At 36.9% G+C, this 61,030-nt stretch overlaps 4 protein-coding genes across 8 annotated transcripts; 3 read left to right on the top strand and 1 right to left on the bottom strand.

Annotated features, from left to right (window-relative positions):
* Positions 1-16,743: 16,743 nt before the first annotated feature.
* LOC112037308 (uncharacterized) lies at positions 16,744-21,611 on the bottom strand. The gene is made up of 6 exons (XM_024070123.2): positions 21,190-21,611; positions 20,857-20,957; positions 19,498-19,595; positions 18,398-18,606; positions 17,501-17,553; positions 16,744-17,165 (listed from the first exon to the last, which is right to left on the bottom strand). Exons 1-6 carry the CDS (start codon positions 21,545-21,547, stop codon positions 17,142-17,144), a joined length of 843 nt encoding a protein of 280 aa, XP_023925891.1. The 5' UTR covers positions 21,548-21,611; the 3' UTR covers positions 16,744-17,141.
* An 11,849-nt stretch (positions 21,612-33,460) lies between these two features.
* Positions 33,461-34,612, top strand: LOC112037288 (uncharacterized). Its single transcript, XM_024070100.1, has one exon. The coding sequence runs from the start codon at positions 33,461-33,463 to the stop codon at positions 34,610-34,612; it is 1,152 nt and encodes a 383-aa protein (XP_023925868.1).
* A 462-nt stretch (positions 34,613-35,074) lies between these two features.
* LOC112037290 (uncharacterized) lies at positions 35,075-38,059 on the top strand. Its single transcript, XM_024070101.1, has 2 exons — positions 35,075-37,359; positions 37,621-38,059. Exons 1-2 carry the CDS (start codon positions 35,075-35,077, stop codon positions 38,057-38,059), a joined length of 2,724 nt encoding a protein of 907 aa, XP_023925869.1.
* Positions 38,060-43,893: 5,834 nt separating this feature from the next.
* Positions 43,894-47,623, top strand: LOC112037298 (uncharacterized). 5 transcript variants are annotated; one of them, XM_024070109.2, is made up of 3 exons: positions 43,894-45,538; positions 45,728-45,817; positions 47,288-47,623. In XM_024070109.2, exon 1 carries the CDS (start codon positions 44,517-44,519, stop codon positions 45,450-45,452), a length of 936 nt encoding a protein of 311 aa, XP_023925877.2. In that variant the 5' UTR covers positions 43,894-44,516; the 3' UTR covers positions 45,453-45,538; positions 45,728-45,817; positions 47,288-47,623. The 5 variants fall into 5 exon arrangements, with proteins under 5 accessions (XP_023925877.2, XP_065630010.1, XP_065630009.1 ...); XM_065773938.1 differs by having other exon boundaries at positions 47,056-47,623; XM_065773937.1 differs by lacking the exon at positions 47,288-47,623 and adding an exon at positions 46,519-47,029.
* The last annotated feature ends 13,407 nt before the right edge of the window (positions 47,624-61,030 follow it).

The following is a 61,030-nucleotide window of genomic DNA, read 5'->3' as shown; positions in this document are numbered from 1 at the left end:
CCTTACCTTTGCAGAGACAGGCCTTTATATAGCAGTAGAAATCAGTTACCTTTACCAATCGTTGTAGAGTTTGGAGGATTCAGTGTATAACTTCCATAACTGCCACAAGGGTTACCTCTTCAGAAACTGTGTTGAGACTTAAGCGATGCAGCTTTTGGCTGAAAGGGTGCTTAGTCCGTCTGTGAATTGACCTCGTCCGTCATTAATGATGGACGAGGTCTAGCTCTCTATTATCCATCTCGTCCGTCATTACTGAAGGACGAGATATGCAGCCCGCTCGTCCTACACTGGACGAGCTTAAACGGGCATTGGTGGTAACGGAGGGACGAGGGTATTAAGCACAGCTGAGCATTGAGGTGGACGACCATACGGACGAGTGTTTGGACTTGGATGTTTTCTGGCACCATCAGTATCAAAAGTAGCAAAAAATATTGCGTGTTGTGTGTAAAAAACATCACAAGATTACATAAATGTCTACATGTTATGATGATTTGAGATATTAGAAAATCACTTTAATTCACACACAATCATAACTATTTGATGGGGACTATCACCTTCGAGGTACATCTTATAACTCTCACATCTCGTAGAATACACGCTTGCAATCATATATAAAACATTTTGATTCTTTTTGCTTTTTATTTTTCTTTGCATATTTTTCTTTTAAGTAAATCATGTATGGGCATATAAGAGATAAAAAAAATACCAATGAAGTTAAGTATTGACATTCCACTTTTGCTATGCCGAAGCATACAAATTTCATTTCCATGATTGGCGTGTTACAGTAGTGATATGGTTATTTATACTTTTCTCTTAGGATTTTCTAGTCCTTCCTGTCAAAAAGAGTGATACGAGTGTTAAGTACAAGAAATTATTTAATCTTACTCATCACAAACACAGCCAAAAAGCTCACTTGCTTAGTTGTGCATAGAGATGCTCATCTAAGTTACAAAAGATATTAAAGTTTACTTTACTATTAATTTATATATATATATATATATATATATGTAGATTAGTGTGTAATCCTTTGTGTAGAGATATTGGGTCAGGGGCTCATCATTTATGTAGATGTTACCTGAGGGATAATCCGAGAACAGGGGGTCGTCCGAGCAGGAGTAGACATTATTAAGGGATTTCGTGTTAGTAAATGAAGGAGTTAGGTTTGGTCATAATGGCCTAGGAGGGTGGTCCGAGGCTAAATGTCTCCTCGGCTAATCAAGGCTGAGGTCAAAAGAAGTGGTCTGCAATTAAGGGGAATGTTTTAGGAAATTCTGTTGGTATGGGTGGGCATTGCAGAAACATAGGACAAGGGGAAGTTCTAAAATATCTAAGGAGAAAGCTGCTACCACCGCATTAAATGCGTTGCAGCTAACTCTCTAACCGCATTAATGTGGAAGTGATATCTGAACAATGATTTTTAGCCTTACAGCTACTACATGAAGACTTATGGGAGGTGCTGATGGAACAAGTATTAACATCAGCCATCTAGCATGCACGTGAAGGAAAAAGAAGAAAGGAAAAGAGAGTATAAAAGAAGGAGGAGGCACCAGGAGAAGAGGATCGAGAAACTAAGAGAAAAATATTGTTGTATCAAGAACTGACTTTGTAATCAAACCTGAAAGAAATATATAAGAATAGATCTCCTCGGACTTTGCCGAGAACGATTTTCTTCAGCATAAAACTATCTATTTACATTTTCTTGTCATCTAAATCTACGTTAGTGTTTGTTTGATTCATTAAAACCTAGTTTTCTAACCCATTCTCTACAAATTCATTATTTTAGACTTTTTGAGTCTAAGTCCATCCACCTTTTGGGCTAGGGATTCAAATCTAGTCTTTACACTATGCATATGCACAGGTATATTTAAAAACAATCAAAATTACATACACACGTGTGTGTGTGTGTGATTTAGAATCTAATTGGATTTAGACTCTTCGTTTTTTGCACTCAATAATTCACTTGCCACAAAAATTAGGAAATTAGATGGGACATATGGCATAAAATTGAACTCCAATTAAATTTCAATTTAGAATCTAATTGAATTTAGACTCTTTGATTTTTGCACATAATAATTCACATGACACACAAATTTAAAAATTAGATGAGACAAGTGGCGCAAAAGTAGACTTCAATTTAGAATTTAATTGAATTTTCTCTCAGTTTTGACTATTACCCGATTCCCCGATTACCCTCATGAATTCCAATTCCCCCACTAACAAACCAAACAAAAAAGGGAAAAAAAAATTATACACAACATAGCAACAACACAATAAGCAATTGTTCCATTCACACCAGCTCCATATGCCGGATTCTCCTCATGGATTCGAATCCCTCCACTAACAAACAAAAATAAAAATTTATATACGACATAGCAACAAACAAATGTTCCATTGTTTCATGCCAGCTCCATATGCCACATTGTATATTGCAAGACAATAAGCAGAACTAGTGTATCCCATTTCTTTAATAGCATAGTACAAATTATGTAGAGCACTGCCACACAGATGATGAATTTTTAGTCTAAAATGATTAAACTAAAATAATTCTTAACCATATAGTAATTGTTTGTGTGTCTAATTTTAACATGGAAAAAAAAAATACGAAACTATGGATTTCATTATATAATCATTTTCAATTTTACTGCTTATAATTTTTTTTTTAATGAAAATATAATAAGTTGCTGCACAACAACAACCAAAAAAAAAAAAAATAGAAAGAAAAGAAAAAGAAAAAACTTAAGTTAGAACACTTTTCAGAGAACAATACCAAAATGTGTTCTGTGCCTGCTGGATGATTTGGGGTAGCTTGCAATCCTTCAATGAAGTCTGCCTTGTCTTTTGGGCTAGGGTTATTGTTTGTAATTTTAAGGGAGAAATGATGACTACTTCACGAGAGAGAGAGAGAGAGATAGAACTAGCTTAGGTTCAGTGCTCCTATGCACTTAAAGACAAACCCAAAATTTCAAGCTAGGGGGCTAGAGATAAGAAAAAAATCAAAAAATTCAAATACACATCCATATAGTATTAAGAAACTTTCAACCAATACAAATACACAAAAATCATTATTTCTTAATATATTAAGATGCAATCATCTACCAACAAAAACAAAAGACACAAAGCACTATTATTTCTTAATACACAAAACACTATTTTTTCTTTTTTCCTTTTTTTCTTTTTTTAAAGATTTACATGGATTGAGTTGATGATTCATGATTTTGGAGGGAGCCTAAGCTACAAAGTAAGAGGGCCCAAGTCTAAATTTTTTATTTTTTACTAAAAATTAAACTACTAAAAAAAAGATTTGGGCCTAGGGGGGCCTGAGCCCCACGGCCCCCCACTTGGGTCCGTCCCTGTATGCACTGGATTTGTAGGAATTTAGATATGTGTTAATTACTTGTCATGTGTCTACATCTCAATAGATTCAATACACAATAATACTATACCTAAATCATACCTATGAGAGACTGTGCAAAGGCAGTGACCCAATGTGGACAACAACTCATACTATGAGAAAGCTATGGTGTTTTATTATTAGGTTAATAATTATTTTCCTATGTTATTATGGAAATTACCTTCACAACGTTGTTGAATTCGGATCAAATTTACATGTTGGCGATTGCTTAGGTTTTAGAAGATATCACTTTAATTTTTGAGTTTTAGATATATTTCTTTTGTTTGTGTTCCCTCACTTCCCTTGGAATGTAATAGAGTCGCTAATGCTAGTGTTAGAAAACAGAATGAGAATGCCATTGTTTAACTTGAAAAGTATCCCATTTCTCTTTCTCATTGTACAAGTTAAAACTAAATAGATAAAGCATGGTATCGTATTAAACTACGAAGATTGTACAATTTTTTGTTTTTTTTTTTTTTTTTTGCTTTTTAACAATTTGATAGTTACAACAATAGAAAAGAGGAGATTTAACCTTAGATACATCTTTTGAAAATACCAAAATGTAACGGTTAATCTGCAAGGCTCTTGAGTTTTTATTTTTATTTTTTAATATTAAAGTTAGTAAGGTAACATGCGCAAATCATGAGGAAGACTAATAGATAAATTTGAGGATGTGATATACGACTTAAAAATAGAAAGCACGTATATACTAAGTTATAATATATGAACAAATGCAGACATGCATGCACAATCAATTCCCACAAGGATTACGATTTACGATACGATTTCCACTAAGATGAAATAAAATTAATTAGGCCAAAAAGAATTATACACAACCTGAAGGTAGGCCAGCTCAGCTGTGAAATGAAAATTTTATAAAAAAACCCAACCATATAATATCAAATCAAACAAGTCCACAATATATAATCATTAATAATCAAAAAACACTAAGTCAATAGGAATGCGGTCCGACATGGGAGTGTTTGTCAATTGGCAACAGTGGTGGTGCAGAAAGCTCAGACTTTGCTTACTGAATTTCAGGAAGCAAATCATGTTATTGCTTCACCGAGGATGGAGATGAATGATTCGTTGAAATTACCAACGGCCCCAAATTACAAGGTAAATGTGGATGGTGCGGTTTTTAGTCATATTCGGGGGTCTAGGGTCGGGGTGGTGATCCGTGACCATGAAGGAAGGGTTGTAGTAGCAATGACCAAGAACCTTCTTCAACCTTTGGGTCCGCTTGAGATTGAGGCGAAAGTTATGAATATTGGAGTGTCATTTGCTTGGGATATCGGTATAAGGGATGTGGTAGTTGAAAGTAATTCCAAGATTGTAGCTGACACTCTGCTAGGATTATGTACTCCTCCTATGGTTGTCTTAAATGTTCAGACTGGTATTACATACAAAATTCAGGATTTTAGCTCAATTCAAGTGTCTCATGTGAAGCGTCAAGGCAATAAACCTACACATCTTCTGACAAAGTTTGCCAAAGAAATAGATAATATTGATAATTATGTAACATGGATATAAGAAAATTCATTGCTGATCGAGTCAATTATTGCTCATGATGTACTGAATTTATCTTCTTCTTAATAAAGTTACAAGTTTCTCATTAAAAAAAAACAATTATATCCAAAATGTGTTATACCTGATAATCATGCATCATACATTGCCCACTTCCTCCATCTAAATTATAATTAATAGGAAGAGCTAACCCAATGAAATCATATAATAATTCGATAATCTCTATCAAAATTTTTAATTAATTCATTCAATAATCATTCAAAATTTCTACAGATGGGAATTATAAGTAAAAGTATAAATTACACAAGTTTGAAATGTAACCAAACCAATTCATTTAGACTTAGAATATGTCATGCCTGAGACACATTTCCAAAGAACGTGCTTAGCACCAGGAAAAAGAAATTGGTATAAACTATATAAATTATTAAAGAACATTCGCATATCTCAGATTCACAATCAATCAGATTTACAAAGAAAAAAGAAAAATATTTTTTCTGATTTTCTCATTACTAATTAAGGATATAATGACCAACTCAACGATAATCACTCATTCACTTGCATTATATTTTCTTTTTATTACTCAGTCGTAATAAAAATAGACAGCAAGGTATATTAGAAGTGGTAGTAGTTTGAGATCGGCACTTGCGGATTCAGTCATAGCATTATAGCTACCAACAAAGTCAAATCTCATCAACCAAAATTTCATTCCATCAAATTAAAACACTCTTTGATCAATTACATAACACAACATTGGTCTATCACAACATAGGTCATGATGTTATTTTCTGACAATAATAAAAGTTACATCATCATGGATCTCATATTTTGGCCTAATTGATTAATTGCTTTGTGGAACGCTAAAAAAAGGTTAAATTACTGACATGATTATGACCCTCTATTTTTCAGGTGAAGTTTAATTTGCTCCTTCAAATATTAATCATGTCAACTTTGTTCATAAACTTCTAAAATTCAATCTCTCTATAAAAAGTAATTAGTAAATACACTCTGCTCTTTTGAGGTTTTGAAAAATGTCACTCTCTAATTTAAGGAATGTTGCACCATCTAATAAGTTTTTATGGGCAAAATTTAGCACAGTTCTTAGGTGTCATTCCTTAGGTTTCTTTCTTAAAGACACTCCACTCTTTTGAGGTTTTGGAAAATGTCACCCTCTAATTTAAGGAATGTTGCACCATCTAATAATTTTTTATCTGCAAAATTTAGCACAGTTTTTAGGTGCCGTTCTTTAGATTATTTTCTTAAAATTCAGTCATGTGACTTTTTTCTTATGGGATGAAAGTGTATTTTTAATTAAGTATAGTTACACAGTTGAATTTTAAGAGGGGAACTTAAAGAAACAACACATAAATATTGTACCTAAATTTTATCCATTTTTTATTGGATAAATAATTTTAAAATTCAACCATTGGATTATATATTCTCTATATTATTAACAAGCATGCTAAATTTCATGTTAATCGGACATTATATACTATTTGATCCATAAACTCATATTTCATACATAATTTTAAACTATAATAAAAAAAACAAAAACAAAAACTTGCATTTTAAATACTTGATCGATAAACTAGTTATTAATCTTTGATTATCTTGAATTTTGCAAGTAATGAGAATATACAAAAATAATATAATCTAATGGTAGATTTGTTAAAATTCACATATAATAAGTTAAAGTTATACCGATGTAACTTTATATATAAACTTTGAAAGTCCAGTCTCCTCTCCTATAAAATTCTTAACTTAATTATTTGAATTGACAAATAGAGCATACGTACTATGTAGACTTTATAGCCACTTTCAACAAAATATTTGAGAGATGAGATTGAATAAATTTTGAAAGTTAGAGGGACAAATTGAACGGTGGTTAATAGTTGAAACTTGAAAGATCAAATTTGTATTGAAATTAAAAGAAAAATACGAAGGTAAAAGCATATATTGTATGTTTTAAAGGTAATAGCTAGCTTAAACTGCAAGATATTGAAGCAGCAAGTTTGAGAGAGAATGGATCTAGTCTTCTTGTCGGAAACAAAAGAACTTGATGAACAAGCAAAATTAAAAGTCTAGCCAACCCCAATTTCCAAGAATAGTAGAAAACGTTCCTTATAATCTGTGAAGCATTGTTATTCATGACACCCCTAGTGAGTTTTTAAATGGAAGCAAAACAGTTAAATCTCATACCTGAGAGGCCAAAAATGGTGGCTGAAAAAAATTTCATGTGGGCTAATGGTCATAGGCCTTCAAAATTTTAAACTACCTGTTCTTTTTAGCTCCAAAAGTTTTAAAATCGCCCGATGCATATAGAAATTGGCACACTGCACACACACAAATCACAATACGTTTGGATTGAGATATATTGTCCCCAAAAGATACAAATCTCCAATAAAACTAAAATTACTGATTATTTTTTTAGGGTTTTGGCTCCTTTGCATTACTTAAAATAGTAAGTGTCCTAGGCTATTCTATTTATACCAATATGGTAGAGGGTGTACTCAATCCGTTAGTACCTAGTATATAACTCTCCTCGTCATGGAGTAAAGCAGCTTCATATAGCTCGCAAGGTTCATAACCTTGAGGTTACATGTTCAAATCTTGTTTCTGCAACCTTTTTTTTTTTTTTTTTTTTTTTTCAAAAGAGTTAGGTTCGATTTTGGTAACTAGCAATTAATAGCCGTCTTTTTTTCTTTGGATCGGTAGGAGGAAAAGAAGAGAATATGATAGAAGTGAAGAGGATAGAGCCACTATACTATGATACTATTGCGGTCAACCATACCTAATTCTTTATCCAATTAAAAACATTAACCCATTACCCAGGGCAGAGAGCGGGAATTGAACCTTTCTATTAAATTTTGTTGCTATCATCTCCAAGCAAAGCTGCAAAAGCAGAAACAGGACCAACCAAATTGTAGGTTGTATTTATGATAAGAGCTATACTAAGAATTGACCATTAAATTTCTACATTCATTATTTATTTATTTATTTGTTAAAAAGATTCTGAAATATGCATGTATGTAGATCAAATAGGATCAAGTGGCAAAATTAAGATGAGCTTTTGTAAATAGGATTTAAGTGGCAGAACAAGATTAGTTTTGGTCGATGTAACCATGAAACTAATCACAATCGATCTATCATATGATGAGTTTTGATTTAGTTTTAATTTTTTAATTTTCTTTTTAAAGTAAGCGTTAATCAAATATACAGTATATTTTAAAACACTAGTCAAGTTATATTAGAGTTTTTTTTGTAGTTATTTATATAGCTTAATTAGTTTGAACTAATACACTTTTGCGCAAGCCATACTCTTATCCAATCCAAGCAATTTGGAGTATCACATATAGATTTTCAAAAGTTCTTTATTTAAAAAAATAAAAAATAAAAAAACCTATTTTTCCCTTTTCCAAACAAACTCGAGAATTTCATTACATTTGGGTTGTATTTGATATTGGCTGAAAAAATTAGTTTCTTTTTATTATTTAGCTTATTTTTGCTACTATTCATAAGTTCTATTTCATTTTTTTGTACTATTTATGAGTCTCATTATACTATTTTAACTAGTTTTTAGTTTTATTTACAATACTTCTAGCAAAAACTTTTCAATTTCAACTAAATAGATTGTTCACAAATGAACACTTACAATTATTTTTTGCTCTTAGAATTGAGAAGCAATTCTCTGTATTTTTTTTTTTTTTTTTTTTTGATGGGGCAATTCTCTGTATATTGAATAAATACTATTGTATACAGAAAAAGCTTATATATAAAGAGAGGCTAAAGACACAACCATACAAGTGCAATATAGTACAACTGTAGTCGCATGGACCCAAGGATGGGCTTGGGCCTAATGTGGTAGTACTAACAAGGTTCTATTGATGTGTCACCGATGATGTAGCCTTGGGGTTGATTTAGTAGCTTCTGATTGGGACATGTGTCTGTTTGCACGTGGAAGAGATGTTTAAAGCTTATGGTGGCGCGTGAGAGATCTTATCAACTTGATTTTTTGGTTGGGAGAAGATTGATCAAAGAGCTATTCAATTGTGTGGTCAATGCATGAGTTAATCAAAGGCTCGACAAGTATCGTTCTAAGAAAGGCAATGTTCTTGTGATGATGAGAGGCTACCAATGACAGCAGGTAACGCCATAAACTTTTAACAACAGAGAATGAACCCAATGGTGTCACTAATAGAACAATATAATACAACTGTATACTATGGGCCCAAGGATGGACTTGCCTCATGTGAACTAGCAATTGCATTGATGAAGAAGCTGCAATTTTGTTTATTAATTTGAGGACGACATAGTGGTATCAAACTTGCCTATTAGAAGCAAGCCTAGTGCATAATTAATGTCATAACAATCATGATTTCCAAGTTCCAACCATCATTTCTACTAATGAATTCCTGGATATACAGATGTGAGTGGAAGTTCTAAACTTCTAATTGAAGAAAAAGTAAAAAAGTTGAAAAATTAAAATATTAAAAATTGTGCCCAAATTTATGGGCTTAACTTCTAAGGCTAAGCAGTGTCCATATTCATTATATTAACTACTCAATAAGAGTTTCCTTAAAATATTTTATCTTTTCAATAAATAGTATCAGATAATATCTGTTTCATAGTTGAAGAAAGGACTTAATCATGGCTTAGAAGTCTCAAAAGAGTAACAAATATAAATTAGATAATAGAACATACAAGGGGTAGGTTAGAGAGGGAGAGGGTCGTGGTTTTTAATTGATGGTGCAGTCAACCAGAGTGCAATTGTTATCTACCCTCTTTGGCCAAGTATGCATTGAGGTTTTACTGATGAATAGTTGAAGAGGACCACTTGTGCTAGTTGATTTCTAGAAGGTTTATCTTTTTTTCTCTCTTTGGCAATGGGACTGGATTGTGTTCATGCCTTCATCGGCTAGTTCCATTCCTGGGTAAAAATAAGAGAAGTTGGTGGTGGGTTGGTTCTGGTTATTGCTGACTGTAGAAAGCAGGCCTTTTCTTTTGTTGCTGGGTGGGTGACGTGTGGTCGATTTGGCCACTTTATCCACTCTATTGCTTTGATGACAGGGGGTGGTTGGGTTGGGTATTTCTTACTGTGATTGATTAGCTCCTTCTGAGACGAGATCAGAGCACAATTGTTGACCCAATACATGCACGCTTAATTGAGTGGTTTTTACTTTTCATCACTTAAACACGTTCCAAGCTAACATACAAGAGGACAAAGTGACACACCAACCCCAAACAAATCCCCTTTTATTTTTCCGTAATAATTTCACAACAAATCTTAGGTACTAAAATGTTATTGATAAGTAAAAAATGATGTTAATAGTGAGTTCAAATTAGAACTAATAATAATTTACTTTTTAAGTACCGAACTGTTATTAATAAGTAAAAAAATGATGTTAATAATGAGTTCAAATTAGAACCAATAATAACTTACTTCTTAGGTACCATTATTGATAAATAAATAAAAAATGATGTTAATAGTGAATTCAAATTAAAATCAATAATAACTTACTTCTTAGAATTTGTTGTGAAATTGTTGTGTACGTACCATTACTCAAATCATATAATCCTTTCATGCCTTGGTTTGAGTTTTATGGGCTTGGGCCATTTGTTTGAATTGGGCCTTTTTACAAGCTCATTAGTTTTTATTACAAATTGCCTTATAAATAAAGCCTTTTGACTTCTTTGGGTTCGATTTGGCTTTGTGGGCCTGTCACACATGCGTTTTGTGCCTAATGGCTTTGTCCCGTCCGTCACAACCCTGATGGCCGAATAAGGCAGCTACAACAACAACTAAGGAGAGATTTAGGCTGATAAGTTGGGTTTGGAGGCCCATTGTAGATTGACCAAAAAATTTTCATCAGAGCCACATTTGTAAATGTGTAGAATGTACTCACATTATCATAACTGGTCCATAGTAAATTACCAATCTAGGGACACAGAAGATAAGATCATAGATTTTTTTTTTTTTTTTTTTAATTTAATCAACGAAGATAAGATCATAGATTGCTTTGCAGTTTGGTATTTAATTTATGGAAAGACAAAGGGGCAGGACAGGGCTCAATCATGGGTGTCCTGTCCTCAACTCACAAGGACTTTCAAGACAAAGCCATGTGTAGACTGTAGACTAAGGAGTGGCCCCCACAAAATTTATTTTTAAACAAAAGTAAAAGGTTTATAACTTTATATATATATATATATATATATATAATTTTTGAGGAAAAAAAAAATTGGCCACGAATTGAATAGTCTCACAAATTCAAAAAAATTCATTTGACATTTTTAGTATTCATGTTCTGTCCCTCCAAGGCCCAAACCTCAAATCCCAATCCCGTCCTTGGGACATTACCCAACCCTAGCCCCAAACTCGAGCCCCCATGGGCCCATCCCTTCCCCACCCTATTAAAAATATAAAAAATTTTATTTTTTAAAAAACAAACAAAATCTTTACCAAGCAATAATACTAAATAATATAAAACAAATTTAAATTTCACACCAAATTATTTAACAAGACTATAGTACAAAGTCTCAATGTACCAACATAATAATAAAAACCAAACTTTTACCAAGAAATACCACTCTATAATAAAAACCAAATATTTAACACCAATTCAAACTCAAATTTCACACTAAAACTGATTTAAAAAATAATGTCCTTCATTCCATTACAATAAATTAAATATACAAAATTTCTAATGGTTATAGTAGTAATTTTGTAATTATAGAAAATATAATAAAATTTTAGTAAATATATTTAAGATAGGGTGAAGCTTTGTCCATGTAAGGTTTGGCTTAAATCCAATGTTCCAATGCGCTTAACATGATCGAATTTCCCATGCGTCCGTCTTGTTCAATACTCAAAGCATTGGATAGAAGCTTCACTAATATAAAATTTGGCTTGAGTCTAGTGCTCTAGTGCATTAAATCAGATACAGACATATATTCAAAATTAGCTTTATATCTACGTTGTGTTATGTTCAATGCACTAGAGTATTGGATGGAAGCTTTGCCATTCCAAATATTATGAGAATGATAGAACCTTCAGTTGCAAGTTAGTGGATGTGATACAAGACAAAAGAAGAAAGCTCAATGGAAGTCCTGGAAAGAAACTTGCCAAGGTAGTTACCTTCCCCACAAAGGACAATCAACATCATTATGCATTTATGCTCTAACCAACCATATGGCTTGAAAAATTGGCAGTAATGTGGTCTGCAATATCCTCCTTTTCACTAGGATTGTAATGCAATTGATGTTTCCTATACTCCAAAAGGAAAAGCCTGTAATCTTTTATAACCCATTTCAAAAGCAAAAGGCTGCTCATATAGAAGAATCATATTTCAAATTTCCCAATATTTGAATGTCAGAAAGAATGAGATGCTAATAATGATGACTTCACTAGGCATTTTGACAATCTTCATTTTCCTCTCTTCGTTCAATAAAAAAGGTATGCTTATAAATCTACATGCACCAGAAGCAAAACTGCCAAATTTTTTGCATATTGTTTGTTATGAGTTAACTTGGGCAAGCCTCAACGGCATGTAATGCGAGAGATCCATCATTCCACCTTTGAGATCTAGTGGAAACCAACCCAACATAAAAGACAATGGAGACTATTTAGTAATGATAAAGCTGTTATACCCTGTCAAGAAACACAACATTCATTTCTAAGATCATACTCATAGGCGGAGCTAGGGAGTGCCAATGGGGGCCATGGCCCCCCTATCTTTTGAAATTTTTCATTAATTTTCTTTTACATTTAGTAATAAATTTAAAAATTACACAAAAATGTATTCACCGCCCCCCTCTGAGAAAATTTCTTGGCTCCACCACTTTCATACTGTGCTTGTGATCCTGCAGACATTGAAACAAAGCCTAAAAATTTAAGAGCATTGGTTATGCATTTCTAAAAATGTCTTTTCTAAAGTTGCATTTCTCTTGCACCAAAAAAAAAAAGATTTTTTTCTTAATATATACAAAAGAAGAGTTGTACCACCATTAGTATGTTTGGTAGAGTGGATTTTAGTGAGGATAGGAAAAAAAGGAGGGAAAAACTTTTTGGAGAATGTTTGGTTGGGAGGGGGAGAGGAGAAAAAATGGTTGGGTTTGAGTGTTTTATCCTTAGACCTATCAAAAAAGTTTTCTCCTCAAAATGAAGAGAAAACTAGGTAGGGGAAATTTGAGGGGTAAATGACGAAATTGCCTATGTGCAGTGCACATGGGTTTTTTTTTTTTTTTGGTTTCGTCCAATTGCGCCCCCCCCCCCCTTTTTACTGGGCGTTTGCCTATTCTTTTCTTTTATTATTATTATTATTATTATTATTATTATTATTATTACTAGGACGTTGCCTCTTTTATTCTTTTTCCTTTTGATTTTCTAGGGCTGTGTCATGGTGTTTTGTTTTGTTTTGTTTTGTTTTTCCGTTTCTTTTTTTGTTTAATTAGACAAGATTATTTTTCTGGACATGATTTTTTATTTTTTAATAAATTTGGGTGATTACATTTTTGTTGTTGTTGTTGCTTCTTTCTTTTTTGTTTTAATTGGCCATCATTTTTTAATAAGAGTATATGAGTAAATTTATACAAACTCACTTTTTCCATCATTTTACCTTTCCACTCCCAACCAAACAAAAATGAGGGAAATTAAAATCTTTTCTATCCTTCCACTTTTTCACCCCTCCAACCAAACAGACCTTAAGTAGCATTCCATGGAATAAATACCTATTGTATAAATATTCTTTACAGGAAGAACAACCCCTCCCCCCCCCCCCCCCAACCAAGAACCAAAAAAATAGAAACAAAGCCATGGAAGAAGGGAGATCGAGGAGGAGAGAGAAGGAACCTTGCCACTATTTACACCTTATCAGTTGATTGTTCCATCAATCCAACATTTCCTCTAAAACCAAAGTAGCAATGATCCATAGTGTACAACCATTTCAGTGATCTTTTATAATTTTTCCTTCTCGTCATCCTGTCTATTCAAGCAACTTTCAGTCAATAATAGCACTAAGGGTAGTCAAAATGATATCAAATATAAGATAATTACATCAATTTAAATGATAAAATAGATAATATGATGTGAGATGTTTTGAAAAGTGGTTGTAAAATAGAAAAATAGGTTTTTATGCTAAAATAAATAGGAATAATTGCATAAGTTGATGCGAGTGCTCTAATAATGATGACTTCACTAGCATTTTGAAAATCTTTATTTTCCTCTCCTTGTTCAATAAAAAGGGTATGCTTACAGATCTAGTTGTACTAGAAACAAAACTTCCACATTTTTTACATATGATTTGTTAGAGTTAAATCAAGCAAGCCTTGATGGCAAGTAACACGAGAGATGCATCTTTAAGATCCAATGGAAATCAGTCCAACATAAAAGACAATGTAGACTATGGAGTAATGGTAAAATTGTCATACCCTGTTAACTGTTAAGAAACACAACTTTCATTTCAGAGATTGTACTTTGCTTATGATTCAGCAGGCATTGAAACTGTAAGTTTTGTGATCCGTACCCCCTTTAGATGACATATCGGCATGTTGATTCCTTCTCACAAAGGCGGGGTGTTTAGTACTTAATCTCGCTAGAAGTGGTTTTATGCTCAAACTGGCGTAAGCCTAGGAATACGTGGTGACTCTTAAAAAGAGGCAAATGAGTTGCCATCTGGTTATAGGTCGAGGAACAAAAAAATGACTCCATGAAGGTCTTTCTACCAAACAAGGTTTGGAGTTAGGGTACAAGATGGGAAGATGTTAGGCACCCCAAGCCTGCCTAGCCGTAGCCGTTTTCATTTATTGTTGCTTGATTTGGACAAAAGGTAGATTTATCCTAGAGGTTCAAAAGTGTGCGTTTGCATCTAGACATAGGTGTGGTCTACAAGTCATGTGAAACAATGATGGAAAGCAATGTAGACATGTGAGCAAAGGGGCAAAGAGATAAGCAACAGAAAACAACATGTTAGTATGGTAGAGATAAAGGCATGTGAACACTCAAGCATACAAACATGTAAGTGCAAGGAGACAAAACAATAACATCCAAGTATGTGCATGTGGGTACCAAACAAGGTTGTGAGTCTTATTCCAAAGGGTGTCTTATGAGGAAGGATTATTAATTGAAGTGAAAGCTTCATTAATTGATGAGTGCTTTCCCTTTATTAGACTTGAATTTTTCTGATTTGAGATTAAGAACTTTATGACCTTTAAGGCTTAACAAAGATTTGATGAATTAGGGTTTGATTAACTTGACTTATGACGTTGCCAATTAGATTCAAATCAATTACCTTAATTAAAATCTTCTTTGAAACACTTTCATTATGTTTGAATAGCTAATTAGACTCAAATGGATTGAATGCTTAATAACTATTGACTTTAAGTTTAGAAAGTATTTAAATATTTTATACTTGAAATGTTTTCCTTATTTATCTCTAAGACTCTTAGTTGCCTTATTAAGTTTGAATCAGAATTAAAGTTTGGATGAGAGAGAAGAGAAAAAATGACTTAGGGTTTGGAGATAGAAAACGAAGGAAAAAGAAGTAGTTTTGGTGTTTTTGCAATTAATATTATACAAGAAAGGAAGCAAAGACAATCGGATTTCCTTAGAAAATGCAAGAAATTCGGTTGAGCCCAAATTGGCGTATGCACTTGGGGCAGAATCAAATTTCCAGAAAAGCAACCAAAACAAGAATCCTAGCTGTATGAAAAGTGCATACGCCAGGATATGGGCGCCTGCGCAACTTATCCTATGCATACTCATCTCGAGGCATATTAGGGTTCCTGCATGTTCTTGACACAAACTGCAGAAAAAAAAAAAAAAAAATTAAAGACACAGTATGAAACATATACATGCAAAATAACATATTAAAGCTTAAAAAAAAAAAAAAAACAAAACAAAACAAAACAAAAAAAAAAAACAAAAACAAGAATCAAGGAGGAGAATGTGGGTCATGGAAAAGATCCACATCTCCTCCTCTTAGCACTTACAGTAATGTAATTTAACCGGAACCTCAGCTGAAATCGACTACCACAACTGTGTGTGATAGGATAAGTCATATGTCTTGATTAGGGTCAAATGGTATGCCCTAAACAATTGTATTTGCAAGCTTGAACCAAGCTAGAATTCGAACGTGAATGAGGAAAAGACTATCTTTAAATCAATAAGGATTTGAAGATCAATATGATGCTTAACCCTTTTGTCCTTCTAGCCTTAAAACTCTAGGTTTAGCAATTCTCTGGGAATTCTAGCCTTTTCCTGACCCCTTTGGATATTGAAAATGAAAGTATTTATAAGAGAAATGAGTAGCTAAGATTTAATGACACATTTGGACAACCAGTTGATCAGACTAGTTGCCCTAGAATCTCATCAATTTTAGGCTTTTCATCTAGAGAGTGTGAACACAACTACGCATTATATACCTGATGTATGCACTCTCTATAGCCTAGACGAAAATTGTCTTTTGGGCTTTGAGCTTTCTATCTATTTTCATAGTTGGGCTTTGAACTTGGGCTGTGTTGGGTCATGATTAAGCTTGTCATCCTCCTTGGGTTTAACACACGATGCTAATCATTTTGTAACAATTTGATTTCACATCATTAGAATTAGGAGGCTTGGATATGGGTCGGAACAAAATGGGATTTCTATAGAAACAGAGCCAAAAAATTTAAGAGCGTCATGCACATCAAACTAAAGATTGTGATCAAGCTTAAGCAAATTCATCAAATGTACATAAAACATGTCATTTCTAAAAATGCATTTCTCTTCTACACCCCCCCCCCCCCCAAAAAAAAAAAATCCTTAATACATACAAAAGAAGAGTTGTACCACCATCTTTAAGTAACATCCCACGGATTGAATACCTATTGTATAAATATTCTTTACAGAAAGAACACCCCCCCAACCAAAAAAAAAAAAAAAAAAAAAAAATTCTTAATATATACAAAAGAAGAGTTGTACCACCATCTTTAAGTAACATCCCACGGATTGAATACCTATTGTATAAATATTCTTTACAGAAAGAACACCCCCCCCCCCACAAAAACACCCACAAACCAAAAAGCAAAACATAGAAACAAAGCCATGGAAGGGAGATAGAAGGGAGGGGGGAGGGGGGGATAGGGGAACCCCGCCACTTTTACACCTTTATCGGTTGATTGTTCCATCAATCCAACATTTCCTCTGAAACCAAAGGAGCAGTGATCCACCGTGTTCAACCATTTCAGTGATCTTTTATGACTTTTCCTTCTCATCATCCTGTCAGTTCAAGCAACTTTCGGTCAATAATAGCACCGAAGGCAGTCAAAATGATATCAAATATAAGATAATTACATCAACTTAAATGATAAACACTGCTTTGAAACTTGAATGGGTTTTTAAGAACTTTTTTATGCTCAAATCTCAATTTATGTAAACTCACACACACACACACACACACACACACACACACACACACATACATACATATAAACACACAAATTCTTGAGCATGGAATTCATTAAATTGAATTGGATAATATTTGCATTTAGCTCCTATTGCAATCATCAGTGCCACAGTACAAGTATAAGAATTTAGAAACACGTTGTGCTTACTGAATTATCCACCATTTTGTCAAAATCATCATCAAATCCCCCATCAGCATCATCTATAAAAGACAGCGAGATGATCAGTACACAGAATTTCACAGAATATAGAAGTTCAACAAAACAGAAGTGGCTCCCATGACCCCACATAGTCATACAAAAAACTGTGTGGCATATCGTATCTACAGATGATGCACATCAACTATCACTGCATATAGTAAAAAATGACTTCAAGTTGTAAACAATAACCCATGCCAACATTTTTTTCTAGCTGGTGTCTAAAAGCTCTTCGAGCACCCAACTTATCCCCATGCGCATGCAGTCATGCCATTCCACAAGCCCTTGGTAATTATGGGATAATTCCTTGGGGGTGACCATAGGGGTAGTATTTGAACTTGGGTGATGATTCCTAAGGTGCCTAGTTATCAAGGAAAAATAAATAAATAAATAAAACTTCCCAGTCCAACAAGCAATATAGTTTTAAAGTTTGTTACAAAACTCACAAACTAAGAATAAAAGCATAAAGGATGGATGATTTTATCATCCATATCCATTGTTCTTCTGAAGAAAGAAGGCTATTTTTGAAATCTTTCTAGTGTTTTACAACGAAGAATAACTAATTGGTGTGGATACTTGTAAAGTTTAAAAGATCAATAAGTTAATCCAAAAGCAGCAGTATATTTACTGCATGGCCTAAACAACCCAGTCTCTCTCCAGAATTAGGCTGTTCATTTAGACTAATTTTTTAGGAACTTGAACAGTGTCATCCTCATATGCCAAATCTGCTCACAATTTGAAAATAGAAAATAGATGCATTTCAAGGGAAAAAGGTAGGAAGTAAAGATGCATAAATTGTTTTGCTGTACAACCAACACATTAACAGGTCAATAATACATTGCAATCTACCTGGGCCATCATCACTGTCTCCAGGATCTCCCAAGAGAAATTCATCCAAATCTTGCTCTGTAGATGAGCTTGAAGTTTTAATTTTCTGGTTTACTTCCTTTGCCTCTGGTTTAGAAGTTATTTCAATTTTTTGAGATTCCTCTGCTCCATCATCTTTCACTTGTTCTGTTGATTTTAACTTAGGATCCTCCACGTATCGCTTTTCATAGCTAAAGATATCATAAGAGAGGACTGTTTACAATACATCACAAAACAGTAGGAAACTACAACCCAAGTGAAAATTGCAATAGATAGAGAGAAATTCTAGAAATACCTTAGAGTCAAAAGAACTATGTATACAACATTTATATGTCTAGAGTAAATGCTTATATGTATCTAATTACACATATGCATGCATGTCTTATACATTAGTCTATCCAAGGAGGAAAAAACCATATGATTTTGGACAAAATCAGACACATAATAATAAGGTAATAATTGCATTTTGACAGCTACAGGTGTAAGCTGTCTCGTAGTGATTTAAATTCAATTCCCAACAAAGTATGTACAAGTACAAACCACTTTTAGATTAAGTTCCACACAAAAATATAAACTTCTATTATGTTTTTCTTTCTAGAAAAACGTATAAGTTTTGAAAACCCATGCTTACAGTCAATCAATTCTTAATCATATAAGTTTTGACAATAACAAACGGACGGTAGATAGTAGCTTGTCATGGCAGATATAATTTTTGGTAGTGATCATAACAAGTTGGAAGGTGTTAAAAGAAAATAGCTAGACGAATCAACTGATCTTCCGCAGAGTTAGAAAAGAGAGAGAGATTGAACAAGGAAGGAAAATTGAAAAAGCAATTCAAAATTTTGAATGCAAAAACTGAAAAAGAATAAAATATTTTACATTATCTAAGCACCAATCTACCCAAAGAGAGTCTGATAAATATCTGGCAACAATAAAGATGTCACAAAAGGGGGCTAGATAAACACTATGACTATCAAAATGCTTTTAAGAACATTTGAAGCAATATTAGTATATCAGTCATAAATGGAAAGGGAATAAAAAGTGAGAATGAAGGCTCTAACACAATAGACAAATTTACTTACGGTGCTACATGACTATTCACTAGTATAAAATATATTCTCCAGAACTTCCTTTCTTTCATGACACGTGGGCATAGCTCATATCTCAACTTTGAAATTTCCTGCAAAAAAAAAAAAAAAAAAACAGTTATAAAGCATAAATTTTCAAGCAAAAAAGTATAATAAACCTAAAAGCCCAGGAAGATGTTTATGCATGTATGCACATGCGAATGGCAGAATGGGCAAGCCCAGATGCTTTTTGATAGTAGATAGTGAGGGAGGGGGAGGTTAGGTTCGAGCCAAAAACACAGGGCACCACAGTTTTTAATGAGTGGAAGATCATGCAGAATGCCTAACATAACAAGAAAGATATCATTCTCAGGCTCATTTCAGTATCAACAATCAAGTCATATTAAGTTTAACTGGGTTTGGTTCACGAGTAAGCTTGTTTGTAGATAGGTGAGGCTTGGCAAGGTTCAGCAAGAGGAAGTACAAAGAAGTGCATTTCTTTATTATTTAAACTCAGAAATGCATAGTGTACTTGCTCCCCAATCACTGTATTCAGATTCTTTATCAGAGCCAAAGTTGACTTTTGTAGGTTCCTAAATATGCTTTTTTTGGTCATCCAGTAAAATACGGTCTTACTATTATTTTGTGGAAGTGTAGCTGTTGTATATACATGGGGATGCCACATGTGAATTGACAATCTCTTTTGTACATTATACACATTAGAAATTATGAAGGAAACATGACAATCCAATCACAATTAGAAAGGTCAAATGATACAAATAGTAATTTATGGGGCTAGGCATTAGGAATAAGAATTCAAGTAACCAAATAACAAGGACATTATTAACATCAATGGAACTAGTTGACAAATAAAATATCTCAAATGAGTAAAGATGATGTAGAATATTATTCTCTAGCATCTCTACACCAAATTTAATGGAAACAAACAAAGAGCATGTTTCAAATATTTGCAATATTTGCTCTGTATGAAATCAATCAGTATCCACTATTCAGTATTCAACATTTAAAAAAAAAAGTGGTGCCTTCTCTTTATGTGACAATAGCACCAAATCTATGAAACATGATGTCAATTGAAAGGCACCAGATCTACTCGGGCCTTAAACCTGTCCAATCTTTCTTTCTAAGTAATTCAATTGTTACAACAAGTCATAAAAGAAACCAAAAAATGCTACTGAGTGACAAGGCTCTAGGCTTTGACAATGTAATTATTTTCACTTGTATAGCATTTCAGCTTCCAGCTATTAATTGATTCCCTAAGATCAAGCAGTTGCTACAAGGTCAAATCCAAATTATTAGTTTTTATTTAGAACCTCCTGTAACTTTCTTTTTTTCAGTTCTAACAAGGGGGGCTACCTTGACAGTCGAAAGAACAAGATTGGCGTGTTTTTCTTGCCACTCTGTAAGATCCTGCCTAACATTTGAGACAGTAGGTATATCGGACATTTGTGTATCATCTGCACAATCGGAAAAAACACCATTCTAGTAAACTCTGCATGATATGATAGAATGCAAGACAAAAAAAAAAATCAATAACAATACACAAAAACAAAACAAAAGTATCCACAAAACACCATTCTAACAACAAATAACAAACCAACACACATTTGTTTAGAGTCTCGCCACCGCATTCGAATACCATAAGAACTAAATAGTAAACAACAAAAACAAAACTTTAGATTGGTTAACCTTGTAAGGGAAAATCCTTAAACGTGGTGATGTTGATTTCCTTGACGAAGTCTCTCAGCTCTTCGGTTATGCCGAACTTCTCCAGATCATTCTCCAAAGCCAAGGGAGTGTGAGGGGAAGAAGGTGAAGGTGAAGGAGAGACTGTGATTCCCTCGGCCAAGACCTTAATCTGGTCAGCTCGCTTCACGGCTTCGGATTTGATCAGCTCGGCTCGCTTCGAGGCCTCGGCGGCGAGCTCCTTGGACCGCTTGGTAGTCTCGGAGACCAGGTCGGAGAGTTTGGTGGCTCCGACGGAGAGTTCCTGGGTTCGCTTCGCTGCTTCCTCAGCTAGGCTTCGGGCTCTGTTCCACAAGTCCATGCCTTAAGGCTCAAAGCTCTGTCTCTGTCTCTCTGGTTCTGTCTGTTTTATTCCAATGTTTTATTTGTTCTTCATCTTGAGGAAAGGTACATATTGGGCTTCCACGTGGCGTGGTTGACCATTTTAATGATATATCTTATTTTACACGGTTTTTATTTTTTATTTTTTATTTTTTTAATATAAAGAAAAATTTAGTTATTACAATACTGGAATATTAAAAAATCATTTTAGAAAAATATTTTTATGAGGAAGTAACTAACTCTTTTAATAGTTTTTTTAATTTCTTATAAATAATTTTTTAAAATAGATAATTAGTGTATACCTAAGGTATATATTAACTGAGCCCAAAAAACTTTTCCAATATCATTTGATTTTTTTTTTTTTTTTGGAAAAACAATATTATTTGACAATTGGGTATGAGTTTTAAAGTTTGAACACGTTATGTAAAGTCAACAAACCTTGTCACACCAAAGTTTTAAACTATAAATCCCCCTCTTCCATGTTATCATTTAAAAAAGAAAATTGGTGTAAATAGGATTTTTTTTTTTTTCTCATTCATGGAATTATCAGGTGATACATGGAATTATCAGGTGATAAGTTATGAGTGATAATTTTACTTATTAGAATTGTCAATGACTTGAGAATCAAGAATGGTTTGAAATTTGTTGTCATTGAGTGGGGAACAATCTCCCACAATACAAATCATAGCCATGTTTTTTAATGAGACAAGGTAGGATGGGATAAAAAAAAATATTATGTGTAAAGTTGGGTTATCAAAATGCATTTACTAATGGTAGAATTGAACAAGAGGTGGGATATCCCACAAAAGGCCAGAGGTGCTAGAATCATTGGGATATCCGACCGTGGTAAAGTTAAGTTACCAAAAAGCATTTGCATATTCTAATGGTAGCTTTGATCTATCCATTTGTAGTTACTCTTAGCCACTTGTTGATGTTTTGATTGGGGATTAAAGTAGGGTTAGTGGTTAGAGATTCACTAGATTTTATGGACACATGGATGTTGCTAAACCCAAACGCTATGAATCTTGGGTATCAGTCAAAGGCTAAAACTTATTACACACGTGTGTATTTATACACGTTGTTTAGAACTAAAAACGTGGATTCAACTCACGATTTCAAATTTAAAATGAGTTGAAGTTGAACCCAAGTTTTTAGTTGTAAAACACATGTATAAGTACACGAATGTGTATAAAAAACACTTCCCTTAGTCAAATATATGAGATATCTTGATAACAAACCATGGCTATATGTAGGTAATTTTAATGAGATTTTGAACATTAATGAAAAGGATGGATTAGCTCAAAGGCTTGAATGGAGTAACCTCGAAGTAGATCATACCAATACACGTGAAAGACTTAATAGGATTTCAACCACAAAGGATCATGGTTTTTAAAATTGGATCGGACCGGTGGGTTTTAAAAACATTGCTTATGATTTTAAGAAACTATGTACAATAGTTAGCGATTTTCATTTCAAAAATATGATCACCAATCAAGTTCTAGGCTTATAGCTGCTAACAAAAGAAAGTTTTAGGCTTTTTAGCTGAAGCTTGTATGAGCTTGTTTTGATATTGTACAGAGCTGTTTGTAGATCACAAGTCAGCTTATTATGCTTCCAAAAAAAATATTAAAAAAAAAAAAAAAAAAAAAAAAAACCAGAGACATTTTCAGAAGGTTCTCAACATTTTGAATGCATTTAGCTATCAAGTAATCATTGTAATTTTTAAGGACATTACGACGTGGCCAAATGGAAAATTACTCTTTAATCCAATGTTTATACAAATTATTATTTACCCAAAGCTACAATCTTCCACTAAAAATATTAATATGGCTACATAATTTGAAAATCTAATCATTAGATTGTATGTTCTTTTTGTCTTTAACATGCAAATCAAATTTCATATCAATTAGATATTATTACTATTCAATCCATAAACTTATTTTTTACGCATAATTTTAGATTACAAAAACTTAAAATTTAAACATTTTATTGATGATATAACTATTGATCTATAATTTTTTGGAAATTTTGCCAGTATAAAGTATATAAGAAGAAGAAAATATAATCTAATAGTAGATTTGTTAAAATTTCACTTACAATAAAAATATATTGATTAGAGTTGTAGTCAAGTTTGTAACAAAACTTTGTCCAAAGGATAATAATAAATAACAATACCAGACACGTACAACTTTTTTTTTCTTTTTTGAGAAATAGGGCCTGTTTGGATGCAGCTGAAAACTGAAAACTGAAAACACTGTAGTAAAATAATTTTTAAATGTGTGAATAGTATCATGGGACCCATTTTTAATGAAAAAGTTGCTGAAAAGTGAAAATTGTGGGTCCATGAACAGTGCACAAATGTACTGTTCATGGACAAAAGTCAACAAGTGCGGCTACTGTTCATTGAACAATAGCCGCACAGTAACCGTGAACAGTGCATCACAGTTGAAAAAGTCTTTTTATACGGCTGAAAGCAAAAAAAAAAAAAAAAACGCAAACGCAGATCGTAAACGGGTTGCCCAAACGGTCTCTAGGTACGAACAACTCCAGTGTAACATCCATTGTTTTCATTACATTAGACATTCATGATTAATTACTCTTTATTGCTTTTGTCTTATCACGGTTTACAAATGATCAATATAGTAAAAACATAACGTTCCCATTTCAAACATGTCTATTTTTCCCATTTTACAATTTGGATTTTATTTTAAAATCTAATAATATATAGATTGTCACATCATTTAAAATCTTAAATGATGTAATTTTCTTTTTGGTGCCAATAACTCATAGCTCAATCGATACCTTCTGATGTTTACAAGAAAAACATTCAAAAAAAAAAAATATATATATATATATATATATATGACATTTTTGGGGTAAATTTATAGACATAGCTAATGGCAAGCTAATGTGTGTGTACAAGCTTCAAAGGTATTAATACCCACTTTCACAGCGCATTCTCTATAAGCCCGACTCAATTGAGTCCAACCTCATTTTGGGCCCAATTCATGTATTATATTAATTTTTATTCTTTTAAGGATGGTCCAAGCCCATGCAACATGTGGGGGAAATTGAGGAAGTGTGGTTTGAAGGATATGGGTCAGTTCCTTTTGGACCTTTTGCATGAGCCTAGCTCATGCGTGTTACCAAGTAGGCAAGGGACACTGGTAACATCTCTGGCTCATAGAAGAGGTCTTGTACCCGAAATTTCCATCTTAAAAGAGTCTTTATACTCTGGCTGACTGTGGCCTAACTTTTCTGCTCTACCATTTTTTGGCCTAAAACATATATATAGCTAAACCTAAGTGGCTGACCTTATCTACTGCAACAACCAAATGCAGACTCCAAGGGCCTGCCACGTCTAGGAAACATTAGCCTCTGAATTTAGGCCACCCCATTTCCCAAATTATGCCACAACCTCTTTGATTGAGACCTTAGGGTTCAAAGTCTCTTCTATTGACCAAAACCAGTCACTTAAAGCACCCCAAACTCAATACAAAAGGCCCCAATCAAATTCAAAATGAACCAATTATGTTTTCCCCATAAAGCTACAACTTGAGAGCAAAAGCTCACTCAGCTAGCTAACATTCTCACAATTCTAAAGTTTGGGAGTGGAAGTATGGGTACAGGAGAACCTTCCCTCTCTTCCTCACAACCTTTCTCAATTTACTCTTCTTGCTAACTATGAGTGGAAGTTATGGACCTGTGTACTTTTTCTGCATTTTCTTGTATTTCAGTTATGAAATTTTGATTTCTCTTTTGTTAAAACACTATTAGCCTTTTGTTCATTATACATTTGAAATTTTGGACATGATTCTCCACAAATAAACACTTCTAAAGAACCCAAGGGAAGATATGGGCTAATCTTGCAATTTTGGCCCTTGTTGAAAAACATCCCTGACAAGAAGTAGAATTCTAGAAGGCATAAACTTCTTTAAGGAAGCTTTCTGAAGCTTCCTAATGATTCTATAGTAACCTCCACATTAATGAAGGTTGCCTGCCTGGCATCACCGCATTCAATGCAGAATAACAAGCTTGAAAAGTAAAAAATGCCCTAGAAGTCTCCATTCATGATGAATAGTAAGGAATGATGATGCAGGATAACTAGAACAAAATTGAAATAACAATAAAATAAATGGATATGACCTAGGAGTCAACACCTAGGCCTTACTAGGAGTCAGCACCAAGCAGAAAACCACTAAGAGTTAGCACCTAGGGTAGACTTGGAGTCAGCACCAGACCAAAGAAAGACCAAACGGTCATTTTTTTTTCATTCATCAAAATATCAACTATCTACTCAAGGAGTACAATAGGTTGCTTATAAAGGATTACTAAACCCTAATTCTAATTGGCTAGGAAACCCTAATTACCTTATTACGAAAATAACCTTACTTCCAAATTAAAATATTAATAGCCTAATAAACTACTAGGACCTAAAACATAAAAATACAATTGACTTACAAACATAAATAATACTAAATAAAAATCTTTTTGCATCTCCTACATCATTCTCCTCTGGTTGGAGAAAACTTGACCTCGAGTTTTAAAGCATTGAAAAATTAGGATGCTGACAAGTAACACTTGCTTAAAGTCTAGAATCACCTAGGGAGCACAGGGAAAAGAAAAACCTTAAATTCCACCATGTCAAACTCTTCTGGAATAACAAAATCAATGTGTGGAATCAACATAATCTTATCTTGCACCATTGGAAGCACTATATTATCCACTTTCTCCACTTTAGCAAACTATTTGTCTTCATGCATCATGGAAGGTTGATCAAAAGCAGATTCATTAGCTTCCAATATCACATCATGTGCACTCTCTAACATAATACTCTCTTTAGACACCATCTCTTCACCTTGCTGCTCTTCAATAGATCCATTTCCTTGCACGCATGTTAAAGCAACACTTGTCGAGACATGTACGTCTGTGTGAACATTAGGCTTTGGTGTTTCTGGAGGATTCTCCACGACCAAGATATCATCATTAATATTGTCTTCTATTGGGGCAGCAATAAGTTCATTGTAATCAAGTATCCTTGATTTCCTAATTGAATCGAATTGAGTCTTCTTTTGCTTCATTTGAGCAATTATGTCTTGAACATCTTTCATGAGCTTTACAGATAATTCCTTTAATTCCTTGATAGATTGTTCAAAAGTGCACTGAAGACATGAAATGGGATGAAGATGAGGATTCATCGTATTTGTTTCAACATGAAAAGTACCACACTGAGATTAGGGTAGATACTTAGCTCGAAAGTATAGTGACAAATACTCATCACAAAGCTTTTCTTTCATATCTTCCCACACAGTAATGGCAGGTTCATAGTTTAGATAACGGAAATATTCAAGCTTCTCCCAAAACATTTGTGCTCCACCTCTTAACTTCAACTTTGCATGCCTAACCTTTTTGTTATCTGCCCAATTTGCTTGCTCAAATAATTGCTCCATCCCATTCATCCAATAGATAAATTCCCGTGGATTAGTTTTACAACCATCAAAATAAGGTGTTTCAGATATTGCCATAATAACCCAATGAACAAGAATCTTATTGAGTGATGTTTACTAGGCTGATCCATTTTTTTTTTTTTTATGGGGTAGTTAGGTAAGGTAAATGCTGGGTTAAAGTGGAAGTGGGACCTATGGTTTTAATTGGACTGAATAGGCTGGGCTAGATGACAATTGTGAGCTTCTGATATACCTTTTTTTTTTGGGGGGGGGGGGGGGGGGGGCGAGGGGTATCAAGTCAGGAAATGGTGGATTAATGCAGTTCCAAGGGAAACAAAAACTGCCGGATAGCATTTTAGAAACAAGTGTGCTAGAGTCTTAAAGGTTAAAATAAAAAAAATCTAGGTGACAAATTACCTTTTAGATGGGTTGAAGGGTTGCTGGTGGACTTGCTACGGCATGGCGACGAGCAAGTGATGGTCATGACAGCGCGAGACAAGGATGGAAGGGATCGAAGCTGTTGGCAGTGAGTTACTACAACTGGAGGTTGCGAGTGTGTATAGCAGTAGTCACGGCAGCAAGCGAGAACTGATGGAGGTGGATCTTCGACGCGAGGAAGACCAAAAATTGATGAACCAAGGTCAACGGTGATAGAACTTCTCTGTCTTCATGGTTGCAACTAGTTTGGTGATTTGAGTATGGGCTTACGATCTATGACCGTGGGTTGGTGTCTTGGAGTGATTGGGATGTTTGTGTCAAATTGTAAATGGTGGCGATATGGTGGTGGCACAGGCAAGAATTTTTTTTTTTTTTTTTTTTTTTTTGTGGGGTCTTCTAGTGGTGGTAAGAAGCAACAGTGATTGGGATTTCTAATGGGTTGTGACGGTGGTTCAACATATTTTTATTTATTTATTTATTTATTTATTTTTGGTTCTAGATTGACTGCGATGATGCTTCAAACAAATTGGTGTTTGCTCTGGTACCAAATATGACGCAAGACAACCAGAACAAAATTAAAACAACAATAAAATAAATGGATATGACCTAGAAGTCAGCACCCAGGCCTTACTTGAAGTCAGCACCAAACGAGAAAACCACTAGGAGTCAGTACCTAGGGTAGACCTGGAGTCAGCACCAGATCAAAGAAAGACCAAATGGCCATTTTTTCATTCATCAAAATATCAACTATCTCTTCAAGGAGTACAATAGGTTGCTTATAAAGGATTACTAAACCCTAATTCTAATTGGCTAGGAAACCCTAATTGCCTTATTACGAAAATAACCTTGCTTCCAAATTAAAATATTAATAGCCTAATAAACTACTAGGACCTAAAACATAAAAATACAATTGACTTGCAAATATAAATAATACTAAATAAAAATATTTTTGCGTCTCTTGCATCAAATGAATAGCCCAATGAGATAGGAAATTATCCAGGTGGACAAGGACAAAACACTCAAAAGAAGAAGATAGAGCAAATATAAGGAAGGGAGAGGATAGAGAAAAGGGAGGAGAATACACTAGATTGAGAAAATATATTGAAAAAGGAAGAGAGAAAAAGAAAAGGTCTTGGTTCTTGATAGTAACCCTTGTAACATGACCCATTAAATTACAAAATGAAAATTGAGTGCTATATGATTTGGAGGTGGTAGTTGTTTCTTGTTTTCATTCAAATCTCCCATTGTGGATTTATATTAGTCTATAACACAAATTAGTTGTGATCCAAACCTTGCTTAATATCGCCCATAATTTAGCTAAGCTTTTTGGTCAAACAGTAACCATTTGTGCCTCTAAAACTTTAGAGTTCAACTTGAAAATGATATCAATTTATGAAGTTTATTATATAGTTATTTCCAAATTTTATTACATAAACAAAACAATATATTTGTAGACTTTTTTTTTTTTTTAATCTTTGAATGAGCTTGGACAAAATTTAGCTACAAAATTGGTTGTAATTTTCGACTACAACCTTATTCAATATATTTTTATTGGAAGCAAATTTTGATAGATCTACTATTGGATTACATCTTCTTCTTATATCTCTCATACTTGTAAAATTTCTAGAAAATTAGGCTCCGTTTGGTTTAGAGCTGACTCAATTCTCAGTTCTCAGTTTTCAATTTTCACAACTCAAACCCAAAACTCATAACTCAATTCTCAAACTCAGTTTCACTCAAAAATTGCAAAACACATGTTTGGGTTGAGTTCTTAGTTACATATTTCTACCACTTTTCCCCAAACCCGTGGAGCCCACCACTAACACTACCTAGTACAATACTATTGCTACCCGCGGCTTATTAACAAAAAAAACTAAAGCCACTCTTCCTCTCCCTTTCATTTCTCTGATTCTTCCTCTTTTCTATCAAATTCTTTTGCCTATCAAATTTTTCCACTTTTCTCTGTTTCTTTCTCAGCTTTCTCTGTCTCTCCCTTCTAAACCAAACAACCACCCAAATCAAACCAATCTCAAAATCCACGGCCAAACCAAACCACACTAAACCAATTCCAGCCACCCAGCCATGCAGATCAGAAAGGACACCCACCAAATTCAAACACAAAACAACATCCAAGCAAATGAGAGTCCAAGTTTGAATTCATGCCCACAAAAAATTGTTCACATAAATAGGAAATACATAGCACCCAAACAACACACACACACCATTCATAAGCCCACACCCAGAAACCCATTAACATCTCTTTTCTCAGAAACCCATTTCGCGCACCAATACCTAACTACACCGAAACCCAGCTCCACCACCACCAACGGCAAACCCAGAAATCCACAACCACAACCTCCACCACCAACAGCCCTCAACACAACCACAACCTCCACCAAAAAAACCCACAAACACAGAAAACCCAAACCCAAACCCAAGAATCCTTAGATCAAAAACCAAAATCATGAAAATGAGGTGTGGGTTTTTGTTTCTGGGTATAAATTTATGCATGTATGAAAATGGTGGAGTGGGATCTGAAGAAGAAAGAAAGAAAGAAAAAGAAAGAAGAAGGAAAAAAAAATGGTGGAGTGGATCCGAAGAAGAAGGAAAGAAAGAAAAAAATGAAGAAGAAGAAGGAAAAAAAAAAAAAAAAACGTTGGAGTGGGTCTGAAGAAGAAGGAAAGAAAGAAAAAGAAAGAAGAAGAAGAAAAAAAAACGTTGGAGAAAGAAGAAGATGAGGAAAAAAAAAGCCTTAGAGTGGGTTTGAAGAAGAAGAAAAGAGAAAGAAAAGGAAAGAAGAAGAAGAAAGAAAGAAGAGCCGTTGGTGAGTGGGTTTGACAGACTTGACAAAACACAATTCATGGGCCCCACAAAGTCCAGAAATTAACCTTAGTGCCACTGAGATATGTATTTCAGAAATTGAAAACACCAATTTGGTGTTTTCAGTTTTCTGCACTGTAGCTCAACTCAAATTGAGTTTGAGTGATGAAAACAGGGAGAGAAAATCAAGCCAAACACAAGGTTTTCAGTAAGTCCCACGCAATTTTCAGTTTAAGTGATGAGAACTGAGTCATATGACTCAAAACAAGACTAATCTAAACAAGGCCTTAAAGATCAATAACAATGTCATTAATAATTTGTTTAAATTGCAAGTTCTTTGTAGTTTAAAATTATGTATAAAATATAAATTTATAAATTACATAGTAAATAATATCCGATTGACACAAAATTTGACATGTGTATTAAGAGCGTAAAGAACATGCAATTCAAGAATTAGATTTTCAAAATATGTAATAATTTTAATCTTATTAAGTAAGGTTGTAGCCTAAAGCTACAACAAATTTTATAACTAAATTTTGTGCTTATCCTTTTATCTTTATCACCTAATTTTAGGTGTGTGTGACTACCATTTATGATGGAGAAAAAGAAGGACATCATTATAAAATATGATTAATTCCACATTTATTTATAAGGTGAGCATAAATGAAAATCTCAAAAAAAAAAAAAAAAATTGATGTAGTGTAATTGCACGTCGAGGCTAGATCATGGACACCAACAAAATAAGAGAGATTTCAATTTTAGTTGATTGAAAATGAGAACTGTTAAGTGTTGATAGTGTTAAAAAAAAAAAAAAAAAAAAGGTGCAGATTTTTCCACTTTTATTTAAAAAGGAACAAAAATAAAATATTTAAAAATACATATTAATGTGCAGTAATTGCACATCCAATTTGGATCATATACACCTACAAAACAAGAGAAAATCACTAAAATAAAGGAAAAACACTACAAGAATATGATTGTGTAATGAGAAATCCAAACTAGAAACACAGAGAAAAATACCACAACAAATATGGTTTTCAAAGAGAACACTGTGAATACTAACTTAAGCTTCGAAGAAGCTTAGGCTAACATCATAGTGATGCCTCCTAATGAAATTTATCTTGGCTTGTAACTTGTAAGTGTCCATGTCTCATGATCCAGATTTGGTCATGCGATTACTGTACATCAACAAATTTTAATATGCAAATTCATCCTAAAGGTGTTTTCCTCATAGCTTCATTCTTAATTTCCAATAAACATTTTTTGTTTTCTATCTTTTTCATTAAAAAAAAAACTGTTCCATAAATTACTAATTTGGACTTCTAATGTTTAGACAAAGTTCAATTTAGTCTCCCAAAGTCTCAAATATAAAAATCAGGTCAACATCATTCTTAACAAAATTACTAATAGTTGAAATTGACTTAATTTTAAAATTTGTATACTTTCCAGCTTTCACAATACCCTTTCACATATGTTTCAAGTTGCTACATTCGTTACTTTTTTATCAAAATTTAAATGAATTTCAAGTTGCTACATATGTTTAGACAAAGTTCAATTTAGTCTCCAAAAGTCTCAACTATAAAAATCAGGTCAACATCATTCTTAACAAAATTACTAATAGGTGAAATTGACTTAATTTTAAATTTTGTATGCTTTCCAGCTTTCACAATACCCTTTTAACATATGTTTCAAGTTGCTACATTCATTACTTTTTTTTATCAAAATTTAAATGAAAATTGATATCTAATAATAAAATTGATTTGATTTTGAAACTTGAAAGTGTGTGTGGGATAAGCCGATATGCAGACTGCACACTGCCAAAAAATAATTAAATACTCGAAGAGATTTAGATATTTTCACGTAAAAAAAAAAAAAGAATTTTTTTTGAGTAAACAGTAATACTTATTAGACACACATGAAAATAATAATACTAGTTGTACGGCCCCCGCACCATGTCCTATATTGGGCTTTGGACCCTGGCCTGGGTATATGGCCCATAAGGCCAATCTCCTTCTACCTGGCAGCCCACCCCCGGGCCACGCGTGCTGCAGGCCCAAGCCTTGCCTCTTTATCGTGTCTCGGCAAAACCTTCCCAAACAGTGATAAATATTCGACTCTTGGGACGCCCCGCCCTGTACCTACCCGGCTGTGCCTCGGAGAGGCACCGCTGCCGAGAACTATCGTAGAGGTGGGAACCAAGTTCCAACGCCACCCTCACCGCTTGCCACTCCCACCTGACCACCCACTTACGATCGATAATACTGGACCGCCGGTAGCACTCATTGGCAAGTAATTATGACCTCTCCACTGAACTATGGACTATAAATACAAGAATTTTTGAAAAGAGGAGGGAAAAAAAAGGGAGGCTGGAAGAAGGGTGTAAACAGCGAGAAAGAAGAGTAAGAAGGTGGCCCGGACCCCCAAGGAGAGGAAAGCGATCACATTAAGTCTTAGCGTTAGGAACGACCCAGTGTAGGAAATCCAAACCCACAATACAAGTAGGTTGTGAGTCTAAGTGAGGCCCAGCCCAGCGGGTTTCAGTTTTGAGGCGCACAATTGGCGCCGTCTGTGGGAAAATCCTACTAAGCAGTGGTTCCGCCGAGACTCGTTCACAGGAAGATGTCTGGAAGTAACGCCGAGAGCGGCTCGGCAGGGTCTTCCCGGGGCTCCACCTGGCGGGAACAGAGGCAGAAGAGATGCGAGGATCCGGTTTACGAGCAATTGGAAGAGCGATCCGGTCTTGGAGAAAGGTCGTATCAAACGGAGAGAACGGCATCCCATGCTTCCCGGCACATGCAGCCCGACGCCAGGGATGAAGAGCTTGACCAGCTGCGGAGGTTAGTACGAGACCTGGAGCTGGAAGCACGAAACGAGCGCCACCGAGCCGGTCAAGACGACCGAGAGAGAAGGCCTGACGCTGAGGAGGAGAGATGCGGGGTGGCGTCGAATCAATCAGGATCCCGCCTCCACAGGGAGCGCTCGCACTGGAGGGAGTCCCATCGCCGTCGAAACCGCTCCATGTCAGCGGAATCTCGCCGACGGCGAAATCGCTCTCGGTCGCGGGAATACGGGAATCAGGGCTCAGGTTCTCCAGAAGGACGGCCGAGGAATGCGGCCATGGATGCAATGAGCCGTGCGTTGGCAGGGCGGCTCGGTCCCCATTCTCAGCAGACATTGAGCGAGCACCGATGCCGGACAGATTTACGCGCCCGCCGTTCAATTCTTATGGTGGGAAGACGGACCCCGTGGAGCATGTCAGCCACTATATCCAGATGATGTCTCTGCATACCCGCAATGACACTCTGATGTGCAAGATTTTTCCCTCCAGCCTTGGTCCCACGGCCTTAAGGTGGTTCAACGGGTTGCGCAAGGGCTCCATTCACAGTTTCGCCGAGCTAATACAGGAGTTCGGTTCCCGTTTCGTGACATGCAGTCGGGAACAGCAACCGGTGGACGCGCTGCTGTCTATGAAGATGAGGGTAGGGGAAACCCTCCGTGATTATGCTAGCCGATACTGGGAGCTCTACAACGAGATTGGCGGAGGGAACGAGAAGATTGCAGTGAGCACTTTCAGAATGGGATTGCCTGACGAGTCGGGGTTGAGGGAATCATTAACTAAGAAACCTCCCGAGGATATGAGGCAGCTGATGAGGCGCATTGAGGAGTACAAGCAGTTGGAAGATGATAGAATACAAAGCAAAGGCAAGGCGCAGGTGACGGATCGTCCTCGGCAGAGCGGTGTTCAACAGAGGGCACGGGGAAATTTGAGGATTCAAGAGCCAGTAGCGCCAATAGGGGAGGTGAACGTGACGTTCAAGGAACCCGTGCATAAAATTGTGGATAAGATCAAGCACGAGCCGTACTTCAGGTGGCCTAACCGGATGGCTGGCGACCCCTCTAGGAGGAATCAGAACCTATACTGCACCTACCACAAAGATCGGGGGCATACTACTGAGCAGTGCCGAGTGTTAAGGGACCACCTCAGGCAGTTGGCTAAGGCAGGACACCTCAAGGATTTTGTGACGGATGCCGGGGATCGAGGAACAAGGCATGGCGCCCCACACGGAGGGAACCCCCTTCCGTCCCCTCTTGGGGTAATTGATGTAATTCACGTCACCCCGAGTGGCATTTCGACGGCAAAGGGGAAGGAGGTGTTAACAATGATATCGGTAGAGGGGAGTACGGGCGTGCCACCTCTCGTGAAGAAGATCAGACCAACCCGAGAGCCAATCACTTTCGGCGACAGTGATTTGGAAGGAACCATTCAGCCGCACGACGACGCGTTGGTAGTCACGGCGAGGGTTGGCGGCTTCGTCGTGAAGAGAATAATGATAGACTAGGGAAGCGAAGCGGATGTTATGTACCCGGACCTATTCAGGGGGCTTGGGTTGAGGGATGAGAATCTGTCAAAGTACAACACTCCCCTGGTTGGGTTCGACGGGAAAATGGTGGCTCCCGAGGGGCAGATCTCTCTGCCCGTGAACATGGGGGGCAAGGATGTAATGGTAAGTTTCTTCGTAGTGGCCTCATACTCCTCCTATACGGCGATTCTTGGGAGGCCATGGATACATGCAATGGGGGCTGTCCTGTCCACTCTGCACATGAGGGTCAAGTTTCATACCGATTGTGGTGTCACGGTGATACAAGGAAGTCAGCAGGCGGCCAGGCGATGTTTGATCGCCATGGTCAATTGGAAGGAGCAATCAGACCAGAAGGATCAGGCCAACCCCAAATGTTCGTCGTCGGGGACGCCCTTATAGCAATTACAGAGCAAGCCAGAGGAGGTCGCGCGCGCCGAGAGCATGCTTAAGGTAAAGGTGTTGCCGGATACGGACAAGTACTTCCAAATAGGGGAGAGCATGGAGGACCGGGAGAAAGTAGAGATGTTGTTACTCCTAATACAGAATGTGGACGTATTTGCATGGAGTCCATACGAGGTTCCCGGGGTGGACCCCGAATTCATTGTGCATAGACTTGGAGTTGACCCTTCATTCGCCCCTAAAAAGCAGAGGCCGAGGAGATCAACCTGGGAGCACTCCGAGGCAGTAAAAGTGGAAGTTCAGAGATTGAAGCAGGCAGGAGTGATTCGGGAGATCTTCTTCCCGGATTGGTTGGCGAACACCGTGGTAGTGAAGAAGAAGAACGGCAAGTGGAGGGTCTGCGTCGATTTCACCGATCTAAACAGGGCCTGCCCAAAAGACCCTTTTCCCGTGCCCAAGATTGATCAGCTGGTGGACGCCACGTGTGGGCACCCGAGGATGAGTTTTCTGAACGCTTTCCAAGGGTATCACCAAATCGCCCTGGCGCCCGAGGATCAAGAAAAAACGGCGTTCATCTCCCCGGAGGCGAATTACCACTACATGAGGATGCCCTTCGGATTGAAGAACGCCGGGGCCACCTACCAACGAATGATGACAAGAATGTTCCGAGACAAGATAGGGCGCACGGTCGAGGTATACATCGACGACATGGTGGTTAAGAGCAAACAGGAAGCCCTGCATATGGGGGACCTCCAGGCGGTTTTCGAGGTTCTCCGACGACACAAGTTGCGCCTTAATGCAGAGAAGTGCACATTTGGTGTCGGGGCCGGGAAGTTCTTAGGGTACCTGAATAGTACACGCGGAATTGAGGTCAACCCCGACCAGACAGAAGCTGTGAGAAGACTGAAGCCACCGAGCAACTCGAAGGAAGTGCAAATACTAACCGGGATGCTAGCAGCCCTTAACCGGTTCATCTCAAAATTCGCAGATCGCTGCCGACCGTTCTACCAACTGCTGAAGAAATGGACTGGATTTCGGTGGAGCAAGGAGTGCGAAGAGGCCTTTGTGGATCTGAAGGTTTATTTGGCGCGAGTGCCCATGCTTACGGCACCAAAGCCAGGTGAGGATTTGTTCATGTATCTGGCGGTATCCGAGCACGCCGCGAGCGCTGTGCTACTGAGGGACAAAGGGATCCAGCAAACCGTGTACTACATCAGCAAAACTCTTGTCGACGCCGAGACGAGATACTTGCCCATGGAGAAACTCGTATTAGCCCTGATGCACGCCACCAGGAAATTGCCGCACTATTTCCAAGCTCACACCGTACACGTCCTGACTGAGTACCCATTACAGTCGTTATTGAAGAGGTCGGATTTCACGGGCCGTATAGCCAAATGGGGGACTCGACTCGGTTCCTTCGACATACGGTACAGACCTCGAAGCTCGGTGAAGGGCCAGGTCCTCGCGGATTTTATTGCTGAGTTTTTGCCCAGAGAGAAGGGAGAGATGGTTTGCCAACTGGAGACTCGACCGTGGAAGGTATTCGTAGACGGCGCGTCGAGCTCCACGGGCGCCGGTTCAGGAGTTGTTATGATCACCCCCGAAGGAATACGACTAGAACACTCGTTTAGATTGGGTTTCAGGGCGTCCAACAACGAGGCAGAATATGAGGCTTTTTTGGCCGAACTGAGGGCAGCTTCGAGCCTGGGGGCTCGGGAGATTGAGCTATATTCAGATTCGCATCTGGTGGTTAATCAAGTGCAGGGCAGTTTTGAAGCCCGAGATCCCCGGATGAAAGCATACCTAGAACAAGCAAGGCTAGTTTTGGCCCGCTTCAACACGGTGAAGGTTTTCCACATAGCCCAAATACAGAACAGACATGCTGACTCCCTAGCCACGCTGGCGTCGTCAGTAACCGAAGAGATACCACGGCAAATCAAAGTCGAGCTTATCCCGGAGCCGAGCGTCAGGGTAATGAGCGACTCGGGAACTACAGGGATCAATGCCACCGCAATCGTAACCCCTGCCCCGTGCTGGATCTACCCCATAATCGACTTTCTGGCCGACGACCGACTGCCGAGTGACGAAAAAGAGGGCATCAGGGTCCGTAGGATGGCTCCTCGGTATTGGTTGGCGGAAGACCGGACTTTGTATCGAAGGTCCTTCGGAGGGCCGTACCTCTTGTGCTTACGCCCGGAGAAGGTGGGCGAGCTCTTGGCGGAGCTCCACTCTAGGGTGTGCGGCGGCCATGTCGGGGGACGTTCATTGGCGCACCGAGCAATGACTCAGGGGTTTTGGTGGCCTCAGATGCAGAAAGACGCCGTCGAGTATGTGCTTAAGTGTGAGCGGTGTCAAAAGCACGCCCCTCTGATCCATCAGCCCACGGGCCACCTGAACCCGATCAGCAGTCCCTGGCCTTTTGCATAATGGGGGCTGGACATCATCGGCCCGTTCCCTCGGGTGACGGTCGGCCGAAAGTTCGTTTTGGTGGCTGTCGACTATTTTACCAAGTGGGCGGAGGCGGAAGCTTTGGCCAACATACGAGATGTGGAAGTAAAGAAATTCGTATGGAAAAATATCGTCACCAGGTTCGAGGTGCCGAACACTATCATATCGAACAACGGCCTACAGTTTGACAGCCGGGCGTTCCGAGACTTTTGCGGTGGTCTCGGTATCAAAAACAGGTACTTAACTCCTTCTTATCCGCAGGGCAACGGTCAGGCTGAGGCTGTGAATAAGGTGATTGTGAGTGGGCTGAAGAAAAGGCTGGAGGGCTCAAAAGGAAACTGGGCTGAGGAACTTCCAAAAGTCTTGTGGGCATACCGCACCACTCCTAGACGGTCCACCGGGGAGACCCCTTTCTCTCTCACGTACGGAGTGGAAGCCGTGATCCCTACAGAGGTGAATCTATGCAGTGCGCGAGTAGCGGGGTTCGATCCCGCCCAAAACGACGAAATAATGGTAGGATATTTGGACAAGGTGGAAGAGTACCGCGAAATGGTGACAATACTGCTCGTGGAATATTAGCAGAAGCTCGCCCAAAGATACAACCGAGGTGTAAGAACAAGGGAGTTTGTCGCCGGGGACTTGGTCCTCAGAAGAGCCGTGGGCAACATGGGGAACACTAGTGCCGAGAAATTGGCACAGACATGGGAGGGACCCTACAGGGTCACAGCTGTGGCCTGCACCGGGGCTTACTTCTTGGAAGACCTAGACGAGAGACAGCTGCCCCGACCGTGGAACGTCCATAATCTCAAGAAGTACTATCATTGATGGGCGATACGCCGGGCATAAAGTTAACCGCAACCTATTGTATATGTTTTGTAGATATACTAACGATGTTTTTTTTAAGCAAACCCGCATTATTCTGACCTTGATCCTCGGTTTGATCCCAATCACCGAGCAGTGGAAACCCGGACTATTCACTCTAAGGACAGAAACCTGACCCTCGGTTCGATCCCTATTACCGAGCAGGTGGAAACCTTAGCCTTTTTGTTCTAAGGACAGAAACCTGACCCTCGGTTCGATTCCTATCACCGAGCAGGAGGAAACCTTAGCCTTTTTGTTCTAAGGACAGAAACCTGGCCCTCGGTTCGATCCCTATCACCGAGCAGGTGAAAACCTTAGCCTTTTTGTTCTAAGGACAGAAACCTCGCCCTTAGTTCGATCCCTATTACCGAGCAGGTGGAAACTTTAGCCTTTTGGTTCTAATGACCGAAGCCCGACCCTCGGTTCGATCCCTATCACCGAGCGGATGGAAACCTTAGGGGTTCGAGAACAGAAGTCTGACCCTCGGTTCGATCCTACCACCGAGCAGGTGGAAACCTTGCCATGATTGGACACATCACAAATAAAGAGGCAGCCAACAAGAGTTCATTACTCAGTAAATACGAAAGAGCAACACGATAAAGCATTCATATTAAAGCATAAAACTTAAAATTAGCGTTTTGTTGCCAAAACCCGACAACTCGAAATAAAGAAAAGACAACATAAACAAATTATCCCGTCACCACAACCCGGTGACATAGGCAATTCTGCTCACTGAAATTCTTAAAAGAAGGAAAAATAAAAAAGGGCTGGCTTTCAACTTTAGATGTCCGCCACATGTGCGGAGGATGCGTCCTCTTGAGAGCGTTGGTCGGCGTGAGGAGTTGGCGGCTGGATGTCCTCCCCGGTTCGGTCCCCGACATGGGGGTGGCTGGTCCCCTCCATGTCGGTCGGCACTGCATGAGAGTCGATGGCATTCACCAGTTCCCTCATGCTGGAGGTCTCTTCTTCATCAATAACAAGGGGCGTGAGATTCTCGGTTTGTGGGATGCTCGGGAAAGGGATCTTATTGCGATCCCTCAACGGAGAATCCTCGGGAATCCCTAAGGCTTGAAGAGCGGCGAACCAACCCTCCTCATATCCGAGCCTGTGGGCCTGGCGAATGACCGATTCCGCCGAATTCTCGGCATCCGCGAACCCCTCATTATACCACTTGTTTTCATAAGCCTCCAGCGCCGCCTTTGAGTCGGCCAGTTGCCCTTCCAGCATGGTATTCAAGCTCTGGGCCTCCGCCAATTTGAGCTCGGTGCCGCCCAGTTGCAGTTCCAGCGCCTCGGACTTCGTTTCGGCAAGAGCCTGGGCCTTTATGGCTGTAGCAATTTTATTCTCTGCCTCCTCGGCTATTTTCGACTTCTCCTTCGCCGTGGCCTCCGCGACATCCTTCAGAGCCTTCTCCCGCTCAACCTCCTCGGCCAGCTCCTTCATCCTCCCGTCCACAACGTACGACATTTGTGCAGCCTTACCACACAATATTCACTTTGTAAGGTAAAATGGAAAGTACACGTGCATAGGCAAATAGGAAGCCGAGAATCGTAAAGAGAAGTAAAACAGTTACCGCTATGGTGTGCCACTGCAAACGCCTCCCCAAAGACTCGTCCGTCAATTCCGTGAAAGCGTGCAAGTCCTCGGGCAAGAGGATGCCGCACGCTAGACTCTGCGCCACACGGCCACCATAACCTTTGTCCCATACTCGGGCACTGGCTGTCGATGGAAGAGGCTCGCCGCTAAGTTGGAAGGAGGGTCGCCATGCTGCCGGAGCCCGGGAAGTAGACGCCAGGTCTATCCCGGTTTGCGCTACCGGTTCCCGGATGACAATACCGGCCGAGGGTCGCGGGGGCATGTTACCCAAGCCCGTCTGAGTTTGATCGGTTGTGCGCGGCCTTTTTCGAACTCGGGTTGATGGGACAGCAGGGGGCGAAGCATCTTGGCAGGAGGTTGGTTGTCGCTGCACGGCAGGCCGGGCACTCGGGACCAAGCGGTCGATCGTCATCTTCCTCCTCGCCACCATGGTGTAGCCTTGGCCGAATCCTGTTTCAGAAGAGTCAGTTGGTTCTGCGGCTGCACCCTCCACTTCCCGAACAGGAGCCTCGGGCTCTACGGTTCTCTCGAGCTGAGCAGGAGCTTGTTGGATTTGCTCGTGAGCGCGTCTCTTACGCTCGGCAGATACGCACTCGGCTGATTCGTCACGGATGGGCTGTCGCTCGTCTGAACAAATGAACCGGGGGCCGAGATCACGTGCCTCGCCTACGGTTAGCCCTGGGGGGAAGAAGTTCGCGTGCCGGACGTCGATGTATGAGAGGAAAGGGCTGTCAACTAGCAAAGCTTGGCTGAACGCCTGCCAAGTTGAGTAGACGGGATTGATACTGAGGATGAGGTGGGACGCTCGGAGTTGTCCGTCCGTGTGCACAAAGATTTCCGACCTGAGCACGAAGTTCAGGTCCCGAACATGTACCACTCTGATGTCCGGCCTGAATCTTTTACTCTCTGCACGAAGGAAATAAGGGTTAACAATTACATAGCCGCACCAAAATCAACAAGACCAAAGTAAGTAAAGGCTAGTCACCGACCAACGTCGCGCGGCGAAAACACACAGGGGAGCTCCTTGGCAAACCAATTGCCGCTCACCCGAACGAAATCTTTTGCCGAGTTATGATTCGAATCTGGTAGGCATGAAATAGGCCGTACCCTCACATCCCTAGTCTTTATATAATAGTCAGACTCGATATTGCCGCATAGACTATACATCTGATTAATGTCAAAATGATTTAGTTGCAACCCGTACAACTGGTTCAGCCTACTCACGCAACTCACTACCCGGTAAAAGTTGGGAGGGAGTTGGTTGGGACAAAGGCCGTAGAATCTAAGGGTGCTAAGAATTAGAGGGTCAACCGGGAACCTGAGCCCACCCTCTAGAATGGTCATCAAGGGAAAGAACACCGTGTTTTCACCACAGCGCCTCTAGATGTTGATATCGCTCATATTGCAGTAGGCAATATCTACGTCACTAGGGACATTATATGCTTCCCTAAATCTAGCCAAAGCATGTTCGGAAGAAAGGAGGTGCAAGTAACTCATTTTTCAAAGCGAGTGTTTTCTAAAGAAAATCAAGAAAAGAAATGCTATGATTATCAAAGAATCTACTGGACTGGCTAAACAGAAAAAGTAAGAAGAGGGAAAGGAACTTACTGTAGGCTCTAAGGAGGAAGTGTGTTCTGGGCCAGAGGGTGAACCATGAAGGAGGGATGCTCGGCAGAGTAAGATATTGTAAAATGAGGAATGCGAAAGTGAGAATTAGTGACTAAAGGGACTATTTATAAGCGTGGGGAGTAAAATGAGAAGCATTAAATAATCCACTGGCGGGAAAACACTTGGACCGTCGCTTTAACTGCCACACGCGTAACGCCTCGGTTCACGAACAGTCAGACAGTAATGACGGATAGGCCGCCAGTCAACTCCAATCGCGTCTTTTGAGACACGCATTAATGCGCCCATCAACGACCGAGCACCGACCCTTCGACTCCCCAGACGGGTATCCACCCCCTGCGACCCTTGATTCACCCCCGGGAATGGGGAGCGAATCAAGGGGGGCCTATTGTACGACCCCCGCACCATGTCCTATATTGGGCTTTGGACCCTGGCCTGGGCATATGGCCCATAAGGCCAATCTCTTTCTACCTGGCAGCCCACCCCCGGGCCACGCGTGCTGCAGGCCCAAGCCTTGCCTCTTCATCGTTTCTCTGCAAAACCTTCCCGAGCAGTGATAAATATTCGTCTCTCGAGACGCCCCGCCCTGTACCTACCCGGCTGTGCCTCGGAGAGGCACCGCTGCCGAGAACTATCGTAGAGGTGGGAACCAAGTTCCAATGCCACCCTCACCGCTTCCCACTCCTACCTGACCACCCACTTACGATCGATAATACTGGACCGCCGGTAGCACTCATTGGCAAGTAATTATGACCTCTCCACTGAACTATGGACTATAAATACAAGAAATTTTAAGAAGAGGAGGGAAAAAAAAGGGAGGCTGGAAGAAGGGTGTGAACAGCGAGAAAGAAGAGTAAGAAGGTGGCCCGGACCCCCAAGGAGAGGAAAGCGATCACATTAAGTCTTAGCGTTAGGAACGACCCAGTGTAGGAAATCCAAACCCACAATACAAGTAGGTTGTGAGTCCAAGTGAGGCCCAGCCCAGCGGGTTTCAGTTTTGAGGCGCACACTAGTGTTTTAAACCGAGTTTACAATACATTACATAAATAGAGTACGACTACAAAGGTTAGGCTTTTGTAGTTGTAAATTGTGATTATAATTAGCGAACACTAGACACACACAATTAATGTGAGATAAACATCTTAATTTTTTTTAATAAACAGTCTAATACTTATTAAAATACACACAAAAATAATAATACTAATATTTTAAATCGAGTTTATAATAAATTACATAACAAGAATATTGAGACATTTATACTTGACCTACAAAATTTGATGCATTTAATATTTAATGTGGCATTTGTTTTATAGATAAAAGTAAAGTAATAATTTTAATATGCACTGTATCTAGTCAGCTTGCCCACTTTCACTGGAAACATTATCTTTTGGCAGCTAGCACCGGCGGATAAAAAGTTGCTTCTTCGGTCTTTCTCATAGGTTAATATAGCTAAGAGGAGTTGGTAAACTGGTAAGATTGCCAGCACAGCTTCGAACATATCCTCATTCAGTCATTCATATTTCATAGGTCCCAAAACTTAAAAAAAAAAAAATCAATCACACATACCCACCATTTTTATTAAAATAAAAAAAGAAAAATTGTCGCTCAAATCAGTAGAAGAATCTTCTTTCCTAGAAATTCTTTATTCTTGTTAAAGAAAGAAGCGAAGCTTACATAAATTCGAGCCTTTGTCTTTAAAAAAAAAAAAAATCATCTTATGCTCCAAGAACACTATAAATATCGATACATTTTACCATTCATCTAGAGACACGTGGATACATTAAACTTTTTTTTTTTTTTTAATTTGATGGCTGAGAAAAGATTTAAAGTTAAACAGTGTCAATCATTTAGCTACTAGAATTTTAGCTTGGATACTTTAAAACTTAAAACTTAAGTTTGCCACCAAAAATTATATTAGGTTGGAGGAGAACATGTCTATAAATCCTACATATTATTAAACATTTATCACATCACATACCATCTTACCCAAAAGGCACAATAAATTTCACAATTTTTTTTTTATATAATTTATTGAATTAGCAAAATTTGTGGCAAAATCATTTATATTTGTACCATCCCTATTATCATTTTATTTTATGGCACACCAATTATCAAATTCTTGGTGGACACGTTCTCTACACAAAACCAGCCACATGTAATAGAAAGGAAAGCACATAGAAACACTCTCAACTCGCTAGTACACAGAACCTTCCTCAACGACTTTTTTAATTTGAAGCTTCTATTAACTATTAAGGATAACTTTCAAACTTTCCAGGTAATTCTATTGGGCCTTCCAACATTTAAAAGTGTCCCAGTCTATGCCTATATGACTTTATATACTTATTCTCTAATCCAATCCATCTGGGACACACAGGAAAACCATTGTGTAGACCATTGAAACCTTCATTCCTTTCCTCTGTTTTCAGTTTTACCCCTTAAAAAAAACAAAACCACTCAAGTGAGCAACATCCTTAACTTACAGTAATTTGCCCATTATTTCTAGTTTGAAAAATCCCACCATCTATCAGACATTTTTAAATTTCTAATTTGGGTAACATGCAAAAATTCAAACTTGGCTAGAACTGCTGCTGTCTCACAAGGTTCTATTTCTTCAAATTTTCTCTTGCTTTGTTTTGGGTGGTACTAGGAATTTTATTTTCAGTTCTTGAATGTGACTTTTGCTTGTAATTGTAATCTTTTAATTTTTAGTGTTGCTGAGAGCTCCAAAAAGTACTTAGTTTTGTGAACATTTACAGTTGCTTTTAGGAATCTTTGTATCTGGGTTTTCTATAGTGGTTTGTAATATTGTGTCAAATTGTTGTTTTGGAGACAAATTTTTGTTTTTGGGTTTGTGCTATTGTGTTAAATTAGTTCTTTTAGAGACAGAAATTTTAATTTTTTGGGTTTGAGTTTCTAGGGCTTTGTTCAGATTTTGAATTCTAGGGTGTTGTACATGATGTTGGTTCTAAGCATGAGTTCAAAGAGACAAAGGCGCCCAAATGTTAGGTTAGGGGAAATAGGTGATGTTTCTGCAGCTTTTGCATGTAGGTTTCCTCAAAAAACTGAGGGAAAATTGGGGCATAAGAGATGGAGACATGATTTTGTGAACCCTCAAGAATTTGAAAACAATTTCTTGTGTGGATTCTCAAAGTTCACAGCTTCAGAACCTGGTATCTCTCCAAGGACTTCTGCTGATTTGCAACAGAATAGAGAGAACAAGAATCCAAACTCATCAAACATGGTTTCTGAATTTGCAATTTCAGAGGAGCTTGGTATGACCAAGTCTGGACTGGACTTCAGTAATATAACCCGGAAGTGTAGGGTAATGAAACGTCGAGGCCGGGATGCAAGAAACAACATTTCGGTTTTTGGTGGCACTTGGAGTTCTAAACTTAGTCCTGAATTCAGTAGTGAAGATGGGAGAGAGAGTGGTGGGAAAGATTTCATTGGGTTCACATCAAATGTGTGGGAGGATGATTTCCCTGATAATGGTTTTAAGGACTTGTCGGATCGAGAAACGCCAGCTACAAGCAAAGAGGCCTGTGAATACGATATGAATGAGCCCACTTATGATGCACGGCAGCAAGGCAATCTCAATGATCCTTGGAAGGAGGATGCTTGTTATGAAGACAACTCATTTCCTAAATCTGGCGGTGTGTGGGATGAGATGGGATCTGGAGGTAGTGATGTAAATAGTGTTAAGAGATGGTTGGAGGATCTCGGGTTTGGTAAGTATGCTAGTGTTTTTGAAATACATGAGGTTGACGAAGAAGCTTTGCCACTACTTACTCTTGAAGATCTCAAAGAGATGGGTGTATTTGCTGTTGGCCCTCGAAGGAAGTTGTTCAATGCAATTCAACAGTTGAAAGGAGAAGATGATTCTGCATGATGGTATACTCAACTGAGTTTGTAGATAAACTTGCTAATGTTGCTTGTACTAGCTAGCTCTTCTGTGCAGGAAAAAGTGTCAGAGATGTATGTAACCTTTTGGACTTCTAACACATTTACTCTTTCTGGCTTTGCTACTTATGTGAATGAGATGAGATGACATATTTCATAACTTTTGCTCTTGTAGGATTTTTTTTTTTTTTTTATAAACATTTTCCCCTTCATAATTCATCAAGTTTATGAATTTTGAATCAAAACATTGTGCCTACTAAACAGATGAACTGGTGACTTGTTGAGAGAGAGACTTTTATGAGTTAAAGAGTATCCGTCTGCTGGTAGTGGTAACTCTTCTGGCCTCATTGGAAGGTATATCATAGACAATAATAATACACTATTTTTCCCTTGATGTGAATAATGATCACTTGTATCTCCACGTTATTAACTAAATGAAACCAACATTTCAGCATTGTCTATTTCTTATGCTTAAAATGTCAAAATGATGAGTGGGTCTGTCTATTACTCCCATTTAGAATTCAGTAATGGCTGATACTGGGACATACATTCTATAAGAATCAGCAATGGACAACAGATGTTTGGTTCTGTAATGTGTTACCTTAATTTATTTTCTGATACAATATATTGATGATAGCTTGAGAGGTCTTATATTCTCAAATTCTGATTAAATTTTGTAACATTTGGGCTAGACTCAACTATTGAGGTAATCCACCATCATCTTTTACTGGTAAATTACAAGTTTGATAGGATTATGGTGAGCCTATAAACCCCCATAATTGCTAACTTATAATTTCATGTATTCCAAATCTTGTTCAAGTTTAATTTTATAGATATTGGTGTTGTGTGTGTAAAATCAATACTTTACTCTGCTAGGAGCTTTCACTTGTGCACCAAAAGAACATTTATGCAACATTATGGTGCTTAGAAGTTAGAAGTACTTGACCAGTAAATAATTTTATGTATATTGGTTTAAATGAATTATTGTGACAATAACATGAATCTTATATAATGATGCTGTTTGTTGCATATGTTGATCGAAATGTTTTTTCAAGAACGACAAATTGTCTGTTGAAACATGTCAAGAGTGTGACTGAGGCTTCTTCTGAATGGTGTATGTGTCCATTTGTATGCAGACCAACAACTGCCTGTTAATGGCCTTCATGGCATATCTGAACTATGACAAAAAATTGTTTAAAAGGAGGTACTCGTATCATTTGGTAATGGAACAGTTGCACTTCCTTCTCCTTGTTGTGCACTGTGTTTTGCTTGGAGAGCGCAACCTCCACCTTCCTCATACGTACTTGTAACTGTGTAGTTCATTCTGACTTAGCATCTGCCTCTCTGCAACTTGATCTTAGATGTTTTTTTATCCATCTTTAGAGTTTGTTACTGCTTTGATTTTGATAGTTATTGGTAGTGTAATTTGCAAAATCTCTTTTTTGGGGGGATTTTGTGTTTTCAAATGCAGATTAACAATTTAACATAGATTCTGTGCATTAATAGTTCATGTATATGGTGTGTGTTCTGTTATAATTCTTAACTGAACTGCAAAGTTTTTCTTACACAATTGATATTTCAATGCAATGCAGACATTTGCATGCAGAAGGATGGTTTTTTTTTCTGAATCTCTTCCTTGTCTCCCCTTCCACCCCAACATTTTGGCTGGAAAGTTGGTTTTTGAAACTTGATTTTTCCAAACAATTATTTCAAGTTGGAAGTTGTTTACACATTGCATGTTGGACAATATATTGGTCTTATAAACTCTTTATCCTAACATGCCTTCAATATTGACTCTTTTTGTTCCCCCTCTCCAATTAACAGTTCTGCAAATGAAATAACACTCAGGATAACTTATCGGCTTAGGATACCCAAAAATATGAAGGATTTGGGTGGTGCAAGTAGTTTACAGGTGATGCCTTGATGCTAGTGAAGTTGCAAGTAGTTTAGAGGTGGGTTTTGCATTGATATGGATGCTGTGTGTGGAATATTCTGTTTCCATTGCTGCAGGAATGTTGAATTTCGGTAGTAATAGGACCTATCAGTTTCACCCATTGCAGATCTTTGTTGAGTAGTTTCAACTTTCAAGTACTGATTGACAGGGATCTCCCAGAGTGTAATTCGACTGTCATGAATAATAAATTGTTGCAATTGGCTTAAGAGATCTGGTGGACAAGTTGGGTGAAATTGTCTTAGTTCTGAATGAATTTTTTACCAAGATTTCGTGATACTTGATTTTAGGCTTTGTTTGATTTAGTTTGATATGTTCTAATTATTTTCTCTTTCAGTTTAATGCTTTTATAACCATTTTAAGGAGAATGAGCAATTGAGCATATTTTCATTGTTCAAAGATTCATTATGGTTGAACTTATTACAACTAGTCATCAACAAAATAATTACGCTTTAGTATCCTATTGAGATGGAGTCATTAATTAAGAATCTGTGCAAGTCATTTTTGTAGAAAAAAATTTCGCCACAAGCCAGTTTGATTAGAAATTTGTGCTGCACGTGGTGTATGGGCAAAGAAAGATCTGTGTTACAATTCGTTTGGAGATTGAAAATGCATATGCTATAAACTTGTGTTTTTCCTTTGAGTACAAAATCTCGCAACATTTTCACGACAATCTGAGGTATCAGCTCACCATGGGTCAAAAAAGAAAAAAAAGATTATACAACTTAAAACAAAAGTGTTGTGAGATTTTGTAGTGGCCTAAGACTTTCTCATAACTGAAGTTAAAAACATGAGCAATATGTCAGATGTCTTTTAAAATCAGTGCTTCAAATTTGGGGAGAGATCTTTGCAATAGGGCATAACAAACATGTCTAGAATTTGCTTTATCTTAAGTTTACTCTCAAACTAAATTTCCATTGGAATAATCTGAAAATTGGATAAAAAGACCGTAAATCTGCGAGAGGGTCCCATATAAACAAACCTCAGCCCATTCCAATTCAGAGCCTCAAAAATCACAAGCACTGGGCTGGGTCTCTACAAATCCAACTATGGCCTGGGCTGGCTTTACTTCATTGAGCTCTTATGCAGGTGGAATGGTGACTGTACTCCATGTAAAGGCCCTTATACTTGTATGAGTTGTATCCGTCAACAATTTTAACATAAACGTTGCAAACAGATTTCAAATTGTGGAAAAGTGTATCTGGTGTCATACTGTCATGCTTTTAATTTTGGGTTGCCTTTGTCCTTGCCATTCTCTCTGTCTTTTTCTTGTTGTAAGACTTGGTTTGTGTCTTGTACTTTCAATGCATTGATGGGTGATAAGTGGCCCTTCACTAAAATAGATGGGGCATAGACAAGATGTGTCCAAAAAAACGACATGTCATGCTTGTGTCTTGTTTAATGCATTGTAGTACTGGATGAAAACTTTACCTTTTGAGGTTAATTATCTATGAATACATACAATTTTAGAGTTAATGATAGTTTCTTTCACTCAGTGATGTGGAGCATATATAAATTAAAAATAATTTACTTTTGAAATGGTTCACCTATCCATGTTCCAACCAAGCACATGCATTTGAAGTTGTTAGCGATTCAATAACTGAAATAACATTTCATCAAAATATAATAATTGAAATAACACAAGGCTTAACAAGCTTGCATTTGTTTAGAATGTAACCAAACTTTTCAATCCACAATTAGCAACATCTCTTTAGAAAGGAACTCATAATCTTAGGCAGATGAAAAATACAATGAAACTTATAATCTTATTCCAAAACATTATTTCACTATCCAATCAATTCTTCCATCAAATGAGATGATCACATACTGCTCCAGCCTTACGCAAAACTGTAATTTTCTTACCTACCATTGATGGCTGCACCCTCATCACCAAGGAAAATTGGTTTTCAAAGTTAACGAGAGAAACATGTTAATTCAATTAAGGTTTTTTATATGTTTGCCCTTAACTTTATTATGTTTCCCTGACAACTTTTTGGAAGTGGCATCTTTTCTACACATAAATAACTGAAAAAAAGCAGAATTCACTAACTGATGTGTTCCAATCAAATGAAAGGAGTAAGAATCTCATGTTAAGGTTATAAACTACTCTAATAATCAAAAGTAATATTAGTTTGGTTGCTTTATTATGGCACCCACCCAAAAAATGAAGACTCGTCTGGATGTGTTCCAATCAAATGAAAAGAGTAAGAATCTCATGTTAAGGTTACAAACTACTCTGATGGTTCAAAAGCAATATTAGTTTGGTTGCTTTATTATGGCACCCACCCAAAAAATGAAAACTCGTCTGGATGTGTTCCAATCAAATGAAAGGAGTAAGAATCTCATGTTAAGGTTATAAACTACTCTGATGGTTCAAAAGCAATATTAGTTTGGTTGCTTTATTATGGCACTCACCTAGAAAAATGAAGACTCAGTGTGAAAAGAAGGTCTATTCATTGTTATAAAAGTAAATTGGTATTTCTTGTTTAATAAAAAATGGGTATCGTAGTTTTATAAATAGACAATTATATATTAGTGGTTTTAGCTTAAGAGTCCTCTTAGGATAGAGTTTAAATTAGTTTGAGAGAGACTAGAGAGTTTTTTTTTTTTTTTTAATTATTATTTTTTTATATTGTTTTTTTGACTGTGTAAACATCTTTCAATCTTTTTTTGAAGTAGTAAATTCATCTCCAACAGCCTATTGATGTAGGTTATTGTTGAACTACGTAAATCTTTGATGATTTTGTAATTTTTTTTTTTCCTACTAGTTTCTTTCATTCCTATTATTTGTTTGTGAGCTCGCCTTTCTAAAACTAATTGGTTTCATACCTAATTAAGTGGGATTGCTTCTGAAGACTCTTTCTTGCAACAAACCGGTATAAAAACTTCACTCTTGTAATAATGGAAATGCATGTTGCACACTATTTAGTGCACACATAATACACAGTCACAAACCTCGAAATCGCGACTTTTTGGAAAGTGTGTGGACTATGTATGCAAGTGCATGTGTAATTGACACTCCCTTGTAATAGATTGGTATACCAACCTTCACTGTGACAACACATGATCAATATGAACAGACACAATTGGGCAAAATATTCTCTTTGCATATGTGTCTTTGTTGGATGGCTAATTTTATTCAACAAACCAATCTCCCATTGTAATTGAACATATTGACAACCACCCTCGAACAAAGGTAAAAAGTAAAAAAACACCAAAGGTGGTTAATTTGAACTGGACGTCATTGGTGACATCAATATATATATAGGCCAACATAACTTTTTGACGCCATGAGTTTTGCAGTACAAAACCATTTCTATCCACTTGTTCATCTTTTCTCATAAGATATTACTCCTAATAATTATTTGCCAATTATTGCTGAATTTAATTTGACCCATTTACATTCACCTCTCTTCTTTTTCTTTTTTTTTTCTTTTTTTTTTATGCTATTAATAATAAGATTCCTTATTTGGGCTTTATCATTTTGCGTACTAAAATATCTTTATGCAAATTTTTAAATTTAAATTCTTAAACTTTCTAACATACTTCTATCTTTTAGTTTAATACTTTTAAATTTAAAACACAAACTGGTTAAAAGAGTAATTTACTATTTTTAAAAGAGTTCCTAAGTTTTAGATTTTCAATTTTTTATCAAGATCCTACAAATTAAGATACTATCTCTATTTCACTTTTAAACATTATTTCACTAAACCAAAATCAAAAATCAAAAAGAGACTTATTGTACGCGCACGTGTAAAACACGTGTGATGAGTTTAGTTTATCATAATCAGGTTTTTGCATGTAATTATAGAGGTATCTATTTTTGTTCATAGATGCTGGAATAAGAAATTAGAATAGGAACAATACAAGGGCACATAGATATCTCTACTAAGATATTTAAGTTAAATTGTATTTTTTTTTCTTGGGACCTATATTAGAGTAGACAGATTTAATTCTTGCTAGGTAGTGGGGGACCCATAAGTATCAAATATCGTTTTTGTACCATTATGCACGATTACAACTAATCAATGACTAATTGCAACATTAGTGCGTAGCATTGAATATTTTGGTATCTAAGTTTAATTATACATTAAGCTAAGAATTAATGGTGGAAGAAAGTGACATGACAGTGTTAGAAAGGAGTTGTTGGTTGTATTTGTATCTAATTATGTAATAATATCAGCTAGATGTGACCACGAGATCTTAGGGTTCATCTTCCATTAAAATCAAAGCTTGTTTAACAAAAAGAAAAAGACAACAACATTTTGCTTGCTATCTTGTTGTCACGTGGGAATGGGGACATGAAGAGGTGTCAATGAGGTCACTAGGATCATATCACCATGGCCATATTGTTTTGTTTGTTCCTCTCTCTCTCTCTCTCTCTCATAAACGCAAGCATAGTAGACAAACAAGACAATGCTTGTATTGTATCTAACTTTGGATGGTTATAGTTTTGTCAAATACCATGAAGATCACACAGCTCCATTGACATTGAGACACTTCGATGCACTTCGATGTTGAGCATTAAGAGTGTGCCACGAGTTTCAGGTCCCAAAATGTCATCATTTGAAGAAGAAAAACTGTATATTCTATAGAAGTGGACAATGCATTGAGTAGAAATTAATCGTTCAGATTTCACAAAAGCTATATTTTTAAGGTAGTGGGATCGATTGACATATTAGTTAATTGCTTCAATGGTGTGAGTATGCCCAATTGGTGAGATATGATGTAGTTATAAATGTTATCACTGTCATCTATTCCTTTGCACACATGTTTGCTTCCAGAATCTCAAGTATTAGATAATAAATATTGGGTTCTTACATTGCCATCGATTTTTATGCATGACTATTCGGGTGGATAATGAGAAGTATGAATTTTTAATCTATAATTTAGCGTTTTTGAAGATACAAAATTTATTAATCTCAGTACAGCAACAAAATTTATCATGTTGTCTAGGGGGTCATGGTCTTCTCACAATGTATATAATGTCTTTAAAATTTGTGTCCCAAAAAAATTACAAGACCCCAAAAATTCAATTGACCATTTAAACACCCTCTTAGGCTTCCAGAAATTTTATATATATATATATATATATATACACATTCTCTCTAGTATTAAAATGGGTTTATATGTGTGTGTATATGTGTGGGAGTTTATCTTGATAGTGCTTTGAAGTGGTTGGATCACATTAAGAGCGTCTCCTTCATATAAATTACTTTTTTGATACCCAACTCTACTTCATTCTCCACTGCAATATGAGTAGCCTTAAGGCTTCCAGAAATTTTATATATATATATATATATATATACACATTCTCTCTAGTATTAAAATGGGTTTATATGTGTGTGTATATGTGTGGGAGTTTATCTTGATAGTGCTTTGAAGTGGTTGGATCACATTAAGAGAGTCTCCTTCAAATAAATTACTTTTTTGATACCCAACTCTACTTCATTCTCCACTGCAATATGAGTAGCCTTGGCTTCACGACGTGGAGCCTACATGTTAGTAATAGAAGTGTCTTATACACCTGTCTCATATAAAATTTTTCTAGAGAAAAAGAATAAATTAAATGAAATTTAAAGTAATTTTTTATTAAACTTTACTTTATAAAAATAAATATAGACATCACATACCCTGTATGTGACCACATTTTCCATCCATTAATATGCTAAAGAAATGATAATAGAGACACCAATTTGGTCATTTCTCAAAAATTTATTTAGGAGTTCTTATCTAAATTAAAACAAAAGAGGAACATTTTGATATTGACACAATATCTAGTTGCTTTTTATAATTATTTCAATATTTAAAGAACAATATAATTTTTTTTATTTAAAATTTAATAGGTGGAGGTGGGAGGATTTGAATCTTGGATAGTAATTGTGAAGTAAAGTGATAGATAGATGGTCGAGCTTGTAATCACAGTGGTGTGGACAATTTGGACAACTAGAAACAAGGTAAGGCATGGTGGAGTCATGAAGAATTGTTTGGAGGTGGTGGAATGATGTACCCAATAGTTAGAGGAATATAGAGTTGCAAACATACCAAGCACAATACAATCAAAGGTGAAGAAGTGTAACACGAAACCCCCTCCAAATTCAATTTTTTAAAGTGAATGTGGATGGAGCTGTTTTTGCTGCTAAAAAAGAGGTCAGCTTGAGTTTTATTACTCGAGATGCTCGGGGTTTTGTGAATGTTACATTGAGTATGAAGATTAAAGCTCCTTTGGGTGCCATTGAGATTGAGACGAAGGCCTTTGAAGCTGGACTTCAATTCGCCAAAGAGATGAGGATCCAGGAGTTTGTTATTGAGGGAGATTCATTAACTATTTTCAATCCACTGGTTGAACAAGTTCTTGCTCCTATTTCGGTTGCTCCTATCATATATGGTATATTGTCCTCCATGCATGAGTTTTGAAGAGTTGTGGTCTCCTATGTGCACAGGTAAGGCAAGAGGTCTACCCATTTGTTAGCAAAATATACTTTAGGCATTAATGATTTATCTATGTGAATTGAAAAGACTTCTTGTTTTATTGAACAAACTCATCCATAATGTAATTTCCTTTTCTCAAGATCAATAAAGTTCACACTCTTCCCATAAAAAAAAAAATCAAAAATCAAAGGCTGTCAACTATATTACAAGACTCTTGTCCAATAACATCATTAGAGCACTAGCATTGGAGGTGTAAACACCTCTCAGTTGCTCTTTTACAATCCAAGACAGTAAAAACCCACTCCAGATGAGTTTGTATACCTAAAAAATTTGCAACCTATGAAAAGTAAGGCGGCGTATATGTAGCCTTACAATTCATAGATTGTAAAGAAAAATAATAATATTTAATCTTGTGATGGTGTGTGAAGAGAAAAAGATAGTAGGAGGAAAAAGAGAGATAAGAATAATTTTTATTATTTTATTAGGTAGTTTATATTATTTTATTAGGTAGTTTATATTATTTTATTGGGTTGTATGTAAAAATAAAAATTAAGATGTAGGGTGAGTTGTAAAATGAGTTAGTAAAATAAATAAAGTAGTGTAGGGACCGGGTTCGAGCACTTCTACGGGATGAGAGAGTGGACCTAAGTCCAGCTTGCCCAATAATGAATTTATAGAGAGTGGGCTCAAGAACTAGGCCCTAGTAAAAATGCAACTGCCCTGCATGGTTGCACGTGGGCTGAACAACCTAAACATGAATTGGGGTACTCAATGATGCTCCTCGGACTTGCCTTCCGGAGCTGGAGTTCTTATTATTTTTTTGAAGATTGATTACAAGGGTTGAGAGAATACAAGTTGCTACCGTACTTCTTAATGCAGATTCTTTTTTTTTTTTTTTTTTTTAAGAGAGATTCCTTACATTATATATACCTCTCTCAACTGATCCTAACCCTACATTCGTTGATCAGCCAGGCCACCACTTGAGAGCCTGTCCCATCAGCCGCATTCACATTCCTCCTGTGGGTTGCAGCACCCAAGACAGCACTGTTCAGGAGTCCTATCCTCATTAATGCGACTAGGACGTTAGTTGAGAACATTTAATGTGGAGGTGACAGCTCGCCTTAGACTTGCTCCTTCACCGTGCTCTCGTCGCCGACGCGTGGCGCTTGCCCTTTCCTCCTCGGATATTCAAGAAGACCCCTCTTTGGTGGAGTGGTGCTCGTACACTTCTGAGGTCTCGGGTGTCCGAGGAACGGGTCGTCCTCGGATATGTTCCTTGGGAGTCGGACATCGTACTTTCATCTTCGGACCCCACATGCATCTTCGGCACGGGCCACTGGGCCTGGTTTGAGGTGGGTCGAGGCTGCCTGATTTTTTGGCCCCATAAATAGTATTTGAAGATACAAAATATGTTTTTTTTTTTTTTTTGCATCATCGAATGCTAGTGCTGATGATTATTTGACGTCGTAATTATGTTTTCATATCACCTGCCGTCGGGATGAATTACCAATAAGAAACAATTGCTAGGAATTTTTTTTTTTTTTTATAACTTTTTTATACAAATAATATCAACAAGAAATAATCTTTGTCAATTGGAGTACTATAGATTTTTTTAAAAAAATAAGTCCAGAAATTGTCCAATAGCGTATGAGAAAACGAGATAAGTCGGGTCTAAAACTAGTAAATTCCAAAAGTGCCTGATCGGACGCGTGGAGCCGGCACATCCCGACACAAAATAATACAAATGAAATGGGGCCCAAAGCATATCAAATTCCACGCCAAAACCACGGACGGACCAGAAACATTAATTTTTATTTTATAATAATAATATTAATAAGTTTTAGATATTGACGGCAATTATATTATTAATATATATATATATATTTGTATTTATATAATATAGAACTTTGCCCCGTGATGCAAACTAGGCACCTTTCGCACATGTTCTTACTTCCACCAATATGCTTTAAGAAACATGATCAATTATTGTACAAAATACTACAAATGGTTTCACTTCGATTTTTGTTTAATATATTATATATGTATATTTCCTTTCTCAAACTAGTTTTCAAAATTTTAAAGCAATTTTCTTCAAATGGGTTGGACTTTTTAGTCTCCATCTGGACTTCAGGGAGACCCACTTCAAGGACATTTGACAAATTTGCTTAATCACAATAACAGAGTTTGATGGAAAGGGTGAAAAGAGAGGAGGGAAGGGATTTACATTTTAAACCCTCTAGTTTATATAAATTACAGGGTTTCAAATTAAGCTGAAGGGTGTCAATATTTAACCCAAGCCGTGAACATGACATGGGTTTTACGAGTTAGGGTTGGGTCTTAGCAAGTTTGGGTCATAAACAAGTTGACTTGAAAGTGACACGATAAGAAATGTGTTATTAGCAGATCAACCTTTATGACCCGCAATAGACACATTTAACACGCCAATTTATTTGTATCAACTTGAAATGACTCATTAACACAATCCGTTTAACTTGTATAACAAATAAATATTTATTTTATTTTATATTTGTCAATTATCTTTTGTATCCAACCTATATTATAAACTTAAAAAGAAAAGTGAGTAATTACAAAAACTTATAAGTTATATAATTATAAATTGAAACTTTACAAACCCTAGATATTTAAGCCCTACAAACCCTAAATCTCTCAACTTTCTTATAAATATCTAATTTTATTTGAAATCTCCCTAAATCATACAGTTTAATTTAAATGTATCCCTAATTATAAGATTTAAAATGTAGATATTAAAAAAAAGAAAAGTGACATAGGATTTTTTTTTCTTACGCGGTAATCTTTGTATAGACCCCATTGCTATCTAACTTTTAAATTTGATTACACTATTTCCAGTCTAAAGTCAAATTTTTGTAAGGTTCCGTAGGTAGTCATCCTCAACTAATCATTCGCTATTAAAGCAAAAATCTCAACTTGAATCAACTAGTTTAAAAGCGTATATTTTATAGTTTAATTGGAACTTTTTAATATTCTTTAATGGACACGTCTAGGATCCATCTCTCTCTCCCTCAAAAACCTTGATTGAACTAAATTATTTCAGGTGGATTTAACTAGATTTTAATACATAGTAAAACATAGAAATAAAAAACTATTTAAATTTGATAATTTTATTATTGTATATGATAATATACCTGTATACAATAAACAATTAAAATGCTAAAAAGAATATTAACATCTAGTTATATTGAAGAACTTTGGTATGGTCTATAAAAAAAAAGGACAAAGTTTGGTATCAAATTTGGTTGTATCCTAAGATTACAACTCCGCTCAATATTTTTTTATTAGATGTGAATTTTGACGAATTCACAATTAAATTAAATTTTCTTCTTATATCCTCTACGCTTGAAATTTTTTTCAGAAAATCAAAGATCAATAGTTATATCATTAATCAAATGTTTAAATTTCAAATTATTATAGTTTAAAATTATGTATAAAAAAAAAAAAGTATATAGATCGAACATAAAATTATATTTGATTGACATAAACTTTGGCATGTGTGTCAAGAATATAAAGATCATGTAATTCAACAGTTAGATTTTAAAAATATGTAACTATGTCTTTTTAGTGGGAGTTGTAACATTAGACAACAAACAAGTTTGTAACCAAACTTTGTTCTCTATAAAATACTTTCATACATACATACATACATATATATGTGTGTGTGTGTGTGTGTGTGTGTGTGTGTGTGTGTGTGTGTGTGTGTGTGTGTGTGTGTGTAATATGAAAATTTTGTAACAATTTGTTTTATACTTTTGATTATAAAAATATATATTTTCAAAATATTTGTGTTTTCATACAATAAACGTGAATTTATTTAAAAAAATATCTATGTGAGTGTGACATAAGTATCACATGTTTACTATGCTTCATTTAAAAATTAAAAAAAAAAAAAAAAATCTTTTCACACTCATAACTCATTATAAGAGTATACACTATACACCTAAGGGTTTTTTTTTTAAAGAAAAATTCATTTTAACTTGGAAACCTTTTATATTGAACTTCGTTGAAAAACTATGCAAAAGATGACATATTAATGTAAGGCTCAACTGAAAAACTATTCATTATACAAAAGATTACATCTTTACTTTTATAAGGTAAACTTGGGGCACAATAACATAATAATTAATTTTTTTTTTAAGATATATATCTTTTTATCTTTGTAACTTGGGGGGAAAAATAAAAGAGAAACTAGGTAAAGAATGGGGTGGGGGCCAGAAAGCACTTGATTAGTAAACGGGAGAAAATGGGTGGGGTCAAAAACTGGAAGAGATGTCTACACTCCAACCGACTGGGCCGCGGGAGCTGAGCCCAAAGTTGGTGGTTTAGGAAAGTGACACCCATTAGCGCGAGAGAGAGAGAGAGAGAGAGAGAGAGAATACAACAAAGGTTTTCGAAGACTCATCAAAGACCATATCTTTTCCAATCTAACAGATTGTGAAAGCTGCATAAGTTGTGGATAGCCCACGTAACAGTACAGGACCCCCAATATCAAATATTCACTCCCTCTCTCTCTCTTTTTTCTTTTTTTCTTTTTTCTTTTTTCTTTTTTGGCTTCAAACCCCAAACCAGGGATAGCTATACTAGGCCTACTTCTAGTACTTATTACATAGATGTTTGGAAAATTTTGAGAGAGAGAGAGAGATGTGGACAAAGACAAATACCAGAAGACCTAATTCCAAGCATCCCCACCACCGTCCCATGTGCATGTGATGTTGTGATCATGTTTCCATCAATTACCTGTTCACTCAAGCAATCAGAATCACTTGCAAATTGCAATGTTGTTCATTTTTATTATGAGTGGCTGGCTTACAATTTGATACTATCAAATCCTGTCCCATTGTCACTATATAAATTTCTTTAAAATTAAAAAAAAAAAAAAAACATTACATTTTAAGTTTTGGATTAAGATATAGAACACAATATGTTGGTGGAATTTTAAGTTATTTTATGTTGAATTAAGGATCATAAATTTTGAGGTGTAATTTTACTCAAAATTGAAATTTGGAAATTTGTAATATTGTTTTTCTTTATATGGGTTAGCATTGAGAAGCCACTATCATTACTTTCTATATACCAACCAATGAAATCACCACCATTATTATTAATCTATCATCATTGAACTATAAATCACAAACACGGATACAAACACAGTTACGAGTATGGATACAACCACGACATAGTAACATGGTAGTTTTTGAAAAATTAGTTCATGGATACAGAGGGGATATGTATATTAATTAATTTTTTAATATATTTTTAAGTTTATTTTTAAATATTATTAAGAATTTATTTTTTCATATAATTTTAAATATACCAATTTAAGAGTAATAAAGGATAATAAAGTGAATTCATGACTAATAGATGATATTTAGAAATTAGAATACTAAGCAAAGAATAAGATCTAAAAGAGTGAATAAAAGACAACTAGATAAGTGTTCAAGATTAAAACTAAAAAGAAATAAAAGATAAGTGTCGCTCTTGTGTCCTGTAATTTTTTTTTTTTTTTTTTGTTTATAAAATAGGATACAACTGGGACATGAGTGCAAAAGTGTTCTAGACGTGTTCCGTGTTTGACACTGGTATGACACGGATATGACACTCTAAATGAAGTATCTGTACTTTCTAGTCAATGATCAATATCTTATAATTTACTTATGTAGACTTATACAATGATGGGTTATTCATTTTTCTACCTTTATGGGAAATCTAGTGGTTTTTTTTTTTTTTTTTGAATCTTTATAGTAATGAATTTAACCTCACTTCAATCTTACAATTTTTAACTTTCTTGTAAGAACATCGTATAGCCCCACCACAGAGTTCCATTGTTGAAACGTAACCCAATAATTGATAGACTTGTCCAAGCTAAATAGCCAATATATAGGCCAAAAGATGTGAATGAAAGAGCCATATTAGTCACACCAATTGTAGGACAGCAAAAACAGTGTGCTTGATCCGTATACATATGTTGACAAATGCATACAAATCAGTGAGTGGATGGCAAAAGATCAAGCAAGAATCTCGCCGGTTAGTGCATCTATGGGCGGCTGATTTGCCCCCGTACATGGGTCCGAATTCCATATATTGTCTCTCTTCAGAAAATCACACCATAATTATTTATGCATACCCATCATCTCAAATTTCTCAACGCAATGAGTGAGAGTGAAGAAAAAAAAAACGAAAAGATACAGATAACATACGTATCTAATAGCCTTTGTTATGGAGTTTGTGGTGACGACTCCATTTATATACGTATAGGGGATGTGGCTTAGGGGAGTTTTATTTCTTATATTTTTGACAAAGAAAGGCCGACAACAATTTGTGTTTCATGACATGTATTTTATGAAAAGCTTCAATCATTTGATCACTTGTCGTTCATTTAGTACATCTTTTTTGCTCACAAGCCTCATTTGTTTGACTATTACTATGACTTTAATTTTACCTTTAGATTGTCATTTGAAGGTGACAATAGGTCAATTTCTTGCCTGTCCAAGGCAAAGTAGACCTAGTATGTGAAATAACTCATAACATAACATAAATTATTAGTAAGGTTGTGTTTGTTTTGACTTCAAAGTATTTCCGGAAAACCATTTCCGTAAAACTTGAGTGTTTGGCTGATTTGGAAAATTTGGTCAACTGAAAATCATTTCAGCTTTGACCGTAAAACAGAGCTCCCACGGGTGAAATTGATTTCACCTTCTATTTTCACTTCAAATGCTATTTTCCGGAAAACAGAGAGAGAGAGAGCACGAAGAAAGAGAGAGAGAGAGAGAGAGACCCAGACCAGCGAACGACGAACCGACGAAACGACCCAGACCAGCAACAGCCGGCGACCTTCGACCCACGAACCGACGAACCTAGCAACCCACGAACCGACGAAACTAGAGCAACCCACGAACCTCGATCTCGTCGTCGACCCATCGCCTTCGACCCAGAGCAACCCACGAACCGACGAACCCAGCAACCCACGAACCTCGATCTCGTCGCCGACCCATTGCCTTCGACTCAGAGCAACCGACGAACCCAGAGCAACCCACGAACCTCGATCTCGTCGCCGACCCAGACCCGTCGCCTCCACACTCTCTCTTCCTCGGTCTCTCTGTTTTTTTTTTTTTTTTTTAATTTGTTTGTTGTTGTTGTTGTTTTTTTTTTTT

The sequence above is a fragment of the Quercus suber genome, unplaced genomic scaffold (assembly GCF_002906115.3).
Source record: "Quercus suber isolate HL8 unplaced genomic scaffold, Cork oak 2.0 scaffold_83, whole genome shotgun sequence".
Lineage (NCBI taxonomy): Eukaryota > Viridiplantae > Streptophyta > Magnoliopsida > Fagales > Fagaceae > Quercus > Quercus suber.
Note: the sequence above shows the minus strand (reverse complement) of the source record. Positions and strands in the feature narration are given on the sequence as shown.

Bases quoted from the DNA above. Each gene is read 5' to 3' on its own strand.
- LOC112037308 (XM_024070123.2), bottom strand. From the start codon at position 21,547: ATGGACTTGTGGAACAGAGCCCGAAGCCTAGCTGAGGAAGCAGCGAAG. The intron at 19,596-20,856 runs GTAGCCCCCCTT...TTTTTTTTGCAG, and splicing joins TTGTTCTTTCGACTGTCAAG to GAAATTTCAAAGTTGAGATA. The intron at 17,166-17,500 runs GTAAGCACAACG...TTGAACTGACAG, and splicing joins ACAAAATGGTGGATAATTCA to GATGATGAGAAGGAAAAGTC.
- LOC112037288 (XM_024070100.1), top strand. From the start codon at position 33,461: ATGCCGGACAGATTTACGCGCCCGCCGTTCAATTCTTATGGTGGGAAG.
- LOC112037290 (XM_024070101.1), top strand. From the start codon at position 35,075: ATGCTTAAGGTAAAGGTGTTGCCGGATACGGACAAGTACTTCCAAATA. The intron at 37,360-37,620 runs GTATGTGCTTAA...TATCGTCACCAG, and splicing joins ATGCAGAAAGACGCCGTCGA to GTTCGAGGTGCCGAACACTA.
- LOC112037298 (XM_024070109.2), top strand. From the start codon at position 44,517: ATGATGTTGGTTCTAAGCATGAGTTCAAAGAGACAAAGGCGCCCAAAT.